The sequence below is a fragment of the Eucalyptus grandis genome, chromosome 6 (genome assembly GCF_016545825.1).
Source record: "Eucalyptus grandis isolate ANBG69807.140 chromosome 6, ASM1654582v1, whole genome shotgun sequence".
Lineage (NCBI taxonomy): Eukaryota > Viridiplantae > Streptophyta > Magnoliopsida > Myrtales > Myrtaceae > Eucalyptus > Eucalyptus grandis.
In genome coordinates this window covers 2704061-2776149 of record NC_052617.1, presented here as the reverse complement: position 1 = coordinate 2776149, position 72089 = coordinate 2704061, and the positions used below count along the sequence as shown (strand labels likewise).

At 40.9% G+C, this 72089-nt stretch overlaps 5 protein-coding genes across 5 annotated transcripts; all 5 read left to right on the top strand.

Annotated features, from left to right (window-relative positions):
• The first annotated feature begins 25647 nt into the window (after nucleotides 1–25647).
• LOC120285941 (isoflavone 3'-hydroxylase-like) lies at nucleotides 25648–26510 on the top strand. The gene has a single exon (XM_039315286.1). It carries the CDS (start codon nucleotides 25657–25659, stop codon nucleotides 26485–26487), a length of 831 nt encoding a protein of 276 aa, XP_039171220.1. The 5' UTR covers nucleotides 25648–25656; the 3' UTR covers nucleotides 26488–26510.
• LOC104451127 (cytochrome P450 81Q32-like) lies at nucleotides 25732–28626 on the top strand. The gene is made up of 2 exons (XM_039315287.1): nucleotides 25732–26565; nucleotides 27706–28626. The coding sequence occupies exons 1-2, from the start codon at nucleotides 26506–26508 to the stop codon at nucleotides 28324–28326; spliced, it is 681 nt and encodes a 226-aa protein (XP_039171221.1). The 5' UTR covers nucleotides 25732–26505; the 3' UTR covers nucleotides 28327–28626.
• Nucleotides 28627–44250: 15624 nt separating this feature from the next.
• On the top strand, nucleotides 44251–47199 carry LOC104447846 (isoflavone 3'-hydroxylase). The gene is made up of 2 exons (XM_010061579.3): nucleotides 44251–45229; nucleotides 46255–47199. The coding sequence occupies exons 1-2, from the start codon at nucleotides 44324–44326 to the stop codon at nucleotides 46873–46875; spliced, it is 1527 nt and encodes a 508-aa protein (XP_010059881.1). The 5' UTR covers nucleotides 44251–44323; the 3' UTR covers nucleotides 46876–47199.
• Nucleotides 47200–58611: 11412 nt separating this feature from the next.
• LOC104447847 (isoflavone 3'-hydroxylase) lies at nucleotides 58612–61796 on the top strand. Its single transcript, XM_010061580.3, has 2 exons — nucleotides 58612–59582; nucleotides 60870–61796. Exons 1-2 carry the CDS (start codon nucleotides 58677–58679, stop codon nucleotides 61488–61490), a joined length of 1527 nt encoding a protein of 508 aa, XP_010059882.2. The 5' UTR covers nucleotides 58612–58676; the 3' UTR covers nucleotides 61491–61796.
• Nucleotides 61797–64219: 2423 nt separating this feature from the next.
• Nucleotides 64220–64702, top strand: LOC104451128 (WPP domain-containing protein 1). Its single transcript, XM_039315952.1, has one exon. The coding sequence runs from the start codon at nucleotides 64220–64222 to the stop codon at nucleotides 64700–64702; it is 483 nt and encodes a 160-aa protein (XP_039171886.1).
• Nucleotides 64703–72089: the final 7387 nt, after the last annotated feature.

The window sequence follows — 72089 nt, the reverse complement described above, 5'->3', positions numbered from 1 at the left end:
TGTCTTGTTGCCCTAAGTGTAAAATAGTAGTAATAAGCATAGAGACTTTAAGCTTTTTTCTCTTCCTCATAAAGATAGATATCCTAGGGCTCACCCTTGGACAGGCGATGAAAACTATGGAGAAATCTTTTAATCCTTACCAACTTCATCTTTTGGCCGCGGTATCGACAGTGCCGAGTGGAAGGGCCATTGCTCAATGCATTTTGATCCTTGGTTCATTTCGCCATTTTACCTAATGAACACAATGGTCTGAACTCAGTCATCAAACCCTCCACATAGTATGGTAATGCATGTAGTTGAGGTGTCCTATCCATTAACCTTATCAAATAAACTTCTCATTTATGTATTTTTTTTGGAAGGGATATAACTAGTCGGGGAAACATATTTCAATTAGTAGAGGGGTGCCAGTAGATGTGCCTCGGGAAAGGATTTTTTTTTTTTTTTTCATTTTTTCCAATCGAACAACCTTCCTCTCCATTGTATTGCAAAAATGGAAGCCAGCCTTGGGTCACGGACCTCAACGTCCGGTCCATCAACGATTTCCTTAGTATCCCGAAACAAACAAACAGCTTTGTAGATGACCAAAAGGCAGGATGATTCTACGAATGCCTCAATTACTATCTATTTGCAATTGTCTTCGTTTTGAATCTGCGCCCAGGCTTATTAAAAGTATCTAAGGTGCTGTTGACATCTAAATTTTACCTAATCATTTAGTAATTAGTTGCATAAAAAAAATAGTAAAATTGCATTTCATGTAATCACATTTGCATCGGCACCAAAACACAACAAGAAGCAAGGGCTCACGGTCAATAATAAAAAAAGGGGGTTTCTCTTTTGCCGGTTTGAAAACACAAAAAAAAAAAAAAAGACAGAAAGAAGAAAGGAGTTCCTACATGTCTATTGTCTCTTTCTCATTAATGAATGCACATGCATGCACAAATTCGGCGGACGTGGTAGGGGCCCTCGATCAATAAGATGCACGAAAGGTGGTCTTTCTCTTGCTGGTATGAAAACATGCAATGAAAGTAAAAAAAAAAGAGAGAAGAAAGAAAGTGCTTCACGTCCATTGTCTCTCCCTCATTAATGCATGCACATGCATGGACAAAATTCAGCAAACGTGAAAATTCTGGAGAAGCCGCAAGCGTGAAGAAAGAGAAGAGTGAAGACTCCACTGCACGCGCGGAAATTCTGGGGAAAGCCTGCAAGAGGATAGGCCAGCATTTTTATAATACTTCCCTTCCTAGATCGGTGGCCACCATATTTGAAAAAAGGAACCAAACTTGAACAAGCAAGGAAAAGTTGCGGTTGCCTCCTGTTCACCTGTTGCCTATAAATAAGCGAGGAAAGAGGGAGCACGGGGAGGAGAGGAGGAGGAACGAAGCATTCACTGAGAGGTTTGTGAGAGCTATCCGTACAGAGACGGAGAAGGGACGTGCGAAGGAGAAGCGCCCTTGTTCTTCTCCTTCGCTGGACTTTCCGCCGGTTTCGCAGCCGCGTCCGCGCTCGCTCCACCGCGCCTCCGCACCCACCATTCGAAGCCACAAGTGACGCCCGCGAACTATAGCACTGTCACTAAGTCTCGCTCGTCGCTGCGCCCGCCGTTGCACCGCCGAGTCCTGTCCCTTGCTGCATTGCGACAACTCACGTTGACACTCGCGCTTTTGCTCACGCCTTGCCCGCCGCGCCCGTCGCTGCACTTCAGCCCGGCGTCGCATCTCCCTCCGGCGAGTTCCGAGCGCGCCACCGTCTTTGCCGGAACACCAGCAGAACCGTCCCGACACCTGCACCCGCAGCCAGCCTTTGCCTCCGCCTCTGTCCTTGACGACTAGCCGCTGCCACACCTCCGCACCTCTGCCCACTCGCCGCCGCTGCTGTGCCTCTAACCGCCCGACGCCAGTGCCCGACGCCGCGTCATCGTTCCTGCCATCGCCCCTCGTCGGCCCGTCGCCCGCAGCTCGAAGCCACGAGCAAAGCTCGCAACCCCACCGCCTTTGCTTTTGACTTGCGGTTGCCGGAGCCCCGCTCCACTTGTAGCGCCCGATGTCCCCTCTCGCGCCGCCCGTGCCGCGCCGCTCGATCCGCCTAGCACCACCAGCCACGACGCCCTTGCTGTCCCGAGCTCGCTCACTCGACGTCGGCCTACTCCGCTCCGCCAAGTCCGCCAGCTATCCCTCATGAGTTGCCGCGCCCGAGCTGCCCCCACAAAGCCCGTGACGAGCTTGACCTAAGCCGTCTGTTGCGTTGCAATCGCCACGGCCCGACCCCGACGCTAGCGAGTTGCACGCCCTCCGCTTCTCCTGCACCAGCGGTGGTTGCTGCTTTGCCACTGCTGGTCCGTGTTTGTTGCCACTCGCCGGAGCTCCGGTTGATGGCGAACCACCACCGGCAGCAACCCACCACCACAACCACCTTCCTTATCCGTGCCGAGCCTCCATCGTGGTCTATAAAGTACCACTCGTTAAGGCAAATTTGGAAAAAATTCAAATTAGGTAGGTTTATTTTATTAGATAGATCTATTTTATTTTATGTTATTTTATCTTTAATATTTCGTTTTTTATGTTATGTTATCTTAATATTTCGTTTACTTTATTTGAATTAGTCCTTAATGCATGTTTGAAAATCCCTGACGTATCACCTAATTCGCATCCGCACAATGATTTTTTATTTCATCTATAAGGCTTTAGATGAAATAATTAATCACGCGGGAATAAAATTGATATTTTGATCTTTAAGGCTTAAGATCAATTTATTAATTTTATTAGCGAAACAACCATGGAGGATTTGGTATCTTTTAATTGTTTTGTTTATCTCAAAAATACAAAAAAAAATTGCATTTACATATCATGTAGATTAGAATTGATTTTCCTAGATAAAATTGCATGATAAAAAAATTAGTTTTTTTTAAATGCATGTTTAGATGATATCTAGGTTAGATAATATCTTTTGGAATAAAATTGCATGATGAGATAATTTTCTAAGTTAAGATAGGATTTAGATTAGTCTAATCCTAACTTAAAATAGATAATGTCTCGCTTTAGTTAGATTTTTATTTTTAGTGATTTTAATTACGAATTTTCATTAAAAAAATCATGCGCATGTCATGTAGAATTAGGTTCATGAAATGCACGTCATTTAGTAATTATCGCTAGGTTCATTTAATTAGAAATTGCTCGTCATTAGAATTATGCCATTTGGTTAATTTAGATTGCACATTTAATTATTGGACAATTTTCATTTCGAATTTCATGAAAAATACCAAAAAGAATTGTCGTAGAATTAATTTTATTCTCTAGGATATATTGCATGCTTATTAAGAAAACACAAAAACATTGCATTAGGCCATATTATCATATCATATTATTCCATGTTAGATTAATAGTATGCATTGCATATTGCATGATTTTCATTAAATAAGAAAAAAAAGGAGAAATTGCGTGTTCATTAGAAATCATATTTAGACTGTCGATGTGAATTCTGATCTAACACTGCAGATGCTTTCGTTGCTATGAGGTAAGTCTGCAATTTATTCATTACTTTCTTGGGTGTTAAATTGGTGGTTTACGCACCCGCATGATCACTCCACATGTTAGGAAGATAAATTAAAATCAATTCAAGCTGCCTGCAAAAAAACATTTTTGAAAATAAAAAGAATGGTACCGAAAGGGCATTAGAGAAATCTAGTGTAACCAAGTCCCCGAACACACAATCTCTGGTTCGTAGGAGTGAAGTGATTCTCTCATTACTTTACTTGGGTTTCTAATCTACCCACAAAAAATAGATTAGTGGCGACTCCTAATTGAAAATCAATTGCATGTTAAGAACTTGAACCTAAGTTGCGAATTGGTATGGGCTTGGAAGAGCCCGAGTTAAGTCTAGGCTTAACAATCCATTAACCTAAACCGTAGGTGGTGCACCTGAAATTTAGGTCGCGACAGCTTGGCGACTCCGCTGGGGAACTTTGATTTAAGACTTTTAGTGGACTTAGGCCAGTTTTCTCTTTTCAAAACAAAATTATTTTTGTTTGGCAGCAATGATCCCAGGTACGTCCCTAATATTTAAGGTGTTAAATGTTCTTGCAGGATGTGAGGTATAAGGGGAAGTGTTTGCTAACCTTTGTTTTGTAGGGAGGTGTAGGAATGTATGCATGCCTATGCATTTACACGACACTATTGCACACACAACCTGCTGCTGGACCTAGGCTGTGATAGGATTTTTAAGATGGTGTTGAGAAGGACACTTCCTCAAAAGTGAGACTGCTATGTAGAGGTTGACATTCTCTTCCTCGAAAGTTTTTCATGGTGTCGACTGTGTTTGTCCATATCCGCGAGACTGCGTGATTATAGGACATTCCTTTTGACTGAGCCGGAGTTAAGATGACTTGACTTGGTACGTGAGGCTGCGACTAGTCATCCCACCCTTTTAACTCCACTTTGCTAAGCCTGTCTAAAGTAGAAATCGAACCCCACATCTCATGCGCTTGTCTATGTGGTTGTTTTTAATCGTCTGGAAAAGTAAGTTTTCTGTCCTTTTACTCTTGCAATTTACTTCCCTTATTATGTCTTTGGTCGGTCCATGACATTAGGTTGGTCGAGTCTTGGTCTATAAACAATGGGAAGGTCCGACATTCGATTCGTGCCTGCACCAAAGTATGAACTCAAATCATGGTGGGATCGTCTTGGCTCCGATGGTCAAAGCTATGTGGAAAACAGACTTGGTCGCCTTGTTCCCCTCCTCGACATCGATATCCAAAGTGGCGTCATGCAAGCACTTGCTCATTTCTGGTGTCCCCAAACATCAACATTCATATTTGGTAAGCACGAGTTGACTCCGACTCTGGAAGAATATAGCATTGCCATAGGAAAACCTTTGGAATTGGAATTAATAAACCCACCCCTTGGATTAGAACCTGAATCAATCTTGTCTGACTTTCTTAGGATGGATAAGAATCAAATAAAAAGAGTGTTAAAAGATAATTGTCATGCATGTTCGTTCTCCTTCCTAGATCAAAGTTTTGTTAATGCTGACACTCTTTTAAAAAGTAAGATTTTCCTTCTAGCCTTCTTCGGGTTTATTGTTTTTCCTCTTCGTAAAGGCGCCATTAATCCTTCTGTCACATGGGTGGTCAAACAAGTATGTGCCGGGATTAGTTTTGTCAACACTATTTTAGCTGAAACATTCTTGTCACTCACCCGATTTAAGGAAAATGAAGATAAAACTTTTCGTGCGCCAATTGAGCTTTTACAAATCTGGTTCTTTTCTCATATGAGTAGGATCGATATTCGCATGAAAATTATTAATCTCACTGATTCCCATCATCCCATCGAGGTGTTCAAAAATCATCAAGATCGAACTCCAAATCTTTCTTTCTCAAAATGGGTCAAATTATTTTAAAATCTGAATACCAAGATTTTCCTATGGCATGCTAAATGGTTCCAAGTCTCCAAGGCACGTTTCTCTCATGGCGATAATGAGCCGATCCCGCTATTGGGGATTACTGGTGCCACTTCCTACTACCCACTTCGAGTGGCCCGTCAATATCGAGTGGTGCAGGATCTATCGCCCCCTCTTAAGCTGAGTTTGTTCCAAGTCCGATTCACTGCCAAGGATGATGATCACAAAAAGCAGCTTCGCTATATCAAACAAGCTCGGCTCGCATGTCACGAACAAAAATTGAGCTTGCCTGAAGATGAGCTTGAGGGGAAGGAAAAGATTTACTATGCCACGGCTCGGTACATCCGTCAGCACAAGATCCCGACTAAGTTTCTCCCAAAAGTGCCAGATGTGATTGAAAAGCCCACTCAACAAGCAGAGCTTAATCGTCACAAAAGGAAGATTGAAGAACTTGAGAAGCAAGTTAAGAAGGACGCTAAGGAGAAGAGGCAATTACGTCAAGCGTTGGCTTCCCGATTGTTTATAGATCGGGCCAAATAAAGTGGCTTGAATCTATTTAGTCTTTTTACTTTAAGCTTAATATTTAGGAAGTTGAGTCTTTTTACTTGATTAGTTTTTTGCCTTGTCAATGTCAAACAATTTCATAAATAAAAGCAGTTAGACTTTCGTCATGGACCGGCATGTTTTATACGAAATGCTTATGTGTATTCCTTTTTTCAAATTAGGTGATAACGGATCCTCCACGTTCGCCTATCATTACACGATCAAGAGCAAAAATGGCCGACCAAACCGAAATGCGTGATCGTATGACCGCTATGGAAAACCAACTCCAGCAGTTGCTCACCTCTATGCAACTTATGACAGATCAAATGCAATCCCTTCAAGTGAATCAGACTCTTGCATCCACTCTCCCTGAGATAGTAGTCCCAAAGCAGACGAACAAGGCCCAAATGGGTGATGACGACATGCCTGAGCTGGAGGATGACCCACTGTTCATCACAGCCGAAAAGACTAAGCCCGACAATGTCCCTAAGGCGGAGCAAGATGAACGCTTCGCCAAACTTGAAGAGAAACTAAAACAATTGCAAGAGTCGCGGAATTCACTCCCGTTCGACTTGTCGGTTTATGAGAAAGTCAAAGTGCCAAAGAAGTTTAAGATGCCGGAGTTCGAGAAATACGATGGTACTTCCTGCCCAAAGGCTCATTTGCAGATGTACCACGTACGCATGGCCCAATACGTCAAGAACGAGCCGCTCATGATCCAATCGTTTCATGCAAGCTTGACTGGGCCCGCACTCAATTGGTACATAATGAAAAATGTAAACCTTCTCGACACCTGGAATGATGTGGCTGACGCTTTCCTAAAGCAGTATAAGTTCAACATGGACATTGCACCTTCTCGAGAGGATCTTGATCGGATGAAGAAGAAGAAAAGTGAGTCATTTAAGTAGTATGCTGTAAGGTGGCGAAACTTGGCAGCTCAAATAACTCCTGAGCCTACAAACAAGGAGTTAATGAAGTTGTTCGTCAAGACTCTCCCGTATGAGTTCCGTAACCGGATGGCTAGCACATACGTTGAGAACTTCAACCAACTTATCCCAGTGGGTGAACAGATCGAAATGGGGCTAAGGGATGGATGGTTCAATGAACCGACTCATCAAGGCAAAAGGTTCACCATGAAGAAAGACAAAGAACCGACCACTGAAATCAATGTTGCATATGCGCAACCAACCCCTAGTAAGCCTCAGATGGTTCGTGTCCCTGGGAATCAGCAAGATGGAGACCGAGTGCCTGCACCGCGGCAATTCACCAAAAGGCAATTCTCTCCTCTTCCTGGCCCTCTATCTCAGGTCCTGCCGATACTCCAAAAGAAGGGATTGATCTCCCAAGAACCAAAGCGGCTCAATGCTAAAAAATTCTCCAACTATGATCCCTCCAAAAGATGTGAGTATCATATGGGAGAGGTCGGCCATTCAACTGATGAATGTTTGACTTTGAAGCACAAGATCCAAAATTTGTTGGATACTAAGGCATTTTCTTTCCGCACCACCCAACCGAATGTCAAGAAGAATCCGTTGCCGGAGCATGAGGGAAACGTGAATGCAATCTTTGAATTCAATGCTGGCAAGAAGATGAACTTGAAGGTGTCTGTCAAAGATATCTATAGCGGATTAGTTAGAGTTGGTTACTATCCGACAGATGAGAATCCTCCCTTGCCTACCATGAAGGAAAGGGTTCAAGAGATGGTTAAGGCTGGCGTGATCGTGTATGCTGACCAAGCTGGAATAGTGTCAACTATCTCCGAAATCGTCATTGATTGGGAGAAAGAATTTGCTAAGCTAAGTGCTGAAAAGAGTGAACCAGACCCATTGATCGAGGACATGCCCCCACTTGAGGACGCCTCCGACCATGAAGGACTGATAGTGGAAGTACCTTCAACTAATGAAGAAATAATTATTGAGATGCCCCAGCTGTATGAGTACACGGATAACAAAGCGGTTCCCGGTCATACGAGCTAGATGTTGACACGATTACAAGGTCCGGACGGACCTATGCTCAAGCTAATACCCAACCTGCAAAGCCAATTACTGATGAAGAGGCTAAAGAATTTCTGGCTATAATCAAAGCAAGTGAGTATAACGTGGTCGACCAGTTGCGGAAATTGCCCGCTCAAATCTCTTTACTTGAACTCTTGCAAACGTCTCCCACACATCAAAAGTCTTTAATGAAGGTTTTGAGCGAAGTTCGTGTACCAGAGACGATCGAGGTAAACAGGTTGGAGGAATTTGTAGGGTCGATTCTTCTTAAGGATTTAATAGCCTTTTCTGATGAAGAATTCCCTCTTGAGGGGAGGGGACATACTAAGGCGTTATATATATCCGTCAAGTGCTAGCTTCCCATGTGGCTCGAGTACTCATTGATAATGGGTCTGCCTTGAATATTTGTCCATTGGCGACTCTTCACCGCCTTAAAATAGATCCTTCAAAAATAAATACTGTAAAGACCTCCGTCCGAGCTTTTGATAGTACAAGAAAGGAGGTGATAGGGGAGACCCACCTTGAACTGCAAATAGGACCGGTGATGTTCAACATCCTTTTCCAGGTGATGGACATTCCTACAGCATTCAATTTCCTATTAGGTCGTCCTTATATTCATACTGCTGGGGCTGTGCCATCAAGTCTCCACCAAAGCGTGAGATTTGTTGTCAAAGGAAAGCTAGTCATTGTTCATGGCGAGGAGGATCATCGGATCTATCATGAGATGGCTATCCCCTATGTCGAGCCGGAACGTAGGGAGGAGTCAAGTTACCAATCGTTCGAGCTTGTATCCACTATTCATGCATCTCGAGGATTGACAGCACCCATCCTTGACGTGTCGAATGCAGCAGTTATGGTAGCAAGAGTGATGGTTGGAAATGGCTTTATTCCTGGCCGTGGACTTGGTAAAAAAGAGCAGGGTATCCGGAATCCTATTGAAGCCCCTCGAAGGTCTCGTTCCGCCGGATTAGGGTACCATGGAAAATGTGGAGGACATGAACAAGAGAAGAAAAACTCATTACTCCTTGATATCCGCGAGACATTCCCCGGCCCTGCTAGAATGATGCATGATGAAGGAGGAGTGATCGCCACCCGAGGTATCGTGCCCGATGGATGGAGTAGCATGGATGACCCGACAACTTCAAAGACAGAGGATCCAGATAATGGGATGGAAGGGATCACGAGCCTATTCGATGATCTCCTTATAGGTGCCATTGACGAAGAACCATCGGAGGAAATGGGTGCTGGCCCACAAGAGTAACACATTTACTTTTCCGCACTCCCCTGCGTGGGAATCTTATCGTTTTTAGGATTTGATGTTTTTTAGGGTTTGCTTATCGTATTTTGCATATCGTTTGTCAGGAATGGATGTTTGCTAGGGTTTGATTATCGTACTTTTCAATCCAATAAATGTAATTTGGTTGATGAATATCAATTACAATTACAAGTTTTATTTTGAGGGCATGATGGGGTATACCAAACCAGCCCGTTGATGATATCCAACCAATGAAAGAAAAGAAAAATCCAAGGAGAATTCTGAGGCCTGGGCTTCATCATGCTTTCTCGTGACAAAAAGCTTTTCCAAAATGTTTTGCCAAATTTTTTTAAAGATAAAATAAAAATTTGAAAAAAAAAATCGAAAAAAGAAAAATCAGAAAATAGATAAGAAATCCATGTTGTTTAGCCATGTTTGTCTTTCTGAACTATCCATTTTATGTTTCAGGAGCAATCCTATGGCAGGCAAGGAGGTGAAAATGGTCCAATCCAATGCAATGAGCGATGACAGTGATGACCCTGATGATCCAAATGGTGACTCCATTAAAGTGCAACATAGTTGGGAGCAACATGAAAAACTCAAAGTTCTCACCTCCGAACAAACCGTCGCTATCAACCTGAGTGATGCCGAGGAGCCCAAAGAGATAAAAATTGGGGCAAATCTTCCCAAAGATGAGGCCAAGCACCTGACTCAGTTGCTAAAAGAATATTAGGATATCTTTGCTTGGACATACGCTGATATGCCAGGTTTAGATCCATCAATTGTGGAACATTGTTTACCCACTAATCCAGACGTGCACCCTAAGAAGTAGAAGCTTCGAAGGACTAAACCGGAGCTGTCGAAGAAGATAGAAGAGGAAGTAATGAAACTTCTCAAAGTGGGATTCATCGAAGTCTCGCAATATCTTGAATGGGTGGCCAACATAGTACCGGTCATGAAGAAAGACGGTCGAGTCCGAGTGTGTGTTGATTATCGGGATTTGAACAAGGCCAGCCCAAATGACGACTTCCCATTGCCACATATCGATGTTCTCGTGGATAGTACTGCTGGATTTGAATTATTCTCTTTCATGGATGGTTTTTTTGGGTACAACCAGATAAGAATGAAGGATGAAGACAAAGAGAAGACAGCATTTATCACCCCGTGTGGAACCTTTCATTATAAGGTCATGCCCTTCGGACTCAAAAATGCAGGGGCGACTTACCAACGAGCCATGGTTACGTTGTTCCATAACATGATGCATGCAGAAATTGAGGTGTATGTTGATGATATGATTGCAAAAACCCGACCTGGGAGAAGTCATGTCAAAACCCTCAAGAAGTTATTTGATCGGCTCCATGAATGCAAACTCCGTTTAAACCCTGCCAAGTGCGTGTTCGGGGCAGCATCAGGAAAATTACTTGGGTTCATTGTGAGTAGTAAAGGGATTGAGATTGACCCATCTAAAGCCAAGGCAATATGTGAGTTGCAACCTCCGTCGACAGTGAAGGAGGTCCGGAGTCTCCTAGGGAGATTGAATTACATTGCACGATTCATTTCCCAACTCTCTGAGACCGCTAAGCCGTTCTTCAAACTCTTGAGGAAAAACGTGCAAGTTGAGTGGAATGATGAATGTCGTGAGGCGTTCGATAAGCTGAAGCAATATTTGATGAATCCACAAGTTCTTGTCCCACCACTATCGGGGCATCCTTTGATTTTGTACCTCACAATCCATAGTGAGTCACTCGGCGCGATGTTAGCTCAAAAAAATCCCGTGGATTAGAAGGAACGGGTCATTTATTACCTCAGTAAAAAGTTCACTGTTTCGGAGCTAAAATATTCTGATGCTGAAAAAACTTGTGCTGCGTTAGTATGAGTATTGCATAGACTGCGACAGTACACCTTGCATTACCAGACGTTTCTCGTGACTGAGAACGATCCCATCAAGTATTTATTTCATCAACTGGCTTTGGTGGGTAAGCTAGCCAAATGGCAGGTCTTGATTTCAGAATTCGACGTACAGTTTATGCCACAAAAATCAGTTAAAGGCCGAGTAATTGCTGATATATTGGCTGAGAATCCTAGAATCTTGAATGATGATGATTGTCCTTTGGATGATCGTATTTTGGCAATAAATGAAGATGTATGGTCTATGTTCTTTGATGGAGCTGTGAACTTGTCCGGTTCTGGTACTGGGGTAGTATTAATATCTCCAGACGGACAACACCACCCAGTAGCCGCGAAATTAATATTCCTGAATACGAAGCTTGTATTCTCGGACTTCAGGCCGCAATTGAAATGGGAGTGGCCAAATTGAAAGTATATGGAGATTCTGCACTGATCATACTCCTGCATCGTAGGTGAATGGAAGACCGGGGATGCCAAATTACCGCCGTATCATAAGTACCTCGAAGAGTTGGTGAAGGAGTTCGATGAAATCTCGTTTGACTACTTGTCTAGATCTCATAATCAGTTCGCCGATGCCTTGGCAACGTTGTCATCTATGTTGCAAGTTACTGATGGTTTAGAAGTTGAACCTTTGAAAATTGAGGTTCTAGCCAAACCTTCTTATTGTATGGTCGTAAATGAAAAGCTTGATGAGAAGCCATGGTATTGCGACATCATGAACTATATTCAAAAGCAGGAATTTCCTGAAGGGAGCACTCCAGCCGATAGAAAAAACATAATGAAGATGGCCTCAAAGTTCTTCGTCAGTGGTAAGAATTTATACAAGAAATCTTACGATTCAATTTTATTGAGATGCGTAGATGAAGCAGAAGCCACCCAAATCATGCAAGAGGTGCATGAAGGAGTTTGCGGCCCACACATGAATGGGCACATGTTAGCCAAGAAGATCATGAGACTAGGTTACTATTGGCTTGCACTGGAAAGTGACTGCATACAGCATGTTAGAAGTTGCCATCGTTGCCAAATTCATGGAGATAAAATAAATGTTCCTCCAATGGAGTTGCACCAGCTATCTGAGCCATGACCTTTCTCAATGTGGGGGATCGATGTGATTGGCCCAATAAATCCCAAAACTTCAAATGGGCACCGATTCATATTGGTGGCAATAGACTATTTTTCAAAATGGATTGAAGCCGCATCATATGTTAATGTCACGGCCCGAAATGTTGTGAAGTTTATTAGGCGTGACATAATCGCCCGTTATGGTGTCCCCGAAGTAGTTGTCACTGACAATGGGACAAATTTGAATAATAAGTTCGTTGATGAGTTGTTCAATGAGTTCAAAATCAAGCATTTGAATTCATCACCTTATCACCCACAAATGAATGGAGCTGTTGAGGCAGCTAATAAGAACATTAAGAAGATCCTAGCTAAGACAGTCGAGAATTATCGAGATTGGCATGATAGGTTACCCTTTGCTCTAATGGCGTATCGGACATCGATCCGAACATCCACCGGGGCAACCCCTTTCTCCTTAGTTTATGGCATGGAGGCAATCTTGCCTGTGGAAGTAGAAATCCCCTCTTTGAGAGTCTTATCCCAAGTGGAATTGTCCGAGGCAGAATGGACACAACAAAGGTTCGAGCAGTTGAATCTGATTGATGAGAGAAGGTTAAAAGCTCTTTGCCATGGTCAGACATATCAACAAAGAGTAGCCAAGTCTTTCAATAGGAAGGTACGACCGAGACACTTCAAAGTGAATGATCTAGTTCTAAGAAAGGTGTTGCCGATTTTTCCTGATCCTGGAGGAAAATTTGCTCCAAATTATAGCAGCCCGTATATGGTGAAGAGGGTACTCCCTGGAGGTGCCTTAATCCTTATAGAAATGGATGGTCGTGAGTTTTCTAATCTGTTAACTCGATCTTTGTGAAGAAGTATTACCCTTGAAAGAATTTGTTGTGAATTGAAGGTACTCATTTCTTCGTTGAATTGTGTGGGAATGGATTGAATGAGATGAGAAGTAGGCCCTGTTCCATACACATATCGAATTCATTTGATTCGGTATATCAGACGTGTTGACCTAGTGTCAATTCAATTAAATAGAAAAAGAAATGCCCTGAGAACACCACCAGCGCCTCGGCCTGGTGGCATGGGGAATGAAAGGGTCCGAGAACGACCAGGGTTCGATCCCTGGAAATGGCAACAAGTTTGCCACACACACAAAAAAATTACCAATCCTTTTTCTTTATTTTTGAGCTGCAAACTCTTTGTGTTCAAAGCTGATGAGTTCATGAAGTACTTGTGACCTTTCAAAGGAGAATTTTTCATGATAGTTTTACCTGTTTAATGACCAATTCCACTGAGGATTGTCACCATCGATCAAGTTAATGAATGATGTGGAATGAATTGAACATGCTAAATGAGACATGTCAGGATGATGAAAGGCAAGCCTTATCCTATACACAGTCCCTTGCTCATATACTGGTGAGATGAGTGTCGGAAATTCCATGTTTCTAAGGTAAAGAGTTTTCTCGCGAAAGGTACGATGATCGAAATGATGAGAGGCGTTCATTCTCTATCCCAAACACTACGTGATCATCCATTGTTTAAACCCTTTTGAGCCCACACACGTGAATAATTTTTAAATTACCCATGTCAAGAACCACCCCACATTGGGGCAAGCTGGAGGTAAGACGACATCATGAGGTGAGGAAATTGATAGGAATATTCTTGCTCTCACTTGCATCAATCTTCAGGTATTGCTATTACATTGAATTCATACGGTAATTTAAGTGCCTTAGGATGATGAAGAGCAGTTCTTTCTCTATCCAACACAATTTATCCATTGCGTAGCCCCTTTAGCTTGTAAATTCATTTCATTAAACCCAATTGGTGATCATCCCCCACACCGGGGCAAGGCAAACAGCAAATGTTCAAGCAGCAGAATCCCGAGTGCCGACAAAAAAATGAAAACTCCTCAAGAACCCAAATGTTAAAGCATTACGTGGTTATTAAAAAAAAAAAAAAAACAAAAACAAAAAACAAAAGGGGCATGAAAAAGCAGTGTGTATGGTAAAAGCAATGCCAATGCCCATAGAAAATGAAAGAAAGAGTCAAGATAAATGATTATCAATTGTAAAAGGGTGTATTCCCAATGGAGTGGAACTCAAAGAACTCAAATGCCAAGTTTTTATAGTACCTATGAGGAAAATCCCAATGGTGAAAAAGAAGACCGGTGACAATGCCAAGATGATCACCAATTCTCATCCCCCTATACACATTTTGAGCCTAATGATCCATTCACTTCTCAACCCATGAACTTAACCTACGTTACGTTCCTTACAAAGTCTCTTCATATTATGGCACCGAAATTAACGCAGGAATTCATATGCTTAAAAGCATCGCTCGAAGAAGTGCGAGCAGGACCATTTCTATCTCATTTCGTAGGTTCCTTGACTTGTAAACCCGAAGATGATTGCGAAGTATTGTTCTTTCATTACCCTTGACTCGAAGAGTCCCTCTTTGTTGAGCCATTGACCAAGCCTACATTACAGTCCTGATAAAGACCTCTCAGATTGACAAAGTCGTACCGCTTGCGAGAATACTTGAACCCTTATTGACATGATGAAAGTAAGATGGAGTGATTCTGTGATCCCACATTAACGGTTGGGACAAAATAGCCTTCTTAATGAGAGTGAGTGAAAGTCCTTTCTAACTGAAAGTCTCTCATTTGGTATTCTTGAAAATCCATGTCATGAGTGAAAATTGTCATAAACGATGATTCTCCCCAGTGGAAGTTCGGTGGTGCAAATATGGTAAAACCATCATGCATAAATCTTGATTGAATGGATAAAAGCTTCAGTGGACTTCCGAGTGTGTTGAATTACTTACTTCTTTGGCTACTGCATGTATTTTTGCTCTAATCATGTCTGACAGGTAATGTTTCCTTGAAGACCCAAGAGCTCCTGACATTTATGTTGCCTTTCAGAAGCCTCGAGGCGAGAATCCTCCATGAATATTTGAAATACATCCTCGATGTTCCAAAACTTCTTTCTACCAAGAGGTAAGTGACCTTCACGAATATCCCAGGTTTGTCCTAGGTAGTCCCAAAATTCTTGACATCTCAGTCTAGATCTGGATGTCTCAAAACTCTTCGTTAAACATTTCACTCCGGATGTGAATGTTTTTCGATCTTTTTCGTTATACCTTAGTCTGGATCTAGGTATTTCGAATCTTCTTAATCCAATATTCATCTCACCTAACATTGAGTGTCTATTGGTTAAGTCCCAAAATTCTTGACATCTCGTCTAGATCTCGGATGTCTCAAAACTCTTCGTTAAACATTTCACTGGATGTGAATGTTTTTCGATCTTTTCGTTATACCTTAGTCCTGGATCTAGGTATTTCGAATCTTCTTAATCCAATATTCATCTCACTTAACATTGAGTGTATATTAGTTAAGTCCCAAAATTCTTGACATCTCAGTCTGGATCTGGATGTCTCAAAACTCTTCGTTAAACATTTCACTCTGGATGTGAATGTTTTTCAATCTTTTTTGTTATACCTTAGTCTGGATCTAGGTATTTCGAATCTTCTTAATCCAATATTCATCTCACCTAACATTGAGTGTTTATTGGTTAAGTCCCAAAATTCTTGACATCTCAGTCTGGATCTGGATGTCTCAAAACTCTTCGTTAAACATTTCACTCTGGATGTAAATGTTATTCGATCTTTTTCGTTATACCTTAGTCTGGATCTAGGTATTTCGAATCTTCTTAATCCAATATTCATCTCACCTAACATTGAGTGTCTATTGGTTAAGTCCCAAAATTCTTGACATCTCAGTCTGGATTTGGATGTCTCAAAACTCTTCGTTAAACATTTCACTCGGATGTGAATGTTTTTGATCTTTTCGTTATACCTTAGTCTCGGATCTAGGTATTTCGAATCTTCTTAATCCAATATTCATCTCACCTAACATTGAGTGTATATTGGTTAAGTCCCAAAATTCTTGACGTCTCAGTTTGGATCTAGATGTCTCAAAACTCTTCGTTAAACATTTCACTCTGGATGTGAATGTTTTTCAATCTTTTTTATTATACCTTAGTCTGGATCTAGGTATGTCGAATCTTCTTAATCCAATATTCATCTCACCTAACATTGAGTGTCTATTGGTTAAGTTCCCAAATTCTTGACATCTTAGGCTGGATCTGGATGTCTAAAAAAAATTTCCCGTTTAGGCGACCGTAGAATGGTACGGGTCCTAGACACAACCAAGCAATGCCATACAGGGCGACCGTAGAATGGTACGGGTCCTGGGAAAGCAGTCTCTTTGTAAAGTCATGTTACTATTCTAGGCGACCGTAGAATGGTACGGGTCCTGGACATGTAACACCAACTATCTCGAGTTACTCTACCCTCCTCGAAGGTAAGTTATTCTAGGTAAGTTCCTTTTATCACTGGCATTAGCATTTCCATGCATCATATAAATTGCATTTCAAAATAGGATTCATTTTTCAAAAAAAAAAAAAAAAAAAAAACACAACAACAAAAAAAAAAAACAAAAAACAAAAAAAACAAAAAGGGATCCATAGTCCCGCCAAAATATCATCAATTGCATGTTTATGGTCAAAATTTAGGTATCATATTGTCTTTGAATGCAACCTCTGCGAGCTCACCTTCAAAGAGGGGCAGCTGTTGACACCTAAATTTTACCTAATCATTTAGTAATTAGTTGCATAAAAAAACTAGTAAAATTGCATTTCATGTAGTCACATTTGCATCGGCACCAAAACACAACAAGAAGCAAGGGCTCACGGTCGATAATAAAAAAAGGGGGGTTTCTCTTTTGCCGGTTTGAAAAAAAAAAAAAAAAAAAAGACAGAAAGAAGAAAGGAGTTCCTACACGTCTATTGTCTCTTTCTCATTAATGAATGCACATGCATGCACAAATTTGGCGGACGTGGTAGGGGCCCTCGATCAATAAGATGCACGAAAGGTGGTCTTTCTCTTGCTGGTATGAAAACATGCAATGAAAGTAAAAAAAAAAGAGAGAAGAAAGAAAGTGCTTCACGTCCATTGTCTCTCCCTCATTAATGCATGCACATGCATGGACAAAATTCAGCAGACGTGAAAATTCTGGAGAAGCCGCAAGCGTGAAGAAAGAGAAGAGTGAAGACTCCACTGCACGCGCGGAAATTCTGGGGAAAGCCTGCAAGAGGATAGGCCAGCATTTTTATAATACTTCCTTCCTAGATCGGTGGCCACCATATTTGAAAAAAGGAACCAAACTTGAACAAGCAAGGAAAAGTTGCGGCTGCCTCCTGTTCACCTGTTGCCTATAAATAAGCGAGGAAAGAGGGAGCACGGGGAGGAGAGGAGGAGGAACGAAGCATTCACTGAGAGGTTTGTGAGAGCTATCCGTACAGAGACGGAGAAGGGACGTGCGAAGGAGAAGCGCCCACTGTTCTTCTCCTTCGCTGGACTTTCCGCCGGTTTCTGCAGCCCGCGTCCGCGCTCGCTCCACCGCGCCCGCACCCACCATTCGAAGCCACAAGTGACGCCCGCGAACCGTAGCACCTGTCACTGAGTCCTGCTCGTCGCTACGCCCGCTGTCGCACCGCCGATTCCTGTCCGTTGCTGCTGCATTAAGCCGACGACTCGCGCTTCTGCTCGCCCGTCACCACGCCTTGCCCATCGCCGCGCCCGTCGCTGCACTTCTGCCCGGCGTCAGCATCTCCCTCCAGCGAGTTCCGAGCGCACTAGGGGTGTGCAACGGGAACCGCCCGAATCGGGAACCGGCCGGACCGGACCGAACCGGTCGGTTTTGGGCGGTTCCCACGGTCGGCGGTCCCGTCCCCGGTTCCTAATCTTGGAACCGGTGGCCGGTCGGTCCGGTTCCCGGTTTCAAGATGGGAACCGGACCAAACCGGACCGACCAGATCGAACCAAACTTTTTTATATATAATTTATATACATAGAATTAATAAAACATATAAACATGATAACTTATTGCAACTAAAATTGCAATTTGAGGTAGCAACCTCTTATGTGGCCAAGAGACCATTAAAATCCTTTTTGTTACTCTTTTATTTATAGAAAAATCTCCTTGATAGTTTCGACGTGGGACTAAGACTTCAAGAGATCCCGTGAATCACACAAGTGAAGTTTGAATATTTTGCACGTGGAACACGTGTGATTAGTTTTGTTGAATTGCCCGAGAATCGAATTGAATTGATCGGTCAAGAGCGCGGTCACTCTTTAGTTCTTTAGTGCAAAAAAGTAGAGTTGATTTTTTTGGACCGGACCGGACCGGACCGAACCGATGCTCCGGTCCGGTTCCGGTCCACGGTCCGGTCCACGGTTCGCAATTTTGGGAACCGATGCTCCCGGTCCGGTTCCCAGTTCCAAGGTGGAACCGGACCGAACCGGGAACCGATCGCCCCTAGAGCGCACCACCGTCTTCGCTGGAACACCAGCAGCACCGTCCCGAACACCTGCACCCGCAGCCAGCCTCCGCCTCCGCCTCTGTCCTTGATGACCAGCCGCTGCCACACCTCCGCACCTCTGCCCGCTCGCCGTCGCGCCGTGCCTCGACCGCCCAACGCCGGTGCCCGACGCCCGCATCCGAGTTCCACCCGTGACCCAAGACCCGACGCCGCATCATCGTTCCGCCGTCGCCCTCGTCGGCCCGTCGCCCCGCAGCTCGAAGCCACGAGCAAAGCTCGCAACCCCACCGCCTTTGCTTCGACTTGCGGTCGGCGGAGCCTCGCTCCACTTGTAGCGCCCGACGTCCCTCTCTCGCTGCCCGTGCGCCGCCGCTCGATCCACCCAAAGACCACCAGCCACGACGCCCTTGCTGCCCCGAGCTCGCTCACTCGACGCCGGCTCGCTCGCGCTCCGCCAAGTCCGCTAGCTATCCCTCACGAGTTGCTGCGCCCGAGCTGCCCCCACAAAGCCCGTGACGAGCTTGACCGGAAGCCGCTGTTGCGTTGCAACCGCCACAGCCCGACCCCGACGCTAGCGAGTCGCACGCCCTCCGCTTCTCCGCACCGGCGGTGGTTGCCGCTTTGCCGCTGCTGGTCCGTGTTTGTTGCCACTCACCCGTCCCTCCGGTTGACGGCGAACCACCACCGGCAGCAACCCACCACCACAACCACCTTCCTTATCCGTGCCGAGCCTCCATCGTGGTCTACCAAGTACCACTCGTTAAGGCAAATTTGGAAAAAATTCAAATTAGGTAAGTTTATTTTATTAGATAGATCTATTTTATTTTATGTTATTTTATCTTTAATATTTCGTTTTTTATGTTATGTTATCTTAATATTTCGTTTACTTTATTCGAATTAGTCCTTAATGCATGTTTGAAAATCCCTGACGTATCACCTAATTCGCATCCGCACAATGATTTTTTATTTCATCTATAAGGCTTTAGATGGAATAATTAATCACGCGGGAATAAAATTGATATTTTGATCTTTAAGGCTTAAGATCAATTTATTAATTTTATTAGCGAAACAACCATGGAGGATTTGGTATCTTTTAATTGTTTTGTTTATCTCAAAAATACAAAAAATTGCATTTACATATCATGTAGATTAGAATTGATTTTCCTAGATAAAATTGCATGATAAAAAAGTTAGTTTTTTTTAAATGCATATTTAGATGATATCTAGGTTAGATAATATCTTTTGGAATAAAATTGCATGATGAGATAATTTTCTAAGTTAAGATAGGATTTAGATTAGTCTAATCCTAACTTAAAATAGATAATGTCTCGCTTTAGTTAGATTTTTATTTTTAGTGATTTTAATTACGAATTTTCATTAAAAAATCATGCGCATGTCATGTAGAATTAGGTTCATAAAATGCACGTCATTTAGTAATTATCGCTAGGTTCATTTAATTAGAAATTGCTCGTCATTAGAATTATGCCATTTGGTTAATTTAGATTGCACATTTAATTATTGGACAATTTTCATTTCGAATTTCATGAAAAATACCAAAAAGAATTGTCTTAGAATTAATTTTATTCTCTAGGATATATTGCATGCTTATTAAGAAAACACAAAAACATTGCATTAGGCCATATTATCATATCATATTATTCCATGTTAGATTAATAGTATGCATTGCATATTGCATGATTTTCATTAAATAAGAAAAAAAAGGAGAAATTGCGTGTTCATTAGAAATCATATTTAGACTGTCGAGGTGAATTCTGATTTAACACTGCAGATGCTTTCGTTGCTATGAGGTAAGTCCTGCAATTTATTCATTGCTTTCTTGGGTGTTAAATTGGTGGTTTACGCACCCGCATGATTACCCCACATGTTAGGAAGATAATTAAAATCAATTCAAGCTGCTTGCAAAAAAAACATTTTTGAAAATAAAAAGAATGGTCCCAAAATGGCATTAGAGAAATCTAGTGTAACCAAGTCCCCGAACACACAATCTCTGGTTCGTAGGAGTGAAGTAATTCTCCCATTACTTTACTTGGGTTTCTAATCTACCCACCAAAAATAGATTAGTGGCGACTCCTAATTGAAAATCAATTGCATGTTAAGAACTTGAACCTAAGTCGCGAATTGGTATGGGCTTGGGAGAGCCCGAGTTAAGTCTAGGCTTAACAATCCAATAACCTAAACCGTAGGTGGTGCACCTGAAATTTAGGTCGTGACAGGTGCAAATTCAGAACCTTGTAAAAGTATTTGACTTGTGAAGCCAATGTTGAAGCCAATTCGATCCATTTAGCAAATTTTGACAAATTAACGCTGACATGGAAGCTGACCATTTTATGTGACGTGGCCGGCACTGACATGAATAATTTTAATTTTTTTTTCAAATTATTTATTTAGGTTCATATTATTTTCACCCTTATATTGACTCGACATCTCATATTATATTAAATTGATTATATTATCCCTTGTGGCTCCCGCTCTTAATTTAATATTATCTCTTACCATTTTTTCAGTTTTAATAAAAGAAAAACTTACCCACATCATCTTCCAACAACTTTTTTTTTTACCCTAACCAATTCTTTCACACCCGTTACATTTCAATGTTTTGTTCATCTGTTGTTGATCTTTGCTTGGCGCGTCTGATGGCTTCACTGTCCGTGGGGCCATAGCTTGCTGTGCTGTTTTGCTTTTGCCTTTTTTTAGGCTGTTCTGCTTTGTTTGCTTTGGCCGCTTTGTTTTGCGGTCTCCTTTGTTTTTTTGGCTCCCTTCCACTCATTCTGAGGTGTTGTCACTTTGAGTATAAGTTTTTGGTGCCGATCTCTCTTGTATCATTTGGTTTAAAGCTCAATATATTCTTACCTTTTACCCAAAAAAAAAAAAAAGTTTCATTCATCTTTGTCTTCTTCAGAGCGTGCCTTCCATTATTATAACTTGAGCAGGCACTAATCATATATTAGAGTAAAGAAGTGTTAATTTTATTTGCAAATTATTTACTTTTTATTTTTTTTGTAGATTATCCTCAATCGCAATTTTTTTGACTTTCACTTTTGGTACAAAATTTATGAGAATTCATTCAAAGATTGAATATTGTGGATGTTGTATATATTATATGTAATTTACTCAAAGATTATGCTCTTACTTGTACTTAAATTACTTTTTGAATGATTATTTCCTAATATAAAAAGAGAAATATAACAATCATTAACAAATTAATTTTTTTTTTGCCACAAACAAAATAATTAGGTATTCTCCATAAAATAAACTATTTTTTAAAAGAGGTGCACCAATTTTGTTCCAAATTGAGAAAGAAAAGGAAAAAAAAAAAAATGAAGAAATGAAGGCAAGTGTTAGTCTTAAATCAAGAGTGGCCCCTTATTTATTATTAATAAACATTATTTGAGATGGGCATGGGTAGTTTGTCCCTAGTAAAATGAAACAAATGAAAAAAGAAAAAGAAAAAAGAAGATAGGTAAGACATAATATTAAGTCTAAAGTGGGGCCTGTAAAAGTTAATATAGTCGATTCAATGTAAAAATAGGTGTCGGGAGCTAATAAGGGGTGAAAATAGCGCGAGCATTTATTTATTTATTATTTTCCCTCTTTTTTTCCTCTTTCTTTCTTTTAATTTTCTTCCCTTCATCTTCTTCCATTAATTGTTCGCTGAAACTCGAGAATTGGCCAGACACAAGAGCTAGCAAGATCGGCCTCATCAATTGCTAGCGAGGGTGATCCTCACCGCTCCTAGTGAGTTTCGACCTCACCAAGGAGGTGAAGCTCGAGGGCTTGGTAGGAAAAAAAAAGGAAAAGAAAGAAAGAGAAAGAAAAAAAGAAAAAAATTAATAAAAAAGAAAAAAATATATGCACACTAGTATTGATTGCCTTATGTGGCATTATTGGTGTCTATATTAGCGATTTTTAGTTAAAATTGACTGAATTGATTCAATTGACATAACCTGAAAATATTTAAAACTTAATTTACACAATTGAAAAGTTTATAGTTAAATTGTTTAAATCGTAATAAATTTATGATTTTTTTGCATAATTTTCTATCGGTGGCTGTTGGTCTCATGATCAGGTCCATTCTCAATTTTTAGCCTCAAGTTTGATTTGATCACTATACGATCTCCTGGATAAATGACATAGGGTTGCGTCTAGTCTAATTACCATTTTCTATTTGGACATGGAATCAAATAGCTATGTATAGCTGGATAACATCAAAAAAAAAAAGTCCATCGTTTTATTTCGACGATATAGAAACCTGTTTTAAATCAAATGTGCCCTAATATCAACATGATAACGCATTACTTTAGACTAGGAAGTTTTGCTAGAATATTATTGTCTGGGACTGGGGTTGGATGGGATTTTCCATCGGAATTCGTCAATTTATTAGGATTTTGCAGGCCCAAAGTGTTTTTTGTTTTTGTTTTTTTTTATGTTTTGGTTTTATTAAAGGAAAATCATCCTAATTCTACATGAATCTTAAAATCTAAAATGCGTTGCTTCAAATGTGAAATGTGTATAGACCTAAATACCTAATATGATGCATGATATGTAACGAGCAAATAACAATAACACACCAAAATAAAAAATTTATCCCTGTAAATCAATGACATATTATTTTAATATGAATCAATGATGCAAAGCAATTCGTGAATTTTGCCATAAAAGTCGAAATAATAAAAAATCTAACCGTCTCGCACTCAATATTTTTTATTATCATGACTTAATATGATCAATTTCCTAAATTGGGTAATGATAATAAATCAGAGCAAATCAAATTAGAATAAAAAGAAAACTATGAGTCCAAATACTCAAAATAAACTTAATCTAAAAATCTACCTAGTTTACCTCACGGTTAACTTGAGGAATGGCGAAGAAACAGTGGTGGCCAAGCTGCGATGGTGGTTCGGTAATTAGGGGTGTGCATGGTCCGGGCGGGCGGTTCCTGACCTAGAACCGGGAACCGCTCGCTAAAGACCGGTTCCGAAAAATTGGAACCGGGATCCACCCGTTTATTGCATGGATTCACCCGGGAACCGGCCGATCCGGTTCCCGGGTGGATCCATGGAACCAATCTTGACACAAAATAATTTAATTTTCAACATAAAATGACTACGTGACATCAAAGCAAAGCCAAAAAAGAAAAACCAAATTTAAGTACGTGGAGATGCGGATGGTGGGAGAAGTAAACGCAGTGAAATGGTGATAGGATTAGGAGCCGAAGATGAAGGGAGTGAGATGAGATTTAGGGTTTCTTTTAATAATTTTTTTTTAATATTAAAAAGGTCCCGGTCCAGGCCCAGGAGTGGGCGGGCGGGCGGATCCGCCCATGGAACCGAGAACCGGACCGATACCCACCGGTTCTCAAAATTGGAACGGGAACCGGACTGGGTTCCCTCAAGAACCGCCGGTTCCGGGCGGTTCTGGTCCGGTTTCGGGCGGTCGGGCGGTTCCGGGTATTTTGCACACCCCTATCGGTAATGGATCGCCGCTCGAAACAGGGGCTGTTCGTCGGAACTCCGGCGAGGCGCGAGTGATAACCGGACCTGCAACAAAAACAGGGGAGGCAACAGGTTGGTCGTGGGCACGGCAGCAGGCATGGATCAGGAGTGGCGGCGGCAGGTGTCGCTCGGGAGGGCGCGTCGAAGGCAGAGCAGCGCGGGAGGTCTGGGCGCTGCAGGGGTGGAGCAGGGGCGTCGGCGCTTCTGGTCTTTAGGGCAACGGCGTTAGGCGTCGAGATCAAGGCAGCGGTTTGTCGATGCGGTGAGAAGCGCCGGCGTCGGCTTGGTTGAGCAGCAATAGCGATGTCCAAGCTTAGGCTTGATCGAGCAGTAGCAGATGGAGAAATAGCAATCGCGGGCGGTGGGCAGAAACAGACCACCGGCGAAGGCAGGGATCGCGCTGGACGGATGAGCAACAGCAGGCGAGCGGCAACGGCGAAAGGGCCGCAGATGAAGCGCAGCGAGGACAGCAGCAGCGGGAGTCGAGTCGCACGGCAGTGACGGCTTTGGCGGGACGGAGCAGGGTGGAGAACTCGATTGGCGAGACGAACGGCAGCGCTGCGCGGTGGCCGGCGAAACGGAAGTCCGGTTGCTGGTGTACCGGCGAGGAGCAGCAAGGGGCGTGATCGATCGGGCAGCAAGTCTAGAGGAAGATGATGAACAGTAAATGTTCCATCATTTTGTACTTTCTTTTGCTTTTTGCCCCCACTCTCCTACTGCACGTCTACTCTCTAGTCTCTCTCGCTGCTGCAGACCGGTCAATTCCCCTCTTCACTTTTTCTTTTTCTCTTTGTTCCTTCGACGAAGAGAACCCCCCTCAGCTCCGAAACCTCGCCCTCTTTTTGTATAGGAAAGACTCGAAGTTGTTGAAGATTTCCATATTCACTCAACTTTCTTCAACCAAAAATGGCTCCAAAATGACCCGACGTTGCATTTTTGAATTCAATTTTTTTTTTTCAAAATTTCCCTCTATAATAAAAAATTATCTTTTATTTCTAAAAATGAATTTAAATTAAATGTCAACAAGAATCTTCCAATACACATACTTTCATGAATTTAGACCATTAAAAACGGCAGTTCTTTCTAAGGATATTGCAAATCAAATGATTAATTTTTTTTTTAATGGTTGACAAAATTCAAACTGATTTCACATATATGATTTATATTTTAAATAATCTTATTTCTCTTTTCTATTTTGCGTAAAGGGTTGTTTTTTCTTTGTCATTATTGCATGATCACAATGAATGCATTGATGGACCGTATAGGGTTGTTTTTTCTAGGGTGGAGTCCTTTTCATCCAAAGTGTAATGAATCGGGCTCACATCCCCGAGAGTCATGTGTGACAGGACAATGCATTTTTTTTTTCTTCAATGGTAGCTGCTTTTAGATTGTTGTAGATTTCGAAGGAGAAAGAAGCAGAAAGGACAAAATTAGAGCAATTATAGGGCGCAATACACGTGGAAATGTCAATTACACGAAATCTTTTGTCGTTTGTGTGGAAAATTAGACACTGCAAACCCTATAAAACCATGTCATCCCTCTCCCCACTATATCTCTCTTCCTCCTCGCCGCGCCCCCACCCCCCCCCCCTCCGTAGCATCTTCATGGAAGACGTGGGGATGCACCTAATCTCAGCATCGGCCTTCCTTTTCCTTCTCTTCTTGTTCAAATTGCAGAGAAGCAACAAGAGGAATTCCCCACCGAGCCCGCCTTCACTCCCTATCATCGGCCACCTCCTCCTTATTAATGAGCCAGTTCACCGGACCCTTCAGTCTCTCTCTAACCGCTATGGCCCGGTCCTCTCCCTCTCCTTTGGCTCCCGCTCCGTGGTTGTCATATCCTCCCCATCCGCGGCCGAGGAGTGCTTTACCAGGAATGACATTGTCCTCGCCAACCGCCCCTGCCTGCTCTGTGCCAAGATTATGTTCTATGGTGGCACGACCATCGGCTTTGCCCCTTACGGCCCCCAGTGGCGCAACCTCCGCCGCCTCACAGCACTCAAAATCCTTTCCCCCCACGGCCTTGCCTGCTCCCTCACTGGCCGGCTGGAGGAAGTAAGGCTCCTCGTGAAGAGCCTTTATGAGGTGGCCACGGCGGCGGCAGGGGGTGGCGGTTTCACGAGGGTGGAGATGAGGTCGAGGCTGGAGGAGATGTCCTTCAACATCATCATGAGGATGATCTCTGGGAAGCGCTGTTTTGGGGCTACCGTCGATGCAGGTGACACCGAGGTGGCCAGGCGGTTAGTGGAGTTGATAAAGGAGACATTCGAGCTGAGCGGGATGGACCCGGTTGATTTCTTGCCGGTGCTGAGGAGGGTAGTGGACTTCAAGGGGAGAGAACGGAGGATGGTGGACGTGGCTAAGAGGTCCGATGTGATCTTGCAGGGCATGATAGATGAGCTCCGGTCAAGAAGGAAGAGAAGCGACAGCGGCTGAGAGGTGGAGAGCAAGACGATGATCGATTCCATGCTGCTGGAGGGCTACTCGGACGACGTCATCAAAGGCCAAATCTTGGTATGTGCATAACACATGTTCTGTTCACTTGACTTACGCATGTACAGTGAGATGGTTCTTCACAATTTATGTTTCTGAGTTTGACTGAAGTCTTTCGGCCCTCACCAACAAAAGAAAATAGGAATAACAAGTCATTTGTTGCAGTATCGCCTTGCGAGCTTAGAGTGGTAAGAACACGTGGGTTTGTTTGGAAAGAAGGGCAACGAGAGGCGAAGGGAGCAAATAGACAAAAATTTGACTCGCCTCCCAAAAAAAAAAAAAAAAATCATCATTTATAACCCTTAGGTTTGAATGATGGTTTAGCATCTTCTAATACATGTACCTTCATGAAGTTAGAACGTTAAAAGCGCCGCCTCCTTTTAGCATTTTACAAATTTGACGACTAATTTATTTCTTTTCTATACCTGACAGAATGCATAGCTAGTTTCACATCAATGATTTAATTTATTCCGTAAAAGGTCTTGTTTTTCTTTTCTATTTTGAGTATAGGATTTCTTAATCATTATTGCATGATCCTAATGTATGTGACCCCGATACATATGTACCATTGAATTATATGGTCTCATGTGGAATCCTTTTCATCCACTGGTTCAATGAATTGGGCTTCTATCCGAGAGACTTATATGCACCAAGGTTTTGCATTTTTCTTTCTTCAATAGTGGCTGCTATCTAGTTTGTCATTTATTACAAAGTAGAAAGAAGAGAAAGGACAAAACGAAAGAGCTTTTATAGGGCGCAATATGCGTGGAATTGTCAATTACAAAATTTGTTGGATCTTCTATCCTGTGCGCAGAAAATGACTGAGCTCAAATTCTATTTTTCTTTCTTGAACTTACGCATGTTTTCCGAATCCGATCGATTCGAGCTAAGTACCCGTCGAACCATGCCGAAGTCTGTCGTCAAAAAATCTGTCACCATTGACAAGCCACCGTAGAACATCACTTCTACATCTACATGATGCATTAAACAAATAAAGTTTGCACTTATACATGAACAAGACCATAAGAGTGACCAATTACCCTTTCCTTTGCATTTTCCTCTTTACGTCTGAATTTGATTGTTCTTTAGTTTGGAAAACAAGTTTGATCTATTTTTGAAACTATTGAGCATACTTTGTTACTTAAACACAATTTGTGACAGTCAATGCTAAGTGCGGGCATGGACACATCCGTGGTGACAATGGAATGGGCCATGTCTCTCCTACTCAACCATCCAGACGTCATGAAAAAAGCTCAAGTAGAACTAGACGACATTGTTGGCCGAGACCGTCTAGCTAATGAAGCAGACATCCACAAGCTACCTTGCCTTCAAAACATCATCAATGAGGTGCTTCGATTGTTTCCGCCGGCACCACTCCTAGTGCCTCATGAGTCTGCTGAGGATTGCATGATCGGCGGGTTCAATGTTCCTCGAGGCACCATGATCCTAGTAAATGCATGGGCAATTCAGAGAGATCCAAAAGTGTGGGATGATCCCACAAGTTTTATACCAAAGAGGTATGAGGGACTAGAAGATGATCATGCATACCAATTGTTGCCGTTTGGGATGGGGAGGAGGAGTTGTCCTGGTGCTGGCCTTGCCAATAGAATGGTGAGTTTGGCTCTAGCAGCGCTTATTCAATGCTTCGAGTGGGAACCAATCGGCGAAGAACCGGTGGACTTGTCCGAAGGGACGGGAATCACAATGCCGAAGAGAGAGCCACTGGAGGCTTTGTGCAAAGTGCGTGGATGCATGATTGCTAATGTTCTCACACAGCTTTGAGAAGGTCATTCTCCAGTGAACTTATTTGGTGATGTTAAACCTCCGCAATACTTATGAACTAATATGCAATAATAAAGTAAATTGGTATGAGTGAAATGAGGTGGAAATGAATGGAGCGAAAAAGACCTCAAAGTGAGAGTGGAATGGAATAAGAATTCCAGTTCTTATGTCTAGTGATAATGTATTGATGAAATGCCCATTCATATGGACTTTCATTAGGCCTTTGAAAGGTATCAGAACACTATGGACTATTTTTATTGTAAGATGATATGTATGTTCGAAGAAAAGACCTGCGATTAACTACGGTTGCTACGTGATTATCTCCTCGGTGTCCTCTGGATTTTGAGTTTGATTGGCATCTCCTCTAGACATGATAAGAGTCCCTAGGAATTCCAATGTCATGGGGTTAGAGGTTAATGTGTGATGACAAAGATTTGGTAGTTGCAGACAAAACACGTTGGTTAGAGAGAGAGAGAGAGTGAGAGCAACGTTAGGCAGCGATGACGACCATAGTGGTCGATGACGACAGGTGGCGGCTACTAGTGGTGGTGGATGGTGGCTCTACATGGGACCGGGAATGGGTGATCTTTTGTGCGTTTGCGTTGTTAACGTCTCGCCATATTTACTTGAAGTGAGTTGCCCATACCTGATATTTCGAGTCCGACTATTACAGTCGGTATATATCCTGCTCCTTGGTGGAGTAAAGCTTTTCTTGAAAGCATCTCCTACGGCTCTGTCTTTCCCAGCTTGCTGTAACCCTGCTCTCGCTTTTACCCGGCAGATTAGTCTCAATGATCACTTTACGAAATTCTTGAAGCTTTCTTGGTCTTCCACTGAGAACTTGTCTCTTTCTGGAGAGAGCTCTTTAAACTTGGCATGGTTGGTTGGGTACTTTCCAAAAATGAAGGTCCCCACGCGTCGTGGCTTGTCGGTTCGGGGTTCTTTTTCTCTGCTTCCACTGGTGCTAGCCGTGAAGATACGGAAAATTTGATGCCCCTTATTCTTCCGGAACTAGTCATCTTTAAGTCGATCGATACAGACCTCTTGAAATCTTCTATTTGCCCACTTGCTTCTCTTTGATTTGTTATTTGACCGGTTGTATGCCCTGCGGGGATGGAGCGACAGATGGCAGAGTAAATAGATGTCTTGTTGCCCTAAGTGTAAAATAGTAGTAATAAGTATAGAGACTTTAAGCTTTTTTCTCTTCCTCATAAAGATAGATATCCTAGGGCTCACCCTTGGACAGGCGATGAAAACTATGGAGAAATATTTTAATCCTTACCAACTTCATCTTTTGGCCACGGTATCGACGGTGCCGAGTGGAAGGGCCATTGCTCAATGCATTTTGATCCTTGGTTCATTTCGCCATTTTACCTAATGAACACAATGGTCCGAACTCAGTCATCAAACCCTCGACTTAGTATAGTAATGCATGCAGTTGAGGTGTCCTATCTATTAACCTTATCGAATAAACTTCTCATTTATGTATTTTTTTTGGAGGGGATATAACTGGTCGGGGAAACATATTTCAATTGGTAGAGGGGTGCCAGTAGATGTGCCTCGGGAAAGGATTTTTTTTTTTTTTCCTTTTTTCCAATTGAACAACCTTCCTCTCCATTGTATTGCAAAATTGGAAGCCAGCCTTGGGTCACTGACCTCAACGTCCGGTCCATCAACGATTTCCTTAGTATCCCGAAACAAACAAACAGCTTTGTAGATGACCAAAAGGCAGGATGATTCTACGAATGCCTCAATTACTATCTATTTGCAATTGTCTTCGTTTTGAATCTGCGCCCAGGCTTATTAAAAGTATCTAAGGTGCAACTTCAGAACCTTGTAAAAGTATTTGACTTTTGAAGCCTGTGTTGAAGCCAATTCAATCCATTTGGCAAATTTTGACAAATTAACACTGACATGGAAGCCGACCGTTTTACGTGACGTGACCGGCATTGACATGAATAATTTTAATTTTTTTTCAAATTATTTATCTAGGTTCATATTATTTTCACCCTTATATTGACTCCTAACATCTCATATTATATTAAATTGACTATATTATCCCTTGCGGCTCCTGCTCTTAATTTAATATTATTTCTTACCCTTTTTTCAATTTTAATAAAAGAAAAACTTACCCACATCATCTTCCAACAACTTTTTTTTACCCTAACCAATTCTTTCACACCCGTAACATTTCAATGTTTTGTTCATCTGTTGTTGATCTTTGCTTGGCGCGTCTGATGGCTTCACTGTCCGTGGGGCCGTAGCTTGCTGTGCTGTTTTTGCTTTTGCCTTTTTTTAGGCTATTCTGCTTTGTTTGCTTTGGCCGCTTTGTTTTGCGGTCTTCTTTGTTTTTTCGGCTCCCTTCCACTCATTCTGAGGTGTTGTCACTTTGAGTATAAGTTTTTAGTGCCGAACTCTCTTGTATAGTTTGGTTTAAAGCTCAATATGTTCTTACCTTTTCCAAAAAAAAAAAAAAAAGTTTCGTTCATCTTTGTCTTCTTTAGAACGTGCTTTCCATTATTATAACTTGAGCAGGCACTAATCATATATTATAGTAAAGAAGTGTTAATTTTATGTGCAAATTATTTACTTTTTTTTTTTTTTTTTGTAGATTATCCTCAATAGCAAATTTTTTGACTTTCACTTTTGGTACAAAATTTATGAGAATTCATTCAAAGATTGAATATTGTGGATGTTGTATATATTATATGTAATTTACTCAAAGATTATGCTCTTACTTGTACTTAAATTACTTTTTGAATGATTGTTTCCTAATATAAAAAGAGAAATATAACAATCATTAACAAATTAATTATTTTTTTTTTGCCATAAACAAAATAATTAGGTATTCTCCATAAAATAAACTATTTTTTAAAAAGAGGTGCACCAATTTTGTTCCAAATTGAGAAAGAAAAGGAAAAAAACCAAAAAATGAAGAAATGAAGGCAAGTGTTAGTCTTAAATCAAGAGTGGCCCTTATTTATTATCAATAAACATTATTTGAGATGGGCATGGGTAGTTTGTCCCTAGTAAAATGAAACAAATGAAAAAAAAAAAAAAAAAAAGATAGGTAAGAAATAATATTAAGTCTAAAGTGGGGCCTGTAAGAGTTAATATAGTCGATTCAATGTAAAAATAGGTGTCAGGAGCTAATAAGGGGTGAAAATAGGCGGGCATTTATTTATTTATTATTTTCCTCTTTCTTTCCTTTATTTTTCTTCCCTTCATCTTCTTTTAACTGTTCACTGAAACTCGAGAATTGGCCAGACACAAGAGCTAGCAAGATTGGCCTCATTGATTGTGAGTGAGGGTGACCCTCACCTGCTCCTAGTGAGGTTCGAGCTCACCAAGGAGGTGAAGCTCGAGGGCTTGGTAGGAAAAAAAAAGGAAAAGAAAGAAAGAGAAAGAAAAAAAGAAAAAAATTAATAAAAAGAAAAAAATATATGCACACTAGTGTTGATTGCCTTATGTGACACTATTGGTGTCTATATTAGCGATTTTTAGTTAAAATTGACTGAATTGATTCAATTGACATAACCTGAAAATATTTAGAATTTAATTTACACAATTGAAAGGTTTATAGTTGAATTGTTTAAAGTGTAATAAAATTAGGATTTTTTTGCATAATTTTCTACCTGTGGCTGTTGGTCTCATGATCAGGTCCATTCTCAATTATTTAGCCTCAAGTTTGATTTGATCATTATACGATCTCCTGGATAAATGACATAGGGTTGCGTCTAGTCTAATTACGGTTTTCTATTTGGACATGGAATCAAATAGCTATGTATAGCTGGATAACATCAAAAAAAAAAAAAAAGTCCATCGTTTTATTTCGACGAGATAGAAACCTGTTTTTCAAATGTGATAACATGCATTACTTTAGACTAGGAAGTTTTGCTACAATATTGTCTGGGACTGGGGTTGGGTGGGATTTTCCATCGGAATTCGTCAATTTATTAGGATTTTGCAGGCCCCACATGCCGAAGAGCGGGCTTTGGCGCCCGGCCGTACACCTTCAACATGGACGACGGGTTACGACATCGAACTCGAATAGGACAACGTGTCCATGACTTCATAAGTCAATTTCAAGAGATGTTATGATATTTTCGAGCTTGATTACGATGGCACGTTCACGTGATTGTACGGTTACAATCGGGAAGCGATAAGAAGTGTCCCGACTCCCGGGCCGGGGTGCCTCCGAAATTGGTGTCTCCTTGTCGGTGAGGACGACGCACAACCATTTCCATTTGGTTTCTTCCACAATCAGGGGCCACAGGGTAAAGAAGAGCCTCATCATCTTCGACCGTAACGTACTATTTGGGTTTTTTCGTATGATGAGTGGCCAACGTTCAATCTTCACCTTTCGAAAGGAGTGCAAAATATCGGGACCCGTTCGTATCCATTCATTCCTCGACGGGGATGCTCAATTGACGTGTGAACTCATCCTTCGGACACCCTGAGGTCGATAGCTGGGTCGACGTCATTCTAGTTAAAGTCATTCATGGCGAGCAACCTTGGCACTGATTCACGAAGTTTGGCTGAAATCGTATCAACTATATAAGGTTAAAAAAAGAGGAAAGAGTTAATTGTAGTCGACGTCTTAGGTGGGCGCAATTCCCAACGGAGTTACATGAAAGTTGTAGTCATACGACTATTGTAGTCAAATCAATTAGTTAATGAACAATTATACGATCAAATATGTAGCCAAAATTTGATTTTAATGAGTGGGCACAATTATTAGTTGACGCGGCGGTATTGGAATCTATCGATCAACTTGTAAACTCAACTTAAACCCCATTAATTAATTCAACTCAATCCTTATGTTTATAAGCAAAAAGGTCAATTTTGCTACGGTTTGATTCGACAGGTTCAAATTTGAACATGTTGATTACATATTAGTTGTCGATTCAATGGAGTATTTATCAATTTCATGGTTATCAATTAACCATCAAGATATCGATACACAAGTTCAAAATCGATTTCAAAATTGATAATCACCCACCTAGCAACTGGAATTGTTTTGATTGATATGTATTGGTGTTGGTTGATCTTCCAAGATGTTTATTGGGCTGTCTAGGCTGGTGAACGAATTTAGAGTCCAACTTTAGTTACTTTACATTTAATCAAATGTATTTCGTCCTAGTTTTATAAGTCTTAAGTGTGTTCTAGGTTTCAAGAGTTCAAGTTCAAGTTCCTATATGTCTTAAATGCAGTTTCTAGTTCTTGGGTCTTCATGGAGATTTCTAGTTCCTATGTCCTTATTAGTTTGGTAGTTCCCATGTTTTTAATGCTTAGTCTATTTCCTATGTATTAGTTCCTCTATAAAAAGATGCAAATTCTCAATTGTAGGAGAATAGACGATTTGATGATTATTTGATAATTTCTCCATTTGAGTGAATTTATGTTTAATTCTTTATATAACATCATTGGTGTTGAATTAAATAGTTCTTTATCCCTAGCCAGTGGAATAATCCTTACCGTATTGGTGGTGAGTTGCCATTATTCTGATTATTTATCCTCAAGTGGTGGCTTGTGCGTTTATGCTTTGAAAATGAACCTTCTTTATCCGCAGAAAATCCTTATTTCTATAATCACTCGACCTACGCACACATCATTGGTAGAGGCCAACCATCCATGAACCATAAAAGGAGCGCATCTTGAGAGGAAGGATGCATTGAAAGAACAAGATTTACTTCCGTCAAAGCACTTTACTCATAATTTATTTCAAGTCATTTCGTAGGAGTTTATTGTCGATCATTTTAGTTGTTTATTTCATCTTGTCTATTAAACACTTGCTCTCGTTCTTCCCGAAAGATTTGTGTTACTCTCAATGAATTTATTTTATTAGTTTTAGAATCCAATCATCAAGCTCTTTTCCCTTTTTTAGTACACAGTCATTCATCAATTGGACGTACAAGGATTATGATATTTGATAAGGATGTCGATCAATTGAAATGTGAAAAACCTTACTATCAAGTTGACAATCTAAAGGGAGTGATTGGTATTGTTAGAATGTATTTACATTGACTTATTGCAGTTATAAGTCACGAATGCAGAGATAACAAATAATATAGGCAACATAAAGTTTTGTATCCCGATTTCAATGAATAATTTTGATATGCGTTACTCTAGATTGAGAAATGGTATGGAGGGTGAAAAATTAGACCCAAGATAACTTACAAAACCTGTTACATCTCTCTCTCTCTCTCTCTCTCTCTCTCTCTCTCTCTCTCTCTCTCTCTTCGCTTCCATCACATGTTCATGAAGACGCGTGGGTGTACATTCTCTCAGCATCCTCCTTCCTCTTCATTCTATTCCTGTTCAAATTGCAGGGAAGCAACAAGAGAAATCTCCCACCAAACCCACCTTCACTCCCCATTATCATCTGCCTGTTAGACATAAAATCATATGTGAAAAAAACAGGATCAATGTAAAATAAACCTTCAACCATGGTTCAAATTTGCGTTCATTGGAAATTCATGGAAATTCGATGAAATTATAGGTACACTTTATTAACTCAATTCCCTCATGTACTGATGGTGTATTCCAAATGAAAGGGTTTGGGTTAGACTTTGTGATTTCCCTTACGAAATGAACATTTGTCATTGTATAAAATGTCTCTTATCAAGGCGTTTACCAAATGGACGGTAGTCACGAAGATATACGAAGTGTGGAAAAATCACATGTAGAATAATTGCTACTTAAAAGGGAAGACATGGATCCCAAAAATGTGGGATCACATTATATAGATGACATTCTCCCACTTGATCCCAATATTCTCATCATACAGGTTATCCAACCAAATTAATTAAGACCTTGTGCCTAAAGAAAAGAAACAAAACACATGGATCATGGCTAGGGATGAGCATGGTCCGGGTTGGTTCGGGCCACCCCCTAACCCTAGGACCAACCCGTACAGTGTCGGTCCTCAATTTTTAGGACCGATGACCGACCCTATTGAGCTTGGGACCAAGGACCGAACCGACCCAATGGGTTCGGTCCGGTTCCAGAGTCAACCCGGGACCGATTGATAATTTTTTTCATCTTATTTTTTATACTCCCTAAAAAAGCAAACCTACAAATTCAAATTACACATCCATCGACAATGCGGCATTGTGCAACTAAACTATAAATATCAATACATATTTAGCAAATTTAAGATGACACAATAATAGAAATTTCGTACTTGCTAACCGCTCATCGAGATATGGGACAAGATGGAAAGTTCTTGTAATCGTCTATCTTTAATATTCATAACACCATATGCAAAAGCGTTTTCTTGCATTTGATTATGTAGAGTCCACTCAACCAAAAAATGAGCTTCACACCACTTGACTAGCAAATAACCGTAGCAACTGCAATATTACTTTACTCTTCAAAAGCTTCTACCATTTGATACAAATTGAAAAGCAAAGTGCAGCTGAAATTCATTAGTAAAATACAATTAAACCATAAAAAAAGTTCAAAATACTTAATATAAACCATGAATATATATAACTTCACATCTTGTTAATTCACTTGAACTTCTAAACACCTGAAAACAAAACAAACGACACTTAATTAATACTCAACAAAAGTTTTAAATTGAAATTACTATTAGTGCTATTGATAGAACATCTCAATATAATATAATATAACAGACATTTTACTTAGGTTTGAATATATAAAAGAATTATAAATAATATAATATAATATAATATACATGGTTGATCCAAGGTTGGACTAACCCAAAACTCTTAGGACCGAAGACCAACCCGTACAGTGTTGGTCTTGGAATTTTAGGACCAAGGACCGACCCAATCCCTATGGGAACCGGACCAGGATCGGCAGGGTTGGGCCGGTCTAAGGTTGACCCTAGATCGTTGCTCACCCCCAACATGTCGTCTAAGAACGAATAATATTTTACATATATCATAATGCATCTTATTTCTTCAATATCAATTTATATGTGACAATACATCTTAATGAATAAACCCTATGTTTATTCCAGAACCAAGCAAAAATGTTATTATAATAAATAGTAGCATGTGTACACTAAAAATTGAGGATCAACATTGCAATAGAAATCGTCCATATGATGACAAATCACATGATGGGACCTATTCCCATACTAGTTTCATGATCCTTATACTTTATTGGTGGCATACCTTTAGTTAAAGGATCAATTATCATCAATTCAGTGCTAACGTGTTTTATAACCACTTTATTCTCCTTAATACGTTCCCTTATAATTAAATACTTGATGTCGATATGCTTACTTCAATTGCCTCTTTTGGCATTTTTAGTCATAAAAACTATAACTGAATTAATATATTCTTAATGGCCTCAAAATACAATCAATAATTCTAAGCTCAAAAATGAAACTCTTTAACCATACGCCATACGAGGTAGCCTCAAAATAAGAAATGAACTCGGCCTTCATAGTGGAAGAGCAATCAAAATCTACTTTGCACTCCTCCATGACATGGCTTCATCAGCTAACATAAAAACATATCCTTATGTTGATTTTCGAAAATCAATACAACCTGCGAAGTCCACGTCTAAATAACCAACTATTTTCAGGTTATTATTCCATCTATACATAAGCATGTAGCCTTTAGTACCTTAAAAGTATCTCATCACTTTCTTTGTAGCTTTCCAGTAGTCAATACTTGGATCACTTTCATATTTTCCTAACATTCCCACAACAAAAGCAATGTTAGGTTGAATGCAAACTTAAGCATGCATAAAGCTTTTGACGGTAGAATGTTATTTGTTTGTTCCATTTCTAGATTATTCTTCGGACACTAGTTCAAATTGAGCCCGTCACCCTTCACAATAGGTACTATACTTGGTGAACAATTTATTATCCAAAATCCCTTTAAGATCTCACTAATATAGGTTTCTTGAGATAATCCTAAAATTTTTAGAGATTTATCTCTCTAGATCTTAATGCCAATGACATAAGATGCCACACCCATGTCCTTCATGTCAAAACTTTTAGAAAGAAATTGTTTCACATCATGTAGCAACCCATTTTCATTAGTTGCAAGTAGAATATCATCCACATATAGCACAACGAAACAAATTTTGCTTCCACTGATTTTCTAGTATATATATTGATCCATGACATTCTCTACAAAATCGAATGAAGAAATAATCATAAAACCTTAAGTACCATTGATAGGGCACTTGTTTCAAGCTATATATAGATCTCTTAAGCTTGCATACCAATTGCTCACCTTTACTAGAGGAAAATCATTCCGGTTATTTCATGTAAACCTCATCCTCTAATCATCCATTAAGGAACGCCATTTTAATATCCATATGATGTAATTTCATATCAAAATTTGGCAACAAATGCCAAAATAATATGAAAAGAATCTTTTTTAAATGCAAAAAAATAAATGTCTCCATATAATCGAGGGATAAGTGCTGCGGAAATCTTAAAACTAGTCACAAAAATGCATTTTTTTTTTGTAAGGAAATTTTTTTTTTGGTAAGGAGTTACGAAAATGCATTTGAGTCTTAAAACTTGCAAAAAGTGCAAATAAATCTTAAAACTTGTCAAAATGTTTCATTTGAGTCCTAAAATCGACGCCGTTAGCCTTTTCCATTAAAAATACGACGTGGCATTTAAATTTAAATTTTTATTTTTCACGTGGCTTTTTTAAATATTTTTTATTCATTTAAAAAATTAGATTTAAAAACTAAAAAATTAGATTTATTCATTTTATCTTATTTTCAAAAAAAAAAAAAAAAAGTGAAAATTTATTTAAAAAAGAAAACAGTTCAAAAAAAAAAAAAAGGCAGCCTCGCCGGGAGGGGCCGACGATGGTTGCTTGGCCACAGGAATGGCTGGCCAGCCCTCGCCGGCCCTAGGTGAGGGGGCGACCTCGCCGAGCTTGGGCGAGGGTGCCCAGATCTGGGCATGCCGGCCCTTGCGGGGGGCCGGTGGTCGTCGCTCATCCTAGGTGAGGCGTCGCCCCACCTTGGGCAACGCCTTGTTGGCCCTCACTCGAGGTCGGTGAGCCTCGCCGGCCTCGAGTGAGGGCCGGCAGTCGTCACTCGGCTTGGGCGAGTCGTTGCTAGCCCTCGCGGGTTGGAGATGCCTCGCCTAGGCCGGGCGACGGTCGCCGGCCCCCGGCGTGGGCTGGCGTGCCCGGATCTAGGCACCCTCGCTCGAGCTTGGTGAGGGTCATCGGCCCTCACCCAAGGTCGGCGAGGTCATTGGCCCTCCGGCAAGGCTGCCTTTTTTTTTTTTTTTGAATTGTTTTATTTTTAAATAAATTTTCACCTTTCTTTTTTTTTTTTTGTTGAAAATAAGATAAAATGAATAAATCTAATTTTTAGTTTTTAAATCTATTTTTTTAAATGAATAAAAATCATTAAAAAAATCCACGTAAAAAATAAAATTTAATTTTAAATGCCACATCAGCATTTTTAACGAAAAGGCTAACGACGTCGATTTTAAGACTTAAATGAAACATTTTGACAATTTTTAGGACTTATTTGCACTTTTTGCAAGTTTTATAACTCAAATGCATTTTCATGACTAGTTTTAGGACTTCCGCGGCACTTATCCCTATAATCGATTATTTCCTTTTGAGTGAATTATTTGGCAACGAATCTAGTTTTGTATCTTTTAATGTTGCCCAATGAATCCTTAATTTTGAAGGCTCATTTAAAACCAATGGCCTTTGCACCATTAAGCAACTCAACTAAATCCCATATTTTGTTAAATGTCATAGAACTCATCTCTTATTTTATGGCATTGTACCACAAATTGGATCATCACCATTCATGGTTTGTGAAAACATTTCAAGATCATTCTCAACTCGTAGTCAGATTCTTGTAAATACACAATATAATTACTAAGAATTGTTGATTTCCCTATCTAGTAGATCTTCTTAATATTACATCAACATTCTCTTAAGAAGCATGTTGATCAACTGGTTATTCAACAGATTCTAACAATTGCTTAATAACTAGATCTACTAGATCAATATCAACATGTTATGGAATATCAGTAGGTTGTTCAGTATCCAGTTGAACTAAATGGGCGTAATGAAGAACAACCAACCTTGTACTTTGAGATGAAAAACTGAGTGTTTGAATGATCATTCTTAGAAACAAAGTGTTTTGATTGATCACTCCCACTAATCAAGTCATTTCAAGAAATTTAGCATTTCTTGATTCCACAATCCTAGTAGTGTGATATGGACAATAAAACCTGTTTCTTGCAAACTCGATTTTCAACTTTTAAACAACTTAAAAGGTGTCTTTGGGATAACCTTGGTTGGAACTCGGTTTAATATTTACAGTGTCGTCCCAAGTCCTTCAGTCCACAAGGACTTAGGAAGATTGGAGCTATTAAGCATACTCCACACCATATCCACTAAAGTTTGGTTTCTTCTTTTTACTATACCATTTTGGGCTGGAGAATCAAGCATAATATATTGGGCAACTATCATATGCTCTTGCATGTGGGGTTTGCTCGCTGGCTGGAGAATCAGGTATAATATATTGGGCAACTATCCTTCCTCCAAATGTGAAGGGTTCAAAACCCAGTGGAGACATTTGGTGTCTTAAGTGTAGCGCCAGGGTGATGGGTCTCATGTGGAATCCTTTTCATCAGTCGGGCTGTTAGACTAGGCTCTTATTCAATGACATATATGCACCTAAGATCATGCATGTTTCTTTCATCAATAGTGGCCGCCATTTAGATTGTTATAGATTGCAAAGTAGAAAGAAGAGAAATGACAAAATGAAAGAACATTTATAGGATGCAATACGCATAGAAATGTCAATCACACAAGTTGTTGAATCTTTTGTCGTGTGTGCCATAATTGATCTAGGTAAAATTCTATTTTTCATTTCACATGTTTTCCAACTCCAATCGATTTGAGCTGAGTACCCATCGAACCATACTAAAGTATATCGTCTAAATAAAATGTCATCATTGACAATCCACCATAGAAAATCTTATACATCTATATGATGTAGATAAATGTTGCACTTTTACATGAACAAGACCATAAGAGCAGCCAATTATTGATACTAACTTAAACTGAACCTTTTCCTTTGCATTTTCCTCTTTACATCTAAACCTAATTGTTCTTTAGTTTGGAAAACAAGTTTCATCTATTTTTGAAACAACTGAGCATACATAGTTACTTAAACACAATTCGCGACAGTCAATGCAGTGTGGCCACAAACACATCCATGGTGACAATAGATGGGCCATGTCCCTCCTACTCAACCATCCTGACATCATGAAAAAAGCTCAAGTAGAACTAGACAACGTTGTTGGTTGAGATTGTCTAGTTGATGAAGCCAACATCCACAAGATACCTTGCCTTCATAACATTATTGACAAGGCACTTTGGTTGTTTCTACCGGCACCACTCCTAATACCTCGCAAATCCTTTGAGGACTGCATAATCAACAAATTTGACATGCCTCGGGGCACCATGATCCTAGTAAATGCATGGGCAATTCAAAGAGACCCAAAAGTGTGGGACAATCCATTGTTGCCGTTTGCGATTGGGAGGGGATCATGCATATCTATTGTTGTCGTTTGGGATGGGAGGAGGAGTTGTCCTAGTGCTATCCTCACCAATAGAGTGGTGAGTTTGGCAATAATGGCACTTCTTCAACACTTTGAGTGGGAATGATTTGGCAATGAGCTCAAGGACTTGTTGGAAGGGACAAGACTGACCATGCCCAAAAGATAGTGTCGCGACCTATCCCACCGAGGAGGGAATAGGTCTAAGGGTATTACCTAAAAGGCGAGCCTAGGGCCTGATTAGACACGGGTTCTTTCAAACCCATATCTTGCGCAACATTGAGTGATCAAATTGAGGATATAAAATTTTTATAAAAGAGTTGACATTAGCTCATTGGAGTTGGCTAAAAACCAAGTGAAGTATGTGAGTATTTCTAACTTTGACGCAATCAGGGAATCTAGGGTTGGGGTCTTAATCTTATTCATTTAAAAAAAAAAGATTTTTTTCTTTTTTATCAAGTAGTGTTGATTAATTTTATATCTATCAACTAACATGCGAGAGGACTATCAGGTGCACAATCATTAATGTAACAATCAACAATCAAGGAAAGTATTAAATAAATTGCAAGGCAAAGGAGGCATTCAGCACTAATAAATAAAAAAGATACCATTATTAACTAAGCCAAGGTAAACGGCAACTAGTATATTGAAAGCACGTAGTAGATTAATAACTAGTCTTAGAAAAAGAAAACAATGAAACCCTATCACAAAGCTCTAAGAGTTTGTTTAATTTTGAGTGCAATTTTTTATCAAAAGATTTTCACATTCTTTATACTAAACTAGTTCTAAACCAAAATTAACATGAAAAATCTTATGAAACTAGTCAAAATCTAATTTCTAAAGATTTTCTTTTTTTTATCTTTTTCCAAAGATTTCTGATTTTTGAAATTTTGTTAAACTGAAAAAAAATAAAAAGGAGCTCAGGCTGGGTCAAAGGATCCGGCCCGAATAGGCTTTTTCAACAAAGCAAGCCCAAATTTCCTATTTTCCTTTTAAGTGATCTAAGCGCAAAACCTAAGCCAGCCCGCACGCTTAGTCCAGATCCATAAAAATTCTAACCCACGTTTCTATTCTTTTATTATTCCAATTTTTTTTTTTCATTTTTCCCTTTTTTATTTCTTTCCTTTTTCTTGTTCGTCCTCCCCTCCCCTTCACCGAACATGGGTCATCTTCCTTGCTGCTCCCCTGCTCCCCTCCTCACTTCTCATGAACGTCTGCACTCACGTCATGCCCAGAGCCCAGCAGATCACCAACATATTCACTCATCCTAAGCAAAAGCCGGAAAGATTAAAACTAAACCTCCATCGTTCTTACTGAAGATGCAAAACCGAGCGCTTCTCATTTGTCCACCACCCATTCTCACCCTATACAAAAGTCACGGTTGACTATTGTCCCTCACCGAAATGACGAACGCAAAACACACCACGCACACGAAAGTAACCGTAACGAAGAACAGAAGCGAGGAATCGAGACAATGACCTATAAAAACTAACAAAATGTGAACAAGGGGATCTACAGTTTTAGCAAGAAGGACATAACTTTTATGGGTATCATAGACACGTTTCATCGAACATCCGGTGGGCGTCGACTGGAGGTCAAACGATAACTCGACCGGGACATCAAAAGGCGACCGAAATAGAAATAGACAATCGAGCAGGGTCTGGAGGTAACAAAACGTAGCACCGCAGGGGTCGGAACTCGATCGAACCGAAGAACCGCGAGCCCCGGTCGGGCGGCTTGAAAATGGAGCGACGCGGAGTGCACCTATGCGCTCGGGTGATAGGGGCCCTACCTTGGCCCTCTCAATCGTTCTCCCAAATCTCCTCCGCGGTTCTCTCTCCCCGCGAAGCAGAGGAAAACCAGCCAAGGAACCCCCCATCTCACTTGCTCCCCTCTCGCTTTCACGCCTGGCCGACAGACGCACATGGCCCCTGCCACCCCCAGCTTTCTTGCCGGCGTCATCGCTCCCCCTCTGCCTCTGTACCTCCTCTCTCTTTTTTGCAGACCGCGTGCGACGCGCGGGGGAGGAGGAGGAGGGAAGAGGTCCGCCGGCCGGGCCTTGGATAAAGAGGGAAAATGGGCTGGGCCCAAACGGGAAAGAGGAACCCCGGCTCGGTCTTGCTTTTTTTTTTTTTTTTTTAAATCGATCTTTTTATCGATTTCTGTTAAAATTTTAAAAATTAGCGATAGTAATGTAACTGCTCCTAATGTCTACGTGAAATGCATCTTAACGAAGACATTCGTGATGAAAATTATTTATTTTACTTTTCTTTTAATTGATTAATTTTCTAATAACTTAATTTTAAAAAATTCAGATTTTCTTTTTTTAATTAATAGTACTGATGCTAATGCTCCTAACATCTACATGTGATGCAATTTAGTGAAAATTAATTTTTATTTAGGGGTTAAAAATTGATCCCATATTTTCTACGCGATTGAGTCAAAAATAAAATGATAAAATTTATGTGTCAATTGATAGCCATCGGAGGCTATATGCAAAGTGCGTGAATGCGTGATTGCTAATATTCTTGCACAGCTTTGACAAGCTCATTCTCCAATGAATTTATTTTGCTTTTGTTCAACCACCCTAATTCCTATGAACTAATATTTAACGACATAGTAAATTTGTACAAATGAAATGAGGTGGAAATGAATGGAAGGGGAAAAAAAAATCAAAGTAGAGTGCAATGGAATAAAGAAATTCGAAATAATACTGCAGTCGGAAACAGTCACTAAATATGTTGACTGACATTTGTGATCAAGAAATTATTAAAATCGAGCCAATGAGTTACTAGAGTGACGCTCCTGAGGTAGTAACAACTATACGATCTAAGGAGCCAAAATCTGATTTCACCGAGTGGGAAATGATTATTAAGAGAGGCTAGCCACTCCTGCATTATAAAAGGAGTGCTTCTGAAGTGGAAAGGACATGCACAAACATCCAAAGAACAAGCTTTATTTCTGTCAATGCACTTGCGATTTATTTCCAGTCATTTTCGAAAAAATCATTTCCAGTAATTGCAGATGTTTATTTTCTTTTATTAATCAAACATATGCCCTTGTTATGTCTAAAAGGTTTGCGTTTGCAATGACCTATGTACAAAAAAATTCTACGTGGCAAATAATTACTTATTGCAATTGTAAGTCATGAATGTAGAAATAACAAATATATAGGCAACATAGAGTTTGGTATATCACGAATGTAGAAATAACAAATATATATAGGCAAACATAGAGTTCGGTATATTACTTTCTACTAATAATTATGATATACGCAGCATTATTCCAATGGTCTTAAGTGTGAAAAAATTAGACCCCACGAATTCTATAAAACCTCTAGCCTATTGCATCTCTCTCCCCACCCACTCTCTCTCTCTCTCTCTCTCTCTCTCTCTCTCTCTCAAAAGAAATTATCGCAAACGACAGAAGTCTCTACTCCATAGCATCTTCATGGACGACTTGTGGGTGCACATCATCTCAGCATCCTTCGTCCTCTTCCTTCTCTTCTTGTTCAAATTGCAGAGAAGCAACAAGAGGAATCTCCCACCCAGCCCACCTTCACTTCCTATCATCGGCCACCTCCTCCTTATCAAAGAGCCGGTCCACCGAACCCTCCAGTCTCTCTCCGACCGCTACGGCCCGGTCCTCTCCCTCTCCTTCGGCTCCCGCTCTGTGGTCGTCATATCCTCCCTGTCCTCGGCCGAGGAGTGCTTTACCAGGAATGACATCATCCTTGCCAACCGCCCCCGCTTGCTCTCCTCCGAGATTATGCTCTACGGCAACACCACCATCGGCTCCACCTCCTACGGCCCCCACTGGCTCAACCTCCGCCGCCTCACCCTCAAAATCCTTTCCCCCCACCACCTTGCTGGCTCCCTCGCCGTCCGGCTGGAGGAATTGAGGCTCCTCGTGAAGAGCCTCCATGAGGTCGCCATGGCAGCAGCAGGGAGCGGCGGTTTCGCGAGGGTGGAGCTGAGGTCGAGGCTGCAAGAGCTGTCCTTCAACATCATCATGAGGATGATCTCTGGGAAGCGCTACCTTGGGGCTACTGTCGATGCAGGCGACGCCGAGGTGGGCATACGGTTTTTAGAGGTGATAAGCGAGCATTTCGAGCTGAGCGGGACGGACCCGAGCGATTTCTTATCAGCATTGAGGATGGTGGCGGACTTCAAGGGGAGAGAGAGGAGGATGGAGGACGTTGCCAAGAGGGCTGATGTGATCTTGCAGGGCCTGATAGACGAGCTCAGGTCGAGAATGAAGAGAAGCAACGGTGGCCGAGAGGTGGAGAGCAAGACGATGATCGATTCCATGCTGTTGGAGGGCTACTCGGACGATATCATCAAAGGCCATATCCTGGTATGTGCTTAACTCGTGTTCTGTTCACTTGACTTATGCAGCCCTGTATTCAAGAGATTGTGACTAAATTCTTTCGGCGCTCACCATCAGAAGAAAATATGTGACGGGTCATTCGTCGCACTATGGCCTTGCGAGGTTAAAGTCTAAGAGCACGGGGTTTGTTTGGAAAGAAGGGAAACGAGAGGCGGAGGGAGCAAATAATTTTCTATGATCGTTAGGTTTCCTCTGATACATCCACCTTCATGAATTTAAAACGCGAAAAACGCCGTCTCCTTTTAGCATATTACAAATTTGACGAATAATTAATTTTTTTTCTATACTTGACAGAATTCAAAACTACTTTCACATTTATAATTCGTCTAGTAAAAGGTCTTTTTTTAATTTTCTATTTAGAGTATATGATTTATTTTTCTTATTCATCATTGCATCATCTCAATGTATGTACACCGTTAGATCATATGATCTCATGCGGAATCCTTTTCATCCACCGGTACAGTGAATTGACCTCATATCCGAGACCGTGCATTTTTCTTTCTTCAGTAGTGGCCACTATCTAGATTGTTGTAGATGACAAAGTAGAAAGAAGAGAAGGCACAAAATGAAAGAGCTTTTATATGGTGCAAGACGTGTAGAAATGTCGATTGCACAAATCATTGAGTCTTCTGTTGTGTGTACGGAAAATGATTTAAGTCAAATTCTATTTTTCTTTCTTGAACTTATGCATGTTTTGCAATTCCAATCGATTTGGGCTGAGTAGCCATCGATCCATGCTAAAACATGCCGTCTAAAAAACTATCACCATTGACACGCCCACCATAGAATATCACTTCTAGATCTACATGATGCATGTAATAGATAAATTATGCGCTTATACAAGAACAAGAACATAAGAGTGGCGAATTACCTTTTCCTTAGTGATTTCCTCTTTGCATATTAACCTGATTTTTCTTCAGTTTGGAAAACACATTTCATCTATTTTTGAAAAAACTGAGCATACTTAGTTACTTAAACACAATTTGTGGCAGTCATTGCTAATTGCAGGCACGGACACAAGTGCAGTGACAATAGAATGGATTATGTCCCTCCTACTCAACCATCCGAATGTCATGAAAAAAGCTCAAGTAGAATTGGACGAAGTTGTTGGCCGAGACCGTCTACCTAATGAAACAGACATCCACAAGCTACCTTGCCTTCACAACATCATCAACGAGGCATTCCGATTGTTTCCACCGGCACCTCTCTTAGTGCCTCATGAGTCTGCTGAGGACTGCACAATTGGCGGGTTCAATGTGCCCCGAGGCACCATGATCCTGGTAAATGTATGGACAATTCATAGAGACGCAAATGTGTGGGACGATCCCACAAGTTTTAAACCTGAGAGGTATGAGGGACTGAAAGGGGATCAAGCGTACCGTTTGTTGCCATTTGGGATGGGAAGGAGGAGTTGTCCCGGTGCTGGCCTTGCCAATAAAGCGGTGAGTTTGGCTCTAGCGGCGCTTATTCAGTGCTTCGAGTGGGAACGAGTTGGTGAAGAGCCAGTGGACTTGTCTGAGGGGACGGGACTCACAATGCCCAAGAGAGAGCCATTGGAGGCTATGTGCAAAGCGCGCGGATGCATGATTGCCAATGTTCTTGCACAACTTTGAGAAGGCTGCTCTTCAGTGAATTTATTTTGGTGATGTTCCACCGACATAATGTTTATGAACTAATGTGCAATAAAAAAGTAAAATGGTAGGAATAAAATGAGGTGGAAATGAATGGAGGTAAAATAAACTCAAATTAAGAGTGGAATGGAATAAGAATTCTAGCTGTTGTGTCTGATGATAATGTATTAATGAAATGCCCATTCAGATGGACTTTCGGTAGGTCTTTGAATGGTCTCAGAATACTTTAGACCATTTGTATTGTAAGATGATATGTGTGTTTGAAGTCAAGACTTGCTATTAACTAGAGTTGCTAGGTGATTGTCATCTTCTTGGTGTCCTCTGGATCTCGAGGTTTGAGGGGCATCTCCTCTAGACAAGATATGAGTCCCTAGACAAATCCAATGTCATGGGGTTATAGGTTACCGCGTAAGTACCAAGAGAGCTCCTTGGTATACTCTAGATTTCAAGGCCTTGGGAAAGAGATGGATTCAATGTTGTCGTTGTGATGGGTCTGATGGCAAAACGACATGACGAAGCTGATGAAGTTATCGAGAGAGAGAGAGCAATGCCAGGCAGTGATGTCAACCATAGTGGCCGATGGCAACAGGTGGCGGCTACTAGCGATGGTGGACGGTGGCTCTGCATAGGACCAAGAATGAGTGATCTTTTATGGGTTCGCATCGTTAACGCCTCACGATATTTACTCGAAGTGAGTTGCTCATACCTGATAGTTCGAGTCCGGCATTATAATCGGTACATATCCTGCTCTTGGTGGAATGATTGCCACTAGTTTCTTGGTGCCTCTGCGTAGGTTTCTTTGCTAGGTGCGACTTCGTTTTTTTTTATCTTCTCTAACAATTTTACTAAGACGGAACGCTATTCTTGGAAGCATCTCCTTCAGCTGTCTTTCCTAGCTTGCCGTAAACCCACGCTCGCTTTCCCATGGCGGACTGGTCTCGATGATCACTTTCAAAATTCTTGGTCTCCCACTGAAAACTAGTTGCTTTCTGGTGAGAGTTCTTTAAACTTGGCTTTCTTGGTGGGTTGCTTTCACTGTGCCAGCTCCGAAAATGAAGGTATTTGCGGCCAGTCGATTGCTCATTCGGGGACTACCAACTATTTTAAAAACTTTCAAGTGTAAGCTAGCAACTATTCTAAAAGCTTTCACGTGTAGGTTGGAGTTTGACTTTAGCCTAAAATGGTGAAAATATGCGATGGAGAGACAAATAGGTTTGGGGTTTGCCAACTATTTTAAAAGCTTTCATGCGTTGGCTGGAAACTATTCTAACAGCTTTTACATGTAAGCTGGAATTTGACCTAAGCCTAAAACGTGGAAATATGCAATTGGCAAGACAAATAAGGACCTGGAATATTCGAATTCAGGATCTCCTAATTGTAATACCATGTGATATCACTGTCAATTACTTTATAAGCTTAAATTGTTAAATAAACACGTAATTTATTATTTAAATATTTTAACACTTTCTCTATGCTTTCATTGGTGTTAGCTATGAAGTAACGAAAAGGAAAGGGTCGCTCACGAAAGACATGATTATGTTAGTGAGTGCTCCAAGCACACTTGTTAAGCAACTAATTAAGTAAACTCTATGGTTTTCAATGCATCGATTGCCTTTCCATTATGCACAATCAGTGTCTTTAAATTAAATTATTTCAGATAAAGTATACTTAATGAGTGCCCACCGTGACCCATATTTTAAAGTGGATCTTGACCGTTTAACATGATTACTCTCAAATGAAGTTCATGCGGATCAATGCAGACCATTTAAACGCATCAGTACAATGTGGCAGTGATTAAAAATTTCCTTGTTGGTAAGCAACATCATGGATCAGTACATCCCCTGCTCGGGGAAATTCTCTGGTCCTGTCTAGCGATTTACGAAACCGGTCCGATTATTACGGGGAAAATTTCAAATGGCGGATGACTTTAAAAAATATAATAACATTAATATTTAAGGAAATAATTGACTACAAAATTGTCAATGTCACTAGTGATTAAGAAAAAATAATGACATATGAGGACTATTACCCACTAATATGATTTTTTTCATTCACGAGCTGTTAAAAATTGTTACGATCGTAGAGGTAAGTTACTAAGAATATGAAAAAGTATTTGCAATAAATTCATCAAGTTGAGTATGATTTTTCATAGAAAGTTGCTGAGATTTGAATGTGTAGGCTTGAAGGTAAATAATTGCATATAAGGGATGGTTTTCTAACTTTTCATCGACAAGAACTTATAAAGCAACCACCATTATTAAAGAAAAACTTATATTAATAATAACATTCTTACGTTACAAACTCTATGAATAAGTTTGACTCTTTTATCTTCTTCTTGTGTGTTTGGTTGTAATGCCGGGCCTCCTACCTTGTACATTCGTTTGACAAAATCTATACAATACTTATCTTTACCAAAAAAAAAAAAACTCTATGAATAAATTATTGTCATAATGATGTTTGTACTTACATGTGCAAATAAAATACAACTAAATACATGTAAATTACGACCAGTAGAGTAAAATCATGTGAACATTCTTGTGTTACAAACTCTATAGATAAATCATCGCTATAAAGGTATATACTACCAGTTATAGATGCAGATTAATTACGGTCACTAGATTAAATTTCCAATCTATAAAGTAAAAATTACTTTCTATAAAATGCAATTATGGCAAAACAATCAAGAAATTTACAGCTAAAAATTAAGATGGGACCCCTACCTTTTTTATCTTTAATGCTTGGGGACTCGCTGTCTGCTCTACCCTAATTGGTAGACTCGCTTCCTCCGATGTCTGAATCGGAAGAAGCTACGGCGTTGGCGCCTCCGCCGCCCCCGCCGCCGCTGGAGCAGAATTCGCCGCCGCCCCAGTCGAAAGAGGGGCCTCCCAGAGAGCCTAGCCCCGACGTCGCCTTTCGCGTCTGGCCTCCGACGCGGACCACGCGCGACGCAATCGTCTCGCGCCTCGTGGGACGTTGTCGGCCCCATCGGCGCTCTCCACTCGCTACGGCACCCTGCCCCGGGACGAGGCGGCGTCCATCGCCCGCGCCATCGAGCAGGAGGAGTACGCCGTCGCCTCCGCCGACGACGACGGCCCGGACGTCCTCCAGGCGTACGCCAGGGCGATCGCCAGGCGCATGCTGATCTCCGTCCAGCCGCGCACCGCCGGGACCGCGGCTCCTTCCCGCCGAAGACCCCGAAGTGTTAGATGTCCGCGCTTCCTTCGATTCCGAGGTCGAAAAGTCGTCTTCTATTTGAGGTGGGGAGTTCTGCTTCCTTTAGATGACAAGCTTGGGGTTTTGAGGTAGTACAGTGAAGTGAAGTAGTTTGTCTGATAGGATAGTATGTGTTGCCGTTTGCTGTGGATTTGTGCATAATTTCGTTTGACCTTTGCTCGAGGAGTAATGTTGATCTCGTATGTGTTGTAATTAGGGTAACGTGAACGTCTGAAAGCCTCTCAATTGTTGATTTGCCATGAGGAAAGGCTCTCTTTCTGTGCTAGATTGCACTTTTTGTTTGGTTGTGATCGCCCTTGAAATTCTTTGGCCCTCTGTTTTGATAAATTTTCCGACTTTAAATTGGGCTACAGAACTGTTTCTTAGGGATTATAGTCATTGGATCACCCCAGATTTCGAAGTGTGCATCGTAATGTGATACCTAGCAATGTCAACGTGTAGTGTGGCTACGGACCGCGTAATTCAAGAACAGTCCCTTGAGGGCTTGGGGACATAGAAAGGCCCTTATGAACTACAGTCTCATCTGTCTTCTCCATGCAAGCTTTTTCTGTTGAAAATCGGATGTGGACCTGTTCGTCACTAGCCGTACATACCGTGAAGAGTACAGTCATTATCTTGAATGTAAGCATGTGTGTCCAAATGTGGAAATTAACTTGACCGAATTTGGTGGAAGTTTGAGCAATGGTGAGCACTAATGAGAGTAAAGTGGCAAAATCTAATCAAAACCATTTTCAACAGCTTTCTGGTGCAGCTTGGTTTATGGTTTTAAGCCTCTAAACCCTTTACTTCAAGTTGCCTTTTTTCGACAAAAAAAAAAAAAAAAGTTGCCTTTCATCTTAATTTGGGCTTGAGGTGGCTTGCTTCGGCTGTTTCCTATTAGGCTATGGTGATTGTTGAAACTTGGGCGTAATAACTACAAAGGTTATCATTAATGAAGGTCCTTAACAGCTTTGACGAGATGCATTTGCAACGCAGGAACAAGCAGAGCTTGGCTCCTGAAGAGGATGTTGTTCCTCGTCTTCCAAATTACATGACAAAGGGTCCCAAAGGCAAACCGGGCAATACAATGCGCAAAATCATTGTAGAAGAGAGATTTGATAGCCCATTGTAAATTTTCCATCCACGACCTATTTTGCCAAGGGAGATTGCATCTTGCAATCGAAAACACAGCAAGACCAGCGATAATATGATAGCCAAAAAACAGATGATCAATTGAATCTGGCCTTAAGTTACAAAAAGAACAAGCGCCACCAGCAATCCTACCATAGGAAAGTAAGAGAACTTGAGTAGGTAACCAGTTTCTGATAGGGGTGTGCATAGTCCGGGCGGGCGATTCCCGACCTAGAACTGGGAACCGCCCACTAAGAATCAGTTCTGAAAAATTGGAACCGGCCGGTCCGGTTCCCGAGTGAATCCATAGAACCGATCTTGACGCGAAACAATTTTGGTTTTCAACATAGAACAGTCGAGTCTATGAGTTAGGAAGGAGGGCAGGAGGTCTATGGTCGGGTTTTCAACATAGAACGGTCGCGAAACAATTTTCTACGATTGTGGCGGGTGGCGGCCGACGCGAGGGGGTGAACAGCAGCGGCAGAGGAGCAGCGGCGGCGGTGTTGACGCTCGAGAAGGAATCGAAATGGCGATAGGACTAGGAGGAACCGAGGAAGAGACAAAGAGAGAGAGAACTAAAGACGAAGGGAGTGAGGATATGAGATCTAATCTAGGGTTTCTTTTAGTAATTTTTTTTTAATATTAAAAAGGTTCGGTCGATCCGGGTGGGCGGATCCGCCCATGGAACCGGGAACTGGACCGGTACCCACCGGTTTCGAAAAATTGGAACCGAGAACCGACCAATTCCCTCAAGAACCGCCGATTCCAGGCGGTTCCGGTCCGGTTCCGGGTGGTTCGGGCGATTCCCGGGTATTTTGCACACCCCTAGTTTCTGGTGATGAGCCAGAGGTGGAACCAGTACTTAGGGGAGATAGTTTTATTCTAGACGAAGGAGGACCACGGGACCGAGCATTTCTTTCGATGAATAGCTTCCCAAGCAGAAGAAACCGAGTAGGATCCTGAGGAGTGTTCCAGCCAACAGAATCAATTTGGGTGCTGCGTTAGTATAGGGAGGGTATGAGTCCACGAATTTAGGATGGCCCTGGTGGCTTGGCCTTGCAAGGAGAAGAGGTCCACAACTGCAGCCTGTCTGGATAAGCCCGAATGGTAGATGTCAGCATCCGTGAAGAAAATGTTCATGGGTTCTCGGGGGTGCCAAGGATCAAAGCAAAGGGACACCGAGCGACCATCGCCTATCCGCGAATTGAAGAACTTCTGGAATTCTCTCCTAAGGTTGAGAATTTTCTTCCAAGCCCGGGAACAAAAGGTTGGCTTTTTAACAACCCAAAAGTTTGTTTTGTAAAAGGTCTATTTTTCTTTTTAATTTTGAGTATGAGATTTTTTAATCGTTATTTCATGATCTCAATGCATGTGAGTCTGATGCATGTGGACCCAATTTATATGGACCATTCAATCATACGGTCTCATGTGGAATCCTTTTCATCAGCCGGGCCATTAGACTAGGCTCATATTCAATGACTTATATGCAGCTAAGATCATGCATGTTTCTTTCATCAATAGTGGCCGCCATTTAGATTGTTATAGATTGCAAAGTAGAAAGAAGAGAAAGGACAAAATGAAAGAACATTTATAGAGTGCAATACGCATAGAAATGTCAATCACACAAGTTGATTCTTCTGTCATGTGTGCCGTAATTGATCTAGGTAAAATTCTATTTTTCCTTAAACATGTTTTCTAACTCCAATCGATTTGAGCTGAGTACCCATCGAACCATACTAAACTATGTCGTCTAAATAAAATGTCATCATTGACAATCCACCATAGAAAATCTTATACATCTGCATGATGTAGATAAATGTTGCACTTTTACATGAACAAGACCATAAGAGCAGCCAATTATTGATACTAACTTAAACCGAACCTTTTCCTTTGCATTTTCCTCTTTACATCTGAACCTTATTGTTCTTTAGTTTGGAAAACAAGTTTCGTCTATTTTTGAAACAACTGAGCATACACAGTTACTTAAACACAATTCGCGACAGTCAATGCAATGCGGGCACGAACACATCCGTGGTAACAATAGATGGGCCATGTCCCTCCTACTCAACCATTCGGACGTCATGAAAAAAGCTCAAGTAGAACTAGACGACATCGTTGGTTGAGACTATCTAGCTAATGAAACAAACATCCACAAGATACCTTGCCTTCATAACATTATCAACAAGGCACTTTGGTTGTTTCTACTGGCGCCACTCCTAATACCTCGCAAATTCTTTGAGGACTACATAATTAGCAAATTCGATGTTGAGATAGCTAATATAAGCACCTAGAGGGGGGTGAATAGGTGCACAAACAATTTATCTAGATATGGAAGCGATTCTTGACAAATGATAGAAATGAAGTTTGTTATGAAGTGCGATCAAGCTAAAGAGAGTAAGGAAGAGAAAATTAAACACAGAGTTTATAGTGGTTCGGCTTATTCCAAGCCTACGTACACTCTTCCGCACTGACAGCCTACCAGCTGGATTTCACTATGATCAAAAGAGAAGTTACAGCACAGCTTTGCCTTGATTCCACAGTGTAGATGTTCTACCACACCTCCTCAAGGTTTCTCACAAATATAGACTCTCTTTTGTATACAAGTATTCGCTCAAAGTGATTGTCTAAACAAAAAAGGAGCTTCAGACTTTGGAATTCTTCTATCGCGCACACCTCAAACAACTAAGACCTTCTTCCTTATATACTCCTTTATGCCATCATCATACCCGTTGGCACTTTCCAAAGGAATTCCTCCAATCTACCCGTTGGACGGAATCAATTAGGAAGATTGTTCGAGCTATTAAAGGAACATGTCGATAGCCCATCAATCATGTTCGCCCATACAATCAGGATCTCGGTTTCCATAAGTAAAACATTCCAAGAATATTTAGGCAATTATCGAATCTTCAATCATCGAATCAATCTCGATCAATCAAAGGATTTCGTTACGTCTTCTCCAGCTACGAGATCTTCTCCAGTTGATAAGATTAAATCCTTGACGGAACATCCAGTTCTGGATAACCTTTCTTCAACGGATTAGAGACTCACAATGAGGATAGACTTTGAGTCTTGAGTCTGGCTGTCCGGAGGTCTTCAAACTTTAAATAGCAGAGTCTGCAAGCCTTCAGACTAGATTGATGGAAACGTTTTGTCAACTTCAAAACACTTTAAGAAGATTTCTCCAACAGATGTGCCTCGGGGCACCATGATCCTAGTAAATGCATGGGCAATTCAAAGAGACCCAAAAGTGGGACAATCCATTGTTGCCGTTTGCGATTGGGAGGGGATCGTGCATATCTATTGTTGTCGTTTGGGATGGGAGGAGGAGTTGTCCTAGTGCTAGCCTCACCAATAGAGTGGTGAGTTTGGCAATAATGGTGCTTCTTCAACACTTTGAGTGGGAATGATTTGGCAATGAGCTCAAGGACTTGTTGGAAGGGAGGGACTTGTTGGAAGGGACAAGACTGACCATGCCCAAAAGATAGTGTCGCGACCTATCCCACCGAGGAGGGAATAGGTCTAAGGGTATTGCCTAAAAGGCGAGCCTACGGCCTGATTAAACACGGGTTCTTTCGAACCCATATCTTGCGCAACATTGAGCGATCAAATTGAGGATATAAAAATTTTATAAAAGAGTTGACATTAGCTCATTGGAGTTGGCTAAAAACCAAGTGAAGTATGTGAGTGTTTCTAACTTCTGACGCAATCAGGGAATCTAGGGTTGGGGTCTTAATCTTATTCATTTAAAAAAAAAGATTTTTTAGTGTTGATTAATTTTATATCTATCAACTAACATGCGAGGGGACTATCAGGTGAGAAAAGAGATCAGGAATCGCTACTTCGGGAGAAAGGAGGAAAACGTCCAACCTTACGGAGACCGAGGGGGACTGCCGACTAAGTAGGGCCTGAGGCCCCCTGCGAATCCGTAAATCTGAAGAGCATGCTGCAACAAAAGGATGGTCCCACAATCAACAATCAAGGAAAGTATTAAATAAATTGCAAGGCAAAGGAGGCATTTAGCACTAATAAATAAAAAAGATACCATTATTAACTAAGCCAAGGTAAACGGCAACTAGTATATTGAAAGCACGTAGTAGATTAATAACTTGTCTTAGAAAAAGAAAACAATGAAACCCTATCACAAAGCTCTAAGAGTTTGTTTAATTTTGAGTGCAATTTTTTATCAAAAGATTTTCACATTTTTATACTAAACTAGTTCTAAACCAAAATTAACATGAAAAATCTAATGAAACTAGTCAAAATCTAATTTCTAAAGATTTTATAATTATTTTTAGCTTTTTCCAAAGATTTCTGATTTTTTGAAAAAAAAAAAAAAAACGCTCAGGCTTGGTCAAAGGATCCGGCCTGAATAGGCATTTTCATCAAAGCAAGCCCAAATTTCCTATTTTCCTTTTAATTGATCTAAGCCCAAAACCTAAGCCGGCCCCGCACGCTTAGTCCAGATTCATAAAAATTCTAACCCATGTTTCTATTATTTTATTATTCAATTTTTTTTTTCATCTTTCCCTTTTTTTATTTATTTCCTTTTTCTTGTTCGTCCTCCCTCCTCACTTCTCATGAACGTCTGCACTCACGTCATGCCCAGAGCCCAGCAGATCAACATATTCACTCATCCTAAGCAAAAGCCGGCAAGATTAAAAACTAAACCTCCATCGTTCTTACTGAAGATGCAAAACCGAGCGCTTCTCATTTGTCCACCACCCATTCCCACCCTCTACAAAAGTCACGGTTGGCTATTGTCCCTCACCGAAATGACGAACGCAAAACACACCACGCACACGAAAGTAACCGTAACGAAGAACAGAAGCGATGAATCGAGACAATGACCTATAAAAACTAACAAAATGTGAACAAAGGGATCTACAGTTTTAGCAAGAAGGACATAACTTTTATGGGTATCATAGACACGTTTCATCGAACATCCGGTGGGCGTCGACTGGAGGGCAAACGATAACTCGACCGGGACATCAAAAGGCGACCGAGATAGAAATAGACAATCGAGCAGGGTCTGGAGGTAACAAAACGTAGCACCGTAGGGGTCGGAACTCGATCGAACCGAAGAACCGCGAGCCCCGGTCCAGCGGCTTGAAAATGGAGCGACGCGGAGGGGCACCTATGCGCTCGGGTGATAGGGGCCCTACCTTCGCCCTCTCAATCGTTCTCTCAAATCTCCTCCGCGGTTCTCTCTCCCCGAAGAAGAGGAAAACCAGCCAAGGACCACCCATCTCACTTGCTCCCCTCTCGCTTTCAAGCCTGGCCGACAGACGCACATGGCCCCTGCCATCCCCAGCTTTCTTGCCGGCGTCATCGCTCCCCCTCTGCCTCTTTACCTCCTCTCTCTTTTTTGCAGACCGCGTGCGATGCGTGGGGGAGAAGGAGGAGGGAAGAGGTTCGCAGGCTGGGCCATGGCCTAAAGGAGGAAGGAAAAAGAAAGTAGGCCAGGCCGACCTGCCCCCGGCCCGGTCTTGCTTTTTTTTTTTTTTTTTTAATTCGATCTTTTTATCGATTTTTGTTAAAATTTTAATAATTAGCGAAAGTAATGTAACTGCTCCTAATGTCTACATGCAATGCATCTTAATGAAGACATTCGTGATGAAAATTATTTATTTAATTTTTTCTTTTAATTGATTAATTTTTTAATAATAAATTTTTTAACTTAATTTTAAAAATTCAGATTTTCTTTTTTTAATTAATAGTACTGATGCTAATGCTCCTAACGTCTACATGTGATGCAATTTAGTGAAAATTAATTTTTATTTAGGGGTTCAAAATTGATCATGTATTTTTTACGCAATTTTGTCATAAATAAAATGGTAAAATTTATGTGTTAATTGATAGTCACCGTAGGCTATATGCAAAGTTGCTAATATTCTTGCACAGCTTTGACAAGTTCATTCTCCAATGAATTTATTTTGCTTTTGTTCAACCACCCTAATTCCTATGAACTAATATTTAACGACATAGTAAATTTGTACAAATGAAATGAGGTGGAAATGAATGGAAGCGGAAAAAAAAATCAAACTAGAGTGCAATGGAATAAAGAAATTCAAATAATTATTGCGGTCAAACTCTTAGGCGGGAACAGTCACTAAATGTGTTGACTGACCTTTGCGATCAAGAAATTATCAAAATCGAGCCAATGAGTTACTATAGTGATGCTCCACTATACGATCGAAGGAGCCAAAAATCTGATTTCACCGAGTGGGAAACGATTATTAAGAGAGGCTAGCCACTCCTGCATTATAAAAGGAGCGCTTCTAAAGTGGAAAGGACATGCACAGTCATCCAAAGAACAAGCTTTATTTTTGTCAACGCACTTGCGATTTATTTCCAGTCATTTTCGAAAAAATCATTTCTAGTAATTGCAGATGTTTATTTTCTTTATTAATCAAACTTATGCCCTTGTTATGTCTAAAAGATTTGCGTTTGCAATGACCGATGTACAAAAAAATTCTACATGACAAATAATTACTTATTGCAATTGTAAGTCACGAATGTATAAATAACAAATATATATATTAGGCAACATAGAGTTCGGTATATTACTTTCTGCTAATAATTATGATATACGTAGCATTATTCCAATGGTCTTAAGTGTGAAAAAATTAGACCCCACAAACTCTATAAACTAAATAGAACCGACATGTGACACGTTATTTTTCAAAAAATAAAAAATTCCTACATATTGAAACACGTTGTATATTATATGTATATTTATATATTATTTTTATGATTAGTTCAATCAAATTAATCTTATTCAAATTCTTAAATAAATAAATAAGTAATAATAAAATCATATAATAAATTTACATTAAAAACATTAATCCACCATTTATTAATATTCTTCATTTTTCAATTTGATAAATTTAACTCCATTTCAATAAATCCATAAAGCTTGGAAGAAAAAAAAAGTAATTCACATTTTAAACTTGCGCGTTAGACGTATCGAAAAGAAAAAAACTTGAGAGTAAAATATGTATCACGAAAAGTGAGAGTCAAAAGAAAGAGAAAAAAATATCATGTTTTTCTTCTTTCCTAATTTTTTATTTTTATTATTGATATATATATATATATAGACCCTTCATTTATTGAAAATTTCTAAAATCGACATCGTATGTCGGAATCATGTGTTGAAAACTCATATATAAGAATTTCAACTTGAGTGTTGAAGAGCGTTAAAAAAATTGATTATGTGTCGGATTTTTTGACACGTATTGGTCGAGTGTCAGAGAGTGTCCGAGAGTATCGGACACGTGTCGAAATGTCCTACATGACACGAAAACTCCCTGCGAGTGGGTGCTTCTTAATCTATAAAAATCTCTAGCCTATTGCAACTCTCTCCCCACCCTCTCTCTCTCTCTCTCTCTCTCAAAAGAAATTATTGCAAACGACAGAAGTCTCTACTCCATAGCATCTTCATGGACGACTTGTGGGTGCACATCATCTCAGCATCCTTCGTCCTCTTCCTTCTCTTCTTGTTCAAATTGCAGAGAAGCAACAAGAGGAATCTCCCACCCAGCCCACCTTCACTTCCTATCGTCGGCCACCTCCTCCTTATCAAAGAGCCGGTCCACCGGACCCTCCAGTCTCTCTCCGACCGCTACGGCCCGGTCCTCTCCCTCTCCTTCGGCTCCCGCTCTGTGGTCGTCATATCCTCCCTGTCCTCGGCCGAGGAGTGCTTTACCAGGAATGACATCATCCTTGCCAACCGCCCCCGCTTGCTCTCCTCTGAGATTATGCTCTACGGCAACACCACCATCGGCTCCACCTCCTACGGCCCCCACTGGCTCAACCTCCGCCGCCTCACCCTCAAAATCCTTTCCCCCCACCGCCTTGCTGGCTCCCTCGCCGTCCGGCTGGAGGAAGTGAGGCTCCTCGTGAAGAGCCTCCATGAGGTGGCTATGGCAGTAGCAGGGGGCGGCGGTTCCACGAGGGTGGAGCTGAGGCCGAGGCTGCAAGAGCTGTCCTTCAACATCATCATGAGGTTGATCTCTGGGAAGCGCTACCTTGGGCCTACTGTCGATGCAGGCGATGCCGAGGTGGGCATGCGGTTTTTAGAGGTGATAAGTGAGCATTTCGAGCTGAGCGGGACGGACCCGAGTGATTTCTTATCAGCGCTGAGGATGGTGGCGGACTTCAAGGGGAGAGAGAGGAGGATGGAGGACGTTGCCAAGAGGGCTGATGTGATATTGCAGGGCCTGATAGACGAGCTCAGGTCGAGAATGAAGAGAAGCAACGGTGGCCGAGAGGTGGAGAGCAAGACGATGATCGATTCCATGCTGTTGGAGGGCTACTCGGACGATATCATCAAAGGGCATATCCTGGTATGTGCTTAAAACGTGTTCTGTTCACTTGACTTATGCAGCCCTGTATTCAAGAGATTGTGACTAAATTCTTTCGGCGCTCACCATCAGAAGAAAATATGTGACGGGTCATTCGTCGCACTATGGCCTTGCGAGGTTAAAGTCTAAGAGCACGGGGTTTGTTTGGAAAGAAGGGAAACGAGAGGCGGAGGGAGCAAATAATTTTCTATGATCGTTAGGTTTCCTCTGATACATCCACCTTCATGAATTTAAAACGTGAAAAACGCCGTCTCCTTTTAGCATATTACAAATGAATACTTAATTTTTTTTTCTATACTTGACAGAATTCAAAACTACTTTCACATTTATAATTCGTCTAGTAAAAGGTCTTTTTTTTTAATTTTCTATTTAGAGTATGTGATTTTTTTTTCTTATTCATTATTGCATCATCTCAATGTATGTACACCGTTAGATCATATGATCTCATGCGGAATCCTTTTCATCCACCGGTACGGTGAATTGACCTCATAGCCGAGACCATGCATTTTTCTTTCTTCAGGAGTGACCACTGTCTAGATTGTTGTAGATGACAAAGTAGAAAGAAGAGAAAGGACAATATGAAAGAAATTTTATAGGGTGCAACACGTGTAGAAATGTCGATTGCACAAGTCATTGAGTCTTCTGTTGTGTGTACGGTAATTGATTTAAGTCAAATTCTATTTTTCTTTCTTGAACTTATGCATGTTTTGCAATTCCAATCGATTTGGGCTGAGTAGCCATCAATCCATGCTAAAATATGTCGTCTAAAAAACTATCGCCGTTGACACGCCCACCATAGAATATCACTTCTATTTTTCTTTCTTGAACTCATGCATGTTTTGCAATTCTAATCGATTTGGGCTGAGTAGCCATCGATCCATGCTAAAATATGTCGTCTAAAAAACTATTGCCGTTGAGACGCCCACCATAGAATATCACTTCTATTTTTCTTTCTTGAACTTATGCATGTTTTGCAATTCCAATCGATTTGGGCTGAGTAGCCATCGATCCATGCTAAAATATGTCGTCTAAAAAACTATTGCCGTTAACACGCCCACCATAGAATATCACTTCTAGATCTACATGATGCATGAAATAGATAAATTATGCGCTTATACATGAACAAGAACATAAGAGTGGCCAATTATCTTTTCCTGAGCGTTTTCCTCTTCGTATATGAACCTGATTTTTCTTCAGTTTGGAAAACACATTTCATCTATTTTTGAAAAAATTGAGCATACTTAGTTACTTAAACACAATTTGTGGCAGTCATTGCTAATTGCAGGCACGGACACAAGTGCAGTGACAATAGAATGGATCATGTCCCTCCTACTCAACCATCCGAATGTCATGAAAAAAGCTCAAGTAGAATTGGACGAAGTTGTTGGCCGAGACCGTCTGCCTAATGAAACAGACATCCACAAGCTACCTTGCCTTCACAACATCATCAACGAGGCATTCCGATTGTTTCCACCGGCACCTCTCTTAGTGCCTCATGAGTCTGCTGAGGATTGCATGATTGGCGGGTTCAATGTGCCCCGAGGCACCATGATCCTGGTAAATGTATGGACAATTCATAGAGACGCAAATGTGTGGGACGATCCCACAAGTTTTAAACCTGAGAGGTATGAGGGACTGAAAGGGGATCAAGCGTACCGTTTGTTGCCATTTGGGATGGGAAGGAGGAGTTGTCCCGGTGCTGGCCTTGCCAATAAAGTGGTGAGTTTGGCTTTAGCGGCGCTTATTCAGTGCTTCGAGTGGGAACGAGTTGGTGAAGAGCCAGTGGACTTGTCTGAGGGGACGGGACTCACAATGCCCAAGAGAGAGCCATTGGAGGCTATGTGCAAAGCGCGCGGATGCATGATTGCCAATGTTCTTGCACAACTTTGAGAAGGCTGCTCCTCAGTGAATTTATTTTGGTGATGTTCCACCGACATAATGCTTATGAACTAATGTGCAATAAAAAAGTAAAATGGTAGGAATAAAATGAGGTGGAAATGAATGGAGGTAAAATAAACTCAAAGTAAGAGTGGAATGGAATAAGAATTCTAGCTGTTGTGTCTGATGATAATGTATTAATGAAATGCCCATTCAGATGGACTTTCAGTAGGTCTTTGAATGGTCTCAAAATACTTTAGACCATTTGTATTGTAAGATGATATGTGTGTTTGAAGTCAAGACTTGCTATTAACTAGAGTTGCTAGGTGATTGTCATCTTCTTGGTGTCCTCCGGATCTCGAGGTTTGAGGGGCATCTCCTCTAGACAAGATATGAGTCCCTAGACAAATCCAATGTCATGGGGTTATAGGTTACCGCGTAAGTACCAAGAGAGGTCCTTGGTATACTCTAGATTTCAAGGCCTTGGGAAAGAGATGGATTCACTGTTGTCGTTGTGATGGGTCTGATGGCAAAACGACATGACGAAGCTGATGAAGTTATCGAGAGAGAGAGAGAGCAAAGCCAGGCAGTGATGTCAACCATAGTGGCCGATGGCAACAGGTGGCGGCTACTAGCGGCGGTGGACGGTGGCTCTGCATAGGACCAAGAATGAGTGATCTTTTATGGGTTCGCATCGTTAACGCCTCACGATATTTACTCGAAGTGAGTTGCTCATACCTGATAGTTCGAGTCCGGCATTATAATCGGTACATATCCTGCTCTTGGTGGAATGATTGCCACTAGTTTCTTGGTGCCTCTGCGTAGGTTTCTTTGCTAGGTGCGACTTCGTTTTTTTTTATCTTCTCGAACAATTTTACTAAGACGGAACGCTATTCTTGGAAGCATCTCCTTCAGCTGTCTTTCCTAGCTTGCCGTAAACCCACGCTCGCTTTCCCATGGCGGACTGGTCTCGATGATCACTTTCAAAATTCTTGGTCTCCCACTGAAAACTAGTTGCTTTCTGGTGAGAGTTCTTTAAACTTGGCTTTCTTGGTGGGTTGCTTTCACTGTGCCAGCTCCGAAAATGAAGGTATTTGCGCCTAGTCGATTGTTCATTCGGGGTCTGCCAACTATTTTAAAAACTTTCAAGCGTAAGCTAGCAACTATTCCAAAAGCTCTCACGTGTAGGTTGGAGTTTGACTTTAGCCTAAAATGGTGAAAATATGCGATGGAGAGACAAATAGGTCTGGGGTTTGCCAACTATTTTAAAAGCTTTCATGTGTAGGCTGGAAACTATTCTAGCAGCTTTTACATGTAAGCTGGAATTTGACGTAAGCCTAATATTCTAACAGCTTTTACATGTAAGCTGGAATTTGACCTAAGCCTAAAACGTGGAAATGTGCAATTGGCGAGACAAATAAGGACCTAGAATATTCGAATTCAGGATCTCCTAATTGTAATACCACGTGATATCAATGTCAATTACTTTAGAAGCTTAAATTGTTAAATAAACACATAACTTATTATTTAAATATTTTAACACTTTCTCTCTGCTTTCATTGGTGTTAGCTATGAAGAAACGAGAAAGAAAGGGTCGTGAAAAGAAATGATTATGTTAGTGAGTGCTCTAAGCACACTTGTCAAGCAACTAATTAAGCAAACTCTATGGTTTTCAATGCATCGATTGCCTTTTATGCACAATCAGTGTCTTTAAATTAAATTATTTCAGATAAAGTATACTTAATGAGTGCCCACCGTGACCCATATTTTAAAATGGATCTTGACCATTTAACATGATTACTCTCAAATGAAGTTCATGCGGATCAATGCAGACCATTTAAACGCATCAGTACAATGTGGCAGTGATTAAAAATTTCCTTGTTGGTAAGCAACGTCATGAATCAGTACATCCCCTGCTCGGGGAAATTCTCTGGTCCTGTCTAGCAATTTACGAAACCGGTCCGATTATTGTGGGGAAAATTTCAAATGGCGGATGACTTTAAAAAAGATAATAACATTAATATTTAAGGAAATAATTGACAACAAAATTGTCAATTTCATCAAGTTGAGTATGATTTTTCATAGAAAGTTGCTGAGATTTGAATGTGTAGGCTTGAAGGTAAATAATTGCATATAAGGGATGGTTTTCTAACTTTTCATCGACAAGAACTTATAAAGCAACCACCATTATTAAAGAAAAACTTATATTAATAACAATATTCTTACATTACAAACTCTATGAATAAATTTGACTCTTTTATCTTTTTGAGTGTATGGTTGTAGGTGTCGGGTCTCTAACCTTGTACATCCGTTGGCAAAGTCTATACAATACTTACCTTTACCAAAAAAAAAAAAAAAAACTCTATGAATAAATTATCATCATAAATGGATGTTTGTACTTACATGTGCAAATAAAATACAACTAAATACATGTAAATTACGACCAATAGAGTAAAATCAGGTTAACATTCTAGTGTTACAAACTCTATAAATAAATCATCGCTATAAAGGTATATACTACTAGTTATAGATGCAGATTTATTATGGTCACTAGATTAAATTTCCAATCTATAAAGTAAAAATTACTTTCTATAAAATGCAATTACGGCAAAACAATCAAGAAATTTACAGCTAAAAATTAAGATGGGACCCCTACCTTTTTTATCTTTAATGCTTGGGGACTCGCTGTTTGCTCTACCCTAATTGGTAGACTCGCTTCGTGCTCTACTCCCGATCCTCCGATGTCTGAATCGGAAGAAGCTACGGCGTTGGCGCCGCCGCCGCCGCCGCCGCCGCCGGAGCAGAATTCGCCGCCGCCCCAGTCGATAGAGGCGCCTCCCAGAGAGCCCAGCCCCGACGTCGCCTTTCGCGTCTGGCCTCCGACGCGGACCACGCGCGACGCGATCGTCTCGCGCCTCGTGGAGACGCTGTCGGCCCCATCGGCGCTCTCCACTCGCTACGGCTCCCTGCCCCGGGACGAGGCGGCGTCCGTCGCCCGGGCCATCGAGCAGGAGGAGTACGCCGCCGCCGTCGCCGCCGCCTCCGCCGACGACGACGGCCCGGACGTCCTCCAGGCGTACGCCAGGGCGATCGCCAGGCGCATGCTGATCTCCGTCCAGCCGCGCACCGCCCGGGACCGCGGCTCCTTCCCGCCGAAGACCCCCGAAGTGTTGGATGTCCCCGCTTCCTTCGATTCCGAGGTCGAAAAGTCGTCTTCTATTTGAGGTGGGGAGTTCTGCTCCCTTTAGATGACAAGCTTGGGGTTTTGAGGTAGTACAGTGAAGTAGTGTGTCTGATAGGATAGTATGTGTTGCCGTTTGCTGTGGATTTGTGCATAATTTCGTTTGACCTTTGCTCGAGGAGTAATGTTAATCTCGTATGTGTTGTAATTACGGTAACGTGAACGTCTGAAAGCCTCTCAATTGTTGATTTGCCATGAGGAAAGGCTCTCTTTTTGTGCTAGATTGTACTTTTTGTTTGGTTGTGATCGCCCTTCCAATTTACCCGAAATTCTTTGGCCCTCTGTTTTGATAAATTTTCTGACTTTAAATTGGGCTACAGAACTGTTTCTTAGGGATCATAGTCATCGGATCGCCCTAGATTTCGAAGCGTGCGTCGTGATGTGATACCTAGCAATGTCAATGTGTAGCGTGGCTACGGACCACTTAATTCAAGAACAGTCCCTTGAGGTTTAGGGGACATAGAAGGGCCCTAATGTACTCCAGTCTCATCTGTCTTCTCCATGCAAGCTTTTTCTGTTGAAAATCGGATGTGGACCTGTTCGTCACTAACCGTACATACTGTGAAGAGTACAGGCATTATCTTGAATGTAACCATGTGTGTCCAAATGTGGAAATTAACTTGACCGAATTTGGTGGAAGTTTGAGCAATGGTGAGCACTAGTGAGAGTAAAGTGCCAAAATTTAATCAAAACTCTTTTCAACAGCTTTCTATTGCAGCTTGGTTTATGGTTTTAAGCCTCTAAACCCTTTACTTCAAGTTGCCTTTCTTCCTAATTTGAGCTTGAGGTGGCTTGCTTCGGCTGTTTCCTATTAGGCTATGGTGATTGTTGAAACTCGGGCGTAATAACTACAAAGGTTATCATTAATGAAGGTCAAGCGGCAAAATCGAATCAATTCCCTTTTCAACAGTTTTATGGTGCAGCTTGGCTCCTGGTTTTAAGCCTCTAAGCCCTTTACATCATGTTGCCTTTCTTCTTATTTTGGGGCTTTAGGTTGCTTTTTTTGGCTATTTCCTATAAGGTTATGGTGACTGTTAAAACTTATAAGTAATATCTACCGGTCAAGTTTTAGTTGGCACTGAAATTGGCTTAGCATTTATTAATTTAGAGAAACTCCTCTCTGCTATCCTACCTGCTTTTAAAAGCTGATATATCAGCTGCTGCTGGAAGCATTTTGATGCACTCAGTCGAATTATTTTGATGCCCCTCATTCTTCCAGAATTAGTTTTCTTTAAGTCGATTGATACAGGCCTCTTGGAATCTTCTATTTACCTACTTTTTCTTTGATTCGTTATCTGACGGGTTCTATCCCCTACGGAGATGGAGCGACAGATGGCGGTGTGAATAGACGTCTTGTTGCCTTGATAGTAGTATTAAGAGTAGAGATCTTAAGTTTTTTTCTCTTCTTCATATAGATATATATTCCAGAGCTCCACCCTGGGCAGGCGATAGGAAGTATGGATGATGGAAACTACTGAGGAACATTTTTAATCCTTACCAGCTTGTGGCCCCTGGCACTGATGGTGCCAAGTGGAAGGGCCATCGCTCAATGCATTTTGGTCCTTGTTCATTCCGCCATTTTACCTAATGAACCTAATGGTCTGAACTAAAACATCAAACCCTCTGTTAAGTGTAGTAATTCATGCAGTTTTGGTAGCCTATTCACTCACCTTATCAAATAAGCTTCTCATTTTTTATTGTTTCGGAAGGGATACAACCGGTCGGGGAAACGTAGTTCACTTGGTAGAGTGGTGCAAGTAGATGTGCCTCAGGAACAGAGTATTTTTTACATTGAAGAACTCTCCTCTCCATTGTATTGCAAAAATGGAAGCAAGCCTTGGGTCACTGACCTCAATGTCCAGTCCAGCCCATCGACGATTCCTTCAATATCCCGAAACAAAGAGTTTTGTAGATGACCAAAAGGCAGGATGATTCTACGAATGCCTAAACTACTATCTATTTGCAGTTGTCTTCATCTTAAATCTGCGCTCAGGCTTATTAGAAGTATCTTAAACTGCAGATTCAGAACCTTGTAAGAGCAAGTCTGATTGCGAGGGCCGTGTCGAAGCTTAGCAGATGCCTCTATCTTTAATCATTTGTATCAAAGAATAGCTTCTCGTGATATGACTACATTGAATTATAAATTTGAGTACAGGGTGGAAGGATAAGCGGAAATACTTTTCTTTCAGTATAGCAATCATTTATTTTAGCACTGTAGCCTTCTATGTGCAGGGTTCTTAGGAGGTCATTGTCCATACTCTGGGTGGATTAGCTGATATTATGGACTAGCCTTTATGGTTGTGTTCAATTTTTCAAGCATGGGAATGTTTTTTCTTTTCTACCATTGAAACTAAGATTCAACCAAGTTGAGTTATGCCTTCAATGAGGCGCAATATGAAGCCACGAGGATCCTTCTTTTTTACTTGAGATTTGGCATGTAGGAGTTTAATCTGTATTGCCTCGCACATTTGGTCAGATTACTTTCCTTTTGCACCTTGCTATTGCCGATGGCGGTAATCCAGTTAGATCATCTGAAGATAGACTTTGCATCATCTGCACTAGAGGAACTCTGCAGCATGATGGATGGGCAAGGGATTTTTAGGATCTGCAACAAGTTTCGGGGTCGAGACTTGGAGCATAGTCAAATGGAAGCAAACCACATGGCATACAGGACGCCACCATTTCATGCACCTTCTGCTTTAGATTGACAAACTGTTGGCATCTTTCTTAGCTAAGCGAATACCCTATAGTCAAGCCGCTGGTCATCTTTCGTGCCCCCTTCTGTGTTGCCTTTTTTACCAGATGATATCTAGGCATCGGATGGTGATTTCTTTTGGTTCTACAGCTGGTTACGAGTACTTGTCCAATGTGAATAGACTCTGTTCAATGTTCAATAATTCACGCCTTTTTCATCCATACTTCCCACAAGGTTGGCCAGGACCGGGAGTGCGATTTGTTTTCGACCTTCTAAGATTTGAAAATTCAAATCTACCTATCTGTCCCACATGAGTGTATTAAATTGCACTTACACTAAATTTTCAAATAATCAGCTGATTTTGGCGATTTTTGCAAGGATTCGCTTCAAAAGTTCCTCGGCCATATTGATGTGTCTCTCTATCCAACTCAGCAGGACTCGCGGACAGTTGTCTTACCCAAGAACAAGAAGCATCCAATTTAAGCGAAGTTCTTGCCTCGTGAGGGACGACCGAAATTCAGCACATACTTGAACCGTGACAGGTTCAGGTTAAGATCTCAATCTGCTGATCGCAACCCAATCTACCAGATATGTACTAAATTGATATCCTGCCAGAGTGAACTGCTAATTGCAATGTCACTAACATTGTGTGTCCGGCGAGCAGAAGCAATGACACAGGCTACACATGTTCATTTCTCGTCCCTAGACTTGCTGTATTTGGCGACTATGGTCTTCGAGTTTGTGATTTGTGCTATCTAGTTCTAGTTTTTGGCAAAACTCCATGCTTCTCAATTAAACAAAAAGCCGAGAAAAATCCCAAGCCTGTGACAAAAATTCACGGGCTTAAAGAAATAACGATACGAAATCTTTCCACGATCGATTGAACTCCCATCTCGTCAACCTTGGAGTACTTCCACCGTCTCCCTCCCCCCATATCTTTAGTCCCCCCAACAGCTAGCATTCGGTTTTAGCACGTCAACGCTGGTGTATAAATATCAAGCCTTTCTGTGGAGGACACTAATCGCCAAAGAAAGCTGCGACCATGAAGCATCAATGGCGTCGCCTCGTGTCCTGCGCAATATCGCTCGGCATGGCCTTGCTTTTCCTCTCCTGCCCAGGCATGGTGGTGTCGAGGCATCTCGATGCCGACGAGATGTCCCCGACCCGGTCCTCGCTTCCCATGTTCAAGGCAGCTCAAGCTTATTCTGGCCCCAGCAATAGAGGAGTTGGCCACTAGGAAGAGTAGGTCGGGTCCATTGGAGACCCGCCCATGCGAAATTGTGTCTCGTTTGATAATGTGGTCCTATAGTGGCATCTAAGACTTTGCACAATTTGCGAAGTTTTTGTTCTTCCGCTGTCTCATTTACATAAATAAAGCAGGGTTCAACTCTTGGTGAGTGCAAAACACTTCTTTTTATCATAATGCTTGTGTGAGAAAAATACATCCTCAATTAATTCTAAACAGAAAGCAATTTGAGGGGCCTGACAAGCAATTTATGTTATGTCAAATTCATGTTATGTTAATCTTTTTACGGCATTTCTATCGTGTTTGGATCGAATTGTATTACGTGTAAGCTCGTGGTACGTCTTTATATTTATCCTTTTTTCTTTAATGGTTGAAAGGAAAAATCAAACATGATATGTTTGTCAAGATTCAGTGGGCCTTCAATTTTTTGCCCTGATGCCAGAATAGTATTTATTTGGTTGTGATTAAACAATGAAAACCGTAGGGTCAAGCATTAGAAAATACTCATCGTGCCATGACAATAGCCATGAAATTTATCTATACGAGAAGAATAAAAGAAAGGGTTAAAAGGTTTGAACCGGATGAAAGATCCGGTTCAACATAAAAGCGAGTACAGTAAAAGCCAAAAGCATCCTTGTCGCAATTGATCCTCAAAAAGTTTGCTTGGAATCTTCCTATCAAAACCAAACATTTTAGATAACTATAAGAAGAATTTCGCCCCAGCCGCTGAATTTGCGCTCTCATCTTTTTCAATTTTTCCACCCTTTTGTACTCTCTGACCTTTTGAGCACCTTTTCTTTTGATGCCTTCCCTTCTCAACGCATCTCCCCAAAAGTTTGTGATAGGCTTATGCGTTAATTAGGGTTCCTAGGGTCGAGAGTCACGTTTGAAGAGACTTTTGGATGGGCAAAAAATCGGGGACAATGACATCGTAAAAGTAATAACTTTGGCTAACTTGAATATAATAATTTTTATCATCAGTAGAAATCAGGAGGTGAAAGTGAAAAAAGTTGTGAATTCGGCGATAATCAGTTTGGAAAGACGGGAGAAGGGAAGAAAGGGAAGAATTTTGAAATGAAAATATATACTTTTGCCCCCAAGTAGACAGATTTACGCCAACTTGAGGTGACAAAAGTAATCTCGTGAAGAAAAAACAAGGGTGATTTTTAAAATTAATATTTTTTAGTTTGTCAGATTCTACAAGTTTTCTTCACATAAACCAAGTGATAAAAAAATTAGTTGGGCCCACTCAGGCGTTACTCTTCCCTCCATTATTCTTCTTTTTAGGCTTTCCTCCCAAACGATGGAAACTCTGGACATTCGTTTGACTTCTCTCCCCACAAGGGGCGGCGGGCTCTCTCCATCCAACAGAAACTGCAAAGTGCCCTAGTTCAATAAAAAAAAAAAAAAAAATTGGCCAGCGCACCATTTAAATTGATTTAAAATGAATAAAATTTGTATATAAGAATAAATTGGAAAACACGTTCTTGAAAAAACTTATGGATATCGAACAGAAACTTTATGTTAGGTAATTTGACACGAGTTATTTTTAAATAAAAAGGGAGGCTAACTATGAAAGTCACAACAATCCTTTAAATCAAGATTGTAGCATGCTAGTAGCAGCATACGCAGCACAAACCAACGAAAGAGACCGTGCACCACTATGCCGTCATCTTTGGATAGGCTTGGTCAATTCAGCATGCGAGTGTTATCAAGTAATCGAAACAAACATTTTCACCATAAGCAAATCTTATAGTACATGAAGCCCATGTACTTTTCTAGGGTGTTCACTCATTAGGATAACAAGAGTTGCTATCTAAATCCGATTCAACTTTGTCAATAAATAACTCCATGATAAAACTACATTTTGGAATAGGAAAATGAGCAGTTTTATTTGTATAGTCTGTGGGTAGTTTTGCTTGAGTTTAAAAGTAGTAGAAAGTTTCTTCTTCTCGCTAATTAAGAGTTAGAATTTGGAAAAAAAAAATTAATAAAAATAAAAACATAGATAAATATAAATAGGGAAATGACACTAGATGTGGCATAACTTTCATATTGTGCTCACTTTAATGTCAAAACTTTTCATCAAATCACTTTAGTCCCACTTATAGAATAAAAATGATCATTTAAATGTCAACTCTAATTTGGGATTTTGAAAATTTGACATGACAATATTTTATTGATTTCTTTGACTAACGTAGCTCATCGATGTGCCTAGTCAATATTGATAGCCCAAACGACGTTGTCTGCATGTTTTACCTCAAATATAAACCCTAATTTGGACAATCAAGCATTTTTTTCAAATTATTTAAACCCTAATTTGGTTTCCCTAAATTAAGAGCTAAATCTCGTAATGCTGAGCTTTGTTGGGTTACCTCGAGTAAACATGACATATGGAGGTTTTGGCTGGGGATCGCAAGTCGTGATTAGATGATATGGCAACAAAACCAAGCATATCCACTTTCCTCTTAAACATGCAGCATTTAAAAAAGTAACTAAGATGCAAACACATTTCACTATTTGCTCACTGATTTCACTCGGGAAATTATCGAACATATGACAGGCATCTCAATTTGATAATCTAAATGAAAGAGTGAGTCAACGATTCGTCTTTATATTAATCATGAATGTAGATCCTCAAGTTGCCAGAAAACCGCCCTGCTGTCGCTTTTCGTCACGTCCATAGTCATATTGAGCCGACCTTTGTTTGCCCTTGTTTTCCGACGCCATCACTGAAGAGATCATGTCGCAGCCGCCACTGCTTCCCTTGCTGGAGCCAATCCTCAATGTTGCTTTCACGATTGTCCTATTCAGGTTCAATCCTTGATCGCTTCACAGAGAAAGGTGAGTGAGACCAAGACTAAGAGACTGAACCATAAAAAATAGAGAGGAACTTTTTTTTTGGGGGGAAAGAATTACTTCTGAGATGTCTCTTGCTTTTTCGAAAAAGGATTTCAATGAGGGGGGTGATACCAATTAGAGATGCTGCTGAGCGTTGGCTTTGTACGTTTGCGAGAAGGATTGAAAATGTTGTGGTTCTTCGTCATTCAATGCGATGAAATTGAGTAAAAGAAAGAATAAATGAAGAGAAAAATCCATGTTGTTGGGTGGCAATGTTGTTCTCTTCTAATTAGCGTCTCACAAATACAACTCAATGTGAGTGAACTATAGAAAACAAAGGAGGAAAGGACAACATAGTTTATACAGAGTCCACTCATCTCATAATTCACAAAGAACTTTTTATTGAAATTTGTTGTCGAAAATAATTAAGCGACTATTGTTTACCTGATTTGGCATTTAAATGATTTAACAAAAAGTTTTAACATCAAAGTGAGTGTGATATCAAAGCTGCAATATTTCTAATGTCATTTTTTCAATATAAATAGATAAGGTAAGTAATGTATTGGCGTAAAATGAAAAGTGAAAAAT

Coding starts and splice junctions, on each gene's coding strand:
- LOC120285941 (XM_039315286.1), top strand. CDS start 25,657: ATGGAAGACGTGGGGATGCACCTAATCTCAGCATCGGCCTTCCTTTTC.
- LOC104447847 (XM_010061580.3), top strand. CDS start 58,677: ATGGACGACTTGTGGGTGCACATCATCTCAGCATCCTTCGTCCTCTTC. Junction 59,583..60,869: donor TCATCAAAGGGCATATCCTG/GTATGTGCTTAA, acceptor AATTTGTGGCAG/TCATTGCTAATTGCAGGCAC.
- LOC104447846 (XM_010061579.3), top strand. CDS start 44,324: ATGGACGACTTGTGGGTGCACATCATCTCAGCATCCTTCGTCCTCTTC. Junction 45,230..46,254: donor TCATCAAAGGCCATATCCTG/GTATGTGCTTAA, acceptor AATTTGTGGCAG/TCATTGCTAATTGCAGGCAC.
- LOC104451127 (XM_039315287.1), top strand. CDS start 26,506: ATGATCGATTCCATGCTGCTGGAGGGCTACTCGGACGACGTCATCAAA. Junction 26,566..27,705: donor TCATCAAAGGCCAAATCTTG/GTATGTGCATAA, acceptor AATTTGTGACAG/TCAATGCTAAGTGCGGGCAT.
- LOC104451128 (XM_039315952.1), top strand. CDS start 64,220: ATGTCTGAATCGGAAGAAGCTACGGCGTTGGCGCCGCCGCCGCCGCCG.